We start from the raw sequence: 72,089 nt of genomic DNA, 5'->3' as shown, positions 1-72,089 counted from the left end.
GCCTGCAACAATCTTCCCACAACACTCAAGATTACAGACAGACCAGAGTTTACCAGGCGCTTTTCACATCAGCTGTCAACTTCTGGGAAGTCCTAGGGGCTAATTCTCCCCATGTGAATCTTCAATTATAAGGCACAAGTAACTGACTCCACAGTCCAATTGTCAAACGTAATCCATTGACTTTTACCAAAAAAACCAAAGGGTCTTGCTGAAGATCTGAACTTGCAGTTGGAGGTGTAGTTAAAAGTGGAAAAATAGCAGAAAAAATGGTCCCAAGAGCATTCTTATCACACTCATTCATATTGCATGTCTTTGTTTTTGCTCTTAAAGAAGACATTAACCCAACTCTGTGTGTGTAGGTGAGAGGGAATAACGAGGGAATATTTTTGTCTTAAGGCAGATGTGCTGTTATTATGGCTTCACTGATGTTTCTCATCTAACTGCTACAGCTACCGGAGCCATAAAAAAACCCGCAGCAGCAGCATCCACCATAGAAAATGAGGAAAGCAAGAGATCTTCTAAGCGAAATTGAGTTTCTGCATCTTCTACATGATATGAATAATTTTTACCTTCATTTGTATTTATGTAATGTTTTCTTAAAATACCTTAGGCAAACTATAGAAAAATTAAAAAATCTTAATTCGTAGGTGGCAGTGTTCATTTATGTGTACTAAGTAAACATAGTAAAGGTAACGCAATCAGGTCAGTTTTCTGCTGAATCCAGGACATTAATTTATAACAGAATACTTGTGGAGATACACTGAAGAAAAAACTAAGTGCTTAAACTATTTCTTAATGCAAGTTTTCTGATCAGTACCATCTTTAACAACAAAGCCAATAAATTATTTCAGCTAAATGGGCTTAAGATTTAGCTTAAATGATTTTCTGAAACAGAATGAGATTAGTTGGTACTTAATGCTAGGACAAATGAGAGCCTAGATTATTATGTCATCTCAGAAAGACCACAGAATATAGAGAGAATTCCACCTGGTTTCTAAAAAGCATGCAATCTTGATTCCTTTTTTAAAAAAAGAAGGCTACTGTTAACTCTTGTGAGGCAATAGGTTGTTTTGACAATGTCATTATACAGATTTATGGATGCATCTCTCAGCTTCACTCAAGATCTAATTCTCCTCAATCACTCCAAAGGCTCAAGGACTAGTGATTGCTGAAATCCTCCATGGATTATATCTGATCCTCAAGGACACTGAGAGCAATTCCAAATTAACTTTCAAATGCATTTATGTAAACTGTGTATCCCGCGTTGGAAAGAATAATCCACTACATTCACATATAAACAGAACCTTTAAATATGCAACAGATGTTCCATTTTTAAAAAAGTCCTTGACTTCATTGACATTGGTTAAACTGATGAATTAATTTGTTCGGGGTGGATTTCATAAATCCTCTAATAATTCTTACCCTTACACATCTTGACTTGATTTCTGAGATCTACAGCATGTGTTTTAAATGTTTTAACCTTTACTACTTTAATCAGGTAACATTTATTTCAGTGCTAGATGATGGCCGATCATTGAAAGATATAGTTGACTAGGAAATAAAATCCCATTTGTCAGTTAAACAAACCTCTACATCTGAAATAAGAAGAAATCAGTCTATATTACTGGATCCCTGAAGTGCTTAGTGGTTTTTATGTCAATCAAGAATATACAGTACTGGATTGCTAAGTACTCCTGGATGTAGTGCTGATTTCTTGGGGTGATTTGAGTGTAAGCCTTCACCTTTATACTGAGATTTATTTCTATCATTTACTAATTTAAACAGCATTGAAATCAGTCTGAAAAACAGATTCTGTCTAAGCTATTTTTTATTTTGGAGAGGTCTTCAACATTGTTAATGCCTCTGAGGTAATATACTAAATTATGTAAGATAATTTAAGGTTTTTTTTAATTGATAAATGTGTTTGATAGAGTTCAATAAAATCTACAGTTAAAACTGAATAAGGACTTTTGTCTTCCATTGCTAGACAAGCGTCATTTTTTCCATCTTCCATGACATTTGCTGATAAATCTAGGTTTAGCTAGATTCAGAAGTATATCAGTGCTGCCTGTCCTCCTCTGTATGGATCCAGAGAATTACAAATGTCACAACCTAATTGGAGACATTGATATCCATTGTACAGTATTTGATGGCTTTTTTGCTCTGATGCATTTCTACATGAACTCTGCTACATCAAGTAAAATGATGAACTTGTGAAAGAATTTCAGGATTAGATAGCACATAAAAACAGAATTGCCCATCTGAATTCAGCCTTCAGAAGCTGAATTCTAGTTAAAGTCCATAAGATGGTTTACATTAATTTGAAAGATATCTGCAACTGAATTTTCTTAATCTGGGACAGTTATGTATATACGCTTTTTATATCTTGAATGTGAGAATGCTGTTCATGAAGTCAAACTAGATTTCATGAATGAAAAAATCATTGAAAAATTAAAGTTCTGCTTACCATCTTGTGTTATTCTTTTTTCAAGCTATTCTGGAAACAAAGGACTTGCTTTTCTTATCCTTGATATGTTCACTGGGTTCTTTCTTAATAGTTCCTCCATAGGCCATAATAGTCTCAGCCATCAAGTGAGTAGATAACTAGCAGAATCCAAGCAAAATGTGTTATTAACGGTTTTCCATCTGGCCTTCATTTAACAATGCCTCTCATATTGAGCACTCTACTTGATGACAAATTTTGTTAAATTTTAGAAATGTAATAAGAGATTTTTAAGGAGATGGATAATCCATTTTTAGGGATTTTTAAAACTTTATTGGACAAAATATAGAACTTCTAACTTCAAATTAGACTTCCAGTTTGAAATTAGATTTCTAATATTAAATTTTTCAAGCTTCTAATTTGAAATTCTAACTTTAGGTTAGTCCTATTTTCAGCAAGACATTGGATATATGATAACTCCAAACCTCTTCTGATTACCCTTGTCAAAGCTCCTGTGATTCTGTCCCCTTTTATTTGAAACTGGCCCAAAGATTTAGGGATTACTGGGGCAGGCTAGTAGATAGTATAATCACATGTGCTTTGCAAAGTCCTCTGGAAGACTGTAATACATATGGTGCAATATCCAAGAAAAAATCTGAAGTACAACATGCACATCACTGAATATTAGCTCATCTTCTGAACTGCCATGCAGCTCACACTAGAACAACCAGAATTCATTATCAGAGGTGCTTTAAAGGGTATGATCTGGAGAAGTCAGTCAAAATCTTCTGGTGTACAGTTTGTTTCATGCATCATATTTGGCATTCTGTTGCCACTTAAAAAATGATGAGGAATGATTTATTTCTGAGAAATTAAGTGCTTTAATCTTCTTTATTCACTAGGTGGGATTCATGAGGGATATATCTAGATTACTATATTCTCTAATGTGCTGCTCACATTACAGTAAGAAATCAAACAGATCTTGTGCCTTTGAGTTGCTTACCAGGAGCAAACCTAGCCAGTGCAGAAAACACTAGAGGAACTTTCAAACTGCTTTCAGGAAGTGTAGGTTACAAATGCCAAACAAATGGAAGTATGTTATAGCAACAACTATGTGAGTATCAAATTCTCAACTTTGGAAAATATTACTGCAAAAGAAGTGAGAGGATAAACCTATAACTGCAAACCAAACATACGAGAAACTGCATGGAGTTGTTGCTAATCCATTTTCTTCAAATATTTTACTTAACAGTAACAACGCTTTCTGTCACAGCATCTCTGATACCTAATCAATAGCAATTTGCAACATATGCTCAGGGCAGCAGAGTATTTCACAGCTAAGCCATCAAACATGAGAAGACTAGGTGAAAGACTTGCCTCAGAGAAAAAAGAATTCCTACAGTAGATATGAATAAAGTGTCCTTTGATTCTTAGTTTCTCATTTCTAAACTCCAGTTTTGCACTGCTAAACTCAAATTCTACGGTGTTTACTCATAGGATGGTGTTTTCTGCTAAAAAAATCAGTTTCACACAGAATTCAAAAGATCTTAAACTCAGCTGCAAGCTTAGCTGCAGAAATAGAAAATATACAAATCTTCAATGAAACAACATCATTCCTACCAAGAAAATAATTTTATATAAATGCAGAATTCATTCTTGTGTATTAGCTAGTGTGGATGTGGCCATTTCCATAAGACAACCAGAAAAGACTCTGTGCTTAACCCTACACTCTTTGTTTTGGAACAAATGAGCCTCTAATATAAGAAAACTGAGTGTTGTTTTACATACCATTTTAGATGAAAATACACCACGAAACCTAGCTACTGTCATCTGACAAAGACTGCTTCATTTGGCAAAACCAGCTCGTATATATGCAAAGTTTTATGTATATGTAAAGCTTCTTGCAGTATTTTGATATAATTAATGAGATTTTAAAAAATATATTTTGACTAAGAAATTGCTGAATTAATTTGTTTAGGTAAACAGGGTAAGTTACTCCAAATAAAGTACTTTCTTGCCAATGTGGGTGGTATTTAAATTAGAATAGTCACCAGATGTATCCATATTACAGTAATTGTACCAGGAAATGTGTTCTTCAGGTTGTCTACAGTGACCTAGCTTTAAATTAGCTAATCTGGATATAAAGTAGCAGTTCAGCCACATCAGAAAAGAGCTCAGAAAGAGTGGGTTTTTGTATTGTTTCCAGTAGGTTTTGTAGCCTGTGTTGTGTGCTCTCTTATTGAAATGATACAGATAACTGCAGCCAAACAAGCCAGTTTAAATGTAGCTTAGATTAATCAGTGTTCAGTCATAGGTAAAACTCTTTGATGAGTATTCTAATATCTACCTAATTTATTGATATTGCTGTGTATTTACTTTCAGTTGCATTGTAGCTGTGGCCTTTAGACAGGGAGAAAAGACTTGTCAGTGTGGTTGGTTTCTACAGAACTCCTGACTTTCCCCAAGGAAAGAACACCTAACTGAACAATTGTAACTGCCTGCCACTTTGAAACATTGCCTTAACACTAGAGCTGACAAAGAAAATTGCTTGTGGCTCAGGAACTAAACTTTGAAACTTTTCCAGTGCTATTGTGATCCTGTATTTCGTAGAAAGACTTCTTCTAAATTTTGAGTAGTACAAAACAGTTAAACCAAGATGAAGCCATAGGTTACAAGCTCTCTCTCTTTTTTTTTTTCTTTCTCATTTTCATTTATTTATCTTCTGATTTCATGAAGGATTCCTAGGACTAGAAGGGAACTAGGATTAGAGATGTAATTTGCAGACTGTAGGCTTTCAAAAACAGGTACAGGAAATCCCAGAGCTGAGACATATCCTTAAGTGTATTTGCTGACTCACATAATTATTAATGTCCAAGCTTCCTACAGATGGAGCTATAATGCAGTTTGTGAGGGCCTGTTTTCCTTCATCGCAGATAAAGTGATGACATGTCCGTAAGTGGGCTTCTTGTTTACATGTCTTATGTTGTGTTTCCAGTTTCTTTTACTACTCTAAGTATTTTTGAGGAAAGTTTGTTTTAAAAGGCACAGCTAGGCTGAGTTTTATTTAAAAAAAAAAAAAAAAAAAAAAGGAACCAAAAAAGCCCTCAAAAAAACCCTCCAACTTTTGGGGTGGCTGAACTTCATTTTCTTCCCATTTAACTCTATTACCTTTTGCTTATAACTTCCCTTATTTCTTTTTTTCTTTAGTTAGATAATACAGAAGAAGAAAAAAAACCCAAAGAACATATTTGAAGAGAACAAAGACAGGAGCTTAGTGTCATTTTTATATCATTCCACTCTTCTGCATGCCTTCTGCTATTTTGCCTTTTCTGTTGTCTGCCTATATTGTAGGCTTTTGGTACCGAAGTCATATTCTCCACATATGGAGTTACATGAGTAGTGTTCTAAAGCCTTTGTTTTAGAAAAAGGTTAAATTACTGCAAGTTAATTTTTCTTGGGGTTCTCCAGAGCCATCTTCATCGTGTCTGTTGGACTTTCAAGATACTTTACCCCTAAGTATTCAAATTTTCATATTTTTGTTTTGCCTCTTACCTAGCAGACAGCATGAAAGTGCCCAGGCAGGCACCATGGACAGGGGCCCACTGTGTAGTGGCCGAGTCTGTAGAGAGAAAGTAGCTGGCAAATCTTGCTCATGTATGTAACCAGAAGACTTAAATTCTTTAATTGGGTTAACTAAATCAGGTTCCTTTAAAAGTGGACGAAGCTAACAAATAATTTTGAATGAAATATCTGTAATTTGGAGGAGTTTCAAAATGACAACTGGTAACTGGAAGATTCTGCCATCTTATTTCCTAGTACAGAATCTGAGGATACGAGTAAATGCCATTATGAATCAATAGTCTAATCTTGTAGCAGACTTGGCTTTTTCAGTAATTGTCTTCTGCCCTCCAAAATATATTTTTGGCCTCCATTGCTACATCTAATAAACACGTACAGCTTTATCCCTAGGAGAACACAATCCAGATACACTCCTGTGATACGTGAGAGTTTTCATCTGAGAAAAGGATTGGAGCTGGAAGACATATGCTGTCCCTAAAGGACACTATAAGTCAAGTACAGCTTCTGGAAATTCAGCACGGCATTGTAATTAGTCATTCTCACTGATCTGAAAAAAATAAGTAAGACAAGTGTGTGGTATGTGTGTCTTAAAAGTATTGTTGTCAAGCAATTTATGTTTGACAGTTTGCCACACCTCTAGAGCTGCAGATTCCTTGCTGATACACTAGGATTTCTTAGACACCTGCAACTACGCTGGCAAAACTTCTGCAAGCAGGTTCTCAAAACTTAGTAGAGATGAGATCGTTCTCAGCCTTTGAAACAAAGTATTGCATCATAACACAGTGTCACTTGCTAAAGTTTTTTGCATATGAAGATAGGTTCCTTTTGCTTAGTGTTGGCTTATATTATATTTAATTAATCATATACAAAATACAAGTGAAAAATCCTCTGCCAGAGGCCTTAGGAGTCCATTTTAAGGGAGTGCTAGTTTTGCCTAAAACCTGGAGGCTGAGGAGAGATTCAGGGGAATCTCTGTTCAGGAGAAAAGATTCTTACTGGTCAAGAATATAGGCATGATATCTCTAAAATAGCAAGGAGAATGTAACCTGAATAATGATCTGAATTTATGATCCATAGTGGTGTTACACTAATGCTGCAGTCTCTGTTACTGCACATGATCTATTTGTGGCCAACATCTGTTTATCTGGCACCATCCAAACAATGGAAAGGCTTCTTGTCTGACAAAATAAGCCTCAAAAGTGTCCCCACTGAAAAATGCTTCTCAGTGGACCACATATGAACGAATTGGGCATATGGACCTATTAGTCTTGTGCAGATGGAGCTAAATAAGGTAGCCCTCAGAAATATTACAGAATATAGAAATTATTTTCTGTTGAAAACAAGCTCTTCAAGATGTGAAACACAGAAGTTCGGTATATCTGAATTGCAAATTGTCCTTGATTAAGGGATTCATCTGGTCATTGTACCTATTTATAAGAATGACTTTGAAATTTCAGATACTGACAGGAAAAGGTCTGTTTCATGTATTCCATCCCATATATCATGAGTTAAGCCAGTTTTTCCTATTGATCATACATTGAAATTTGCCAGCACTGGTGAACCTTCTCTGACAGATACTATCAAGACTATGAACCAAATATAACTTGATGGGGGAAAAAAAAAATGCTTTTCTACTTGAAAGGTAGCCTGTGTTGGTAACAGGTCCTTCTTTATAAATAATTCTAAAATGTATCCCCCTGGGACATGTTACTAATGTAGAACTGAGAACATTCTTAAAAAACAAAAATTTATACTAATTCCCAGCAAAACTCAAATCTGCCCAGAAAAGAAAGTTTATGGTACAGTTGAGATGTTGACTTCAGAATTCTTGTATTTTATTTAAGGAGTGGTATTTTTCTGTGTTAGAGAAATACCTGAAGGAGTCAACACTCTGAGGGAAACACTGCCTTTTTTTCTCCCTGCTGCCTGAGGAATCATGATTTGTCATTTCAGAGTTGTAACCTTCCATTCAATAGGAAGGCCACACAACCGTAATCTTGTGAGGACTAGTGAATCAGACTTGGTGGTGAGACTGTATGCCCTGTGTTGGCATTGGATTACATAGTTTATTACTGAATATCTGTAGGAAATGTATTTAAGATTGTAAGCTCTTATGACAGTAGAGACAGGCTATATAAAGAGAAGATACTAAACTGAGTAAATGAAAAGTTGAAAAAAAAAGGAGCAAGTTGCACGCAGCCTCTGTATACTTTGTACTCTTTCTTACTTTGATTGAGGAAAAGGGCTGGAGCCTTTATCTGAATCCTGACACTACTATGAAAGTCTCTTATGGGTACTACTTCTAAAGTTTAGACTGTTTATAAACTAGCTGGAAGATTGAGTGCTATGAAAAAACAGACTGCCACAAAACTAAGGTAGCTGTCAGAAGGAGAAGGATGTGCTATGCCACATTCAGCCCCAAGAATTTTCCACCTTGCACCTCTCTAAAATTTAGTACATTCTTGGTCCCTGCAATCTACTGAAGAGTTTGTTTGCTCTTTAACTGGAGAGAACTAATATGCTGTCTGTCAGTTTATTCCATTTACAACTGTCTGACTGTTACCTTTTGGAATTCTAACTGCTGTAGTCTTTTGTGTCTCAGCTTGCATTTTGTTCTCTAAACTATCTTGGCCTAACATCTTACTTCTGTGCATACAGGTCCTAATATAGAGGGCTTGAAGCTGCTCTGTGCTGTTAAACTGTAAAATTAAAAGCAGTCTGAGAAGTTTGATAATTGGTAACATTTGATTTCAGCATTATTCGAATTCTTTATGATTTCCGTAGTAGCTGAGAAGGACGCTTATCTAAAGTTAACTGTAAGTCACAGGGCTGTCTCCTACTGATTTCAGTTAAGTGCATTTCATTAGAAGCCTTTTGAGGTCCTAGACCCAAACTTTATACACAGTTACAGTCCACTGTCTGTACAAGTTTATAAAGATGTGTATACAAGTGTTACAAATAAAGATTTGTTTTCAGATTAGAAACTTAAGACTTAAAGATTTTTTCTGCATCAAATAACTGATCTTTCATATTTTGTGCCACATAGCCTCCAGAAGAATCCAACTCAGCAGCCAAAAGATATCACTCTGCACTTGCTTGATATTTAATACCAATATCTGGGAGGGCAACCTAGATGTCGAGTGAGAGGAAATGACAACACTCCATTTAGCTAGAGTGCACCATCAGATCTTGTGCCTCTTTTCTGCTTCTTGTCAAGCAACCTCAGTTTTGGTTTGAAATGTCTACTCCTTTTCCTTAATAAACAATTCCCACTTGGAAGGTGAAGTGCTGAAGCACAGGCCTTGCCTCAAGAAGAAAGTCTTCCTATCTTTGGTGAGTTAATATGGAGAGTATCCAAGTACAGGAAGATAAGGAGAAAAGGTTTGAAAGCCATCCTCCACTGGATCCATGCCACGTTAGTCTTGTGAAAGATATCAAATGATAAACAAACCATGAAAATGGGTGGAAAAGAAAAGTAGCAGCTAAAACCAAAAGCTTTATCTGGAACAGAAAGTACATGCAATGGAAGCTGTAGAAATCACATAGACATGAATGTTTCTTCAATCTTACTTTCCTTTTAGTCTGATACAGAAATAAAAGGATTACTTTTTTTTTTATATCAACCATCCTTTAAACCATCAACCAAACAGAAGAAGAAAGATTAATAATTGCATAATTCAAATCTATTTTCCTTATTTTTTTCCTTTCTCTAGATAAAAGTCATCCTTTTGGCAGGGATATAATTTCCATTTCAGTGTATTCATATGATATTTCCTGTTCATGTCTGCTCCTTCAGGAGGAACTTGAATGTTTAAAATATTTAATAGTTTCAGACTATCTCCACAAACTTGAGTGCCTTTTAGAGTAAGAACTGAGCATGCTGTCTCTCTGAAATATAGTCTACTCCTCTTATTTGGATATGGGTCAATTAATTCTAGGGAAGAAAAGAGTTTGAATCGTTAGGTGTATTACATCCAACTGTAGGATAATCATATCACATATGGGCTGCAAAGACAGCATTATTAGCCACAAAAAACATGGAAGACTGAAGGCAAGATCTGCTTCCAGGAGACATGTATAGCTGAGGAAAAGACAGCAGAAACCTGGTTTATTTTGATGTACTAATTTCCAGGATCTCTGTTTGGAATACAGACTAGGCCCAGGCATACACTTCTGAGAAAGTCATTCAATACACTGCATGAATACCAGAGATCACATGAAGCAAAGGCATCATACCAACATCTTTCCTCTACTGTGCTTAGTGCTTCCTTGCATAGCTAAGTGTATACATCAGGAATACCATATTGCATCCAGCTAGTTAAATTCATTAGTGTCAGATAATTAGATACTCTTGACCTATTTTGGTGAGAAAGCCATAGCATCTCTGATAACTTAGAAAAGCAAAAAGATGGTAGGTCATTTAAGTATCATAAATGTTCATAAGGTACTACTTCAGTCTCATTTGAAAAGTGGCATCTGTTATGGCACAGTATTTGCAATATTGTTGTAAATATGAATTGATTTGTAGTAGGACATTGCACTCTAAGTACTAGTGAGGAGCTGCTTTGATCTGTACAATATCATTCTTTGACTAAGAATACCCTGAGCATTGAATTCGCTATAAAAGTTTGAGTACTTTTCTGTATGGATTAGCAGAATACTTGAAAAGAAGCTGTTCTGTTACTAAGATTGAGTAAATTTATGATGTGATTCACAATTGTATCACATACAGGAAGCAACCAGCCAACATTAGAGGACCATTACTTAAATTTCTGTCTGTGTTCTCTTATTTGAAAGACATGTATCTCGTGTGGAAGTAGAATAGCTTGGCAAAAATGTTTAGTAGCAGTGTTCCTGGCTTCTCAGAACTTGTTCTTACAATTGCAATACCTCCTGCTACTGTACCTGTCATTACAGAGTTGTCTACCTATAAGAACAAGCATAGGAGTCATTCAGTTGCACTTAAGAATCAACAGTGGCATAATTCGGTGATCTGCAGTGGAGCTGACACAGCCATTATACTGTAAATCTTTCAGTAAGCGGTAAACCAACCAAACAAAAAGATCTATACAATGGAGATTATTTTTCTTTGCAATGTACATGTTAAGTTGGATATGGAAGGTAATGACAGCCTGAAATTCTGTTTTACATGATAAACATTGGTAGTAAAACTTGAGCTGTTAGGGCAAATCAGCACAGTGATGCCAACACATTCCACTGTAGGAGGATCTTACCATGCAGTAGAACCATGTATGGAGTTTTGTGCTGCCAGAGTTTTGTCATACAGTTAGAGCTTCTCAGACCACCTTTACAAGTTAGTTCTACTTTACAGTAGGATTAGAACAACAAGGAACAATCACAGTATCAGAAAATCTTAACAGATTGTTGCCTTTGTACACCTATCCCATGAACCCATAGTCTCACCTATGTGAGAGCTTTCTTGTCTATGTCAGCTAACATCAGGATGAAAGCTGTTTGATCTAATTACTACCACATGTGTCTCTTTGTAATTTCCTTGGTGTAGTGAAGTATTTGGAATGCTTAATCCTCCATCTCTTCTTGCACATTCCCCTTGTATTTGTATATATGGTAAAGATGCAATCCGTACACTTCAGGACACTTCTTGAAATGATTTACATCAAAATCTGTGGTGTGACCCATGTGTCATGATGAAATCTTCATTTTCACCTCTGGTGAAAACACCATTCTGTTTTAGAAAAAAGATATTTAATCTTCATTTTACTTGAATTAGGCATTCAAAGATTCAGACAACTGTAGTGGGATTTGTCACCCTTACATAAGAGTCATACAGTAAGCCACAAAAAGTCTTTGGAGTCTCTTAGACTAAGCTTCTTGGGGGATTCAAAGAGAGAAACCTAGCATTATTGTTTTGGGATTGGTAATTTTTTTGCTTTGAGAATGGGAAGAAAAAAATGGTTTTAATCTGCTACCTTGGGAGTAAAAGCAGTGGCTCAGTGCCAGGACCTAAGAAAGTTTTCTCCCTTTGGAAAGGTAGAGCTTGATAGGAGATGTTACTTATGTAGCTGCCAAAAAACAGAGTAGACTTGCTTGAACCTGGGCAGAATAGAAGCATTTGTAGAGTCTATTGACAGTGAGGAGCCTAACGAAAATCTGGGCCCAAAAGTGCTGAAAGAGCTTCAGGTTTTCTGCTTAGGTTGGACTCAAAGTACTGAAGACAGGACAGAGTTTTGTATGACCCTGTAAGACAGCTCTTCTGAAGGCCAGATGCATAAGCTGAAAGATAAAGTAGGACAAAAAAATAATCAAGAGAGTACATTTGTACTCTTCTTCACTGGCATTTTAGAGTGCTGTGCATACCTATTCCAAGTATGTTATCAGTGACATGTAATGAGAAGGATCATCATGAAGATGATTTTGATTCTTTTCGCTACATGGATCTGATAAACTTGGAAGATATCGAAATCCTTGGGTACAGAAATATGGTATGAAGATTTGTCTGTGTTCTATAAGCTGTGTATGCATCCATATGCTCAAATGCACAGTCTCAAATTCATTATTAGCTTAAAACTATTGATTGTGTACTTATTTGATCACCCAATGAGATGGAAGAAATACTCTTCTGTGACTATTCACACCAACATCTTTCCCACCATTAAGAACCGTACACTGGGAAATAAAAAGATTGCTTTTCAAATGTTATAGAAGTAAAATTCTCTGTTGTTAACTAAATATATAGTGGAAATATTTATGCTTTATATTGACCAAGAGTGGTGATTTGTCTTCTGTTTTCAAATTTAACTTTTCAAAGTGTTTTATCATCATTATTAAGCCTGATGTTTCAGTATTACTCCTAGTGCCTAGTACTGTAATAGATTGTCAACACAGTCAGCATACTCATGTCAGATCTCCTGACACTTTTCATTGGAAAATTATATTAATTCTGTTTTCACCTACATTGGTGTGTAGTTTTACTGGAATGAATTTACCACTGTTATCCTTGTTTTGTGTTTCTGAAACTGGGTTATCATGTGAAATCCAAAACTCATCAGAAAGGTTTTATTAGCAGTGGTGTAGTTTTCCTGGTGTGGGAGAGCTGGCTCTGATTGCTAACAACTGCGCAATACTCCAGACAGGATACATTGCCTAAAAAACTCTTACCTCTCCACAGTAGAAGAATGAAGGTTTCGGGAGCAATGCTGCATTTTCAAAACTTTTAGTGTTGCTCTGTTAAAGCTGATTGCTGACATTCGTTTCAGTTTGCATACAAAAACGGCAAGCACATCAAGCTTAGTCGAGGAGTTTAAGTTGAAAGTAAAGCCAAAAGCATGTCTAAAAAATATAAATGCATGAGTAATGACATCTAAAAATAAGATACATGTTGGGTGGCAATTCAGATGTCCATTATAATGTCTTATGGTTTTTACTGTTTATACAAAAATTAGCTGACCATCCTGAACAAGTCTAAATGTTACCAGAAACAAACAATTCCTAAGCAAAAATGAAAAAGATATGCACTATAAAAAGACTAAAAATTGGTGAGAAGTAAAGCTTATAATGTACTTTATATAAAATCTAGTCACAAGTCATGTTTTTTCTTTAACTAGAGTTGAAATTACACATCATTTTCCCTGACTAGAATTTACTTTGTTTACTGAGTGGATTTGAAAGGCAGAAGAAAAATATGTTATAGCATTCAGTTATAATGACCATATGTTCATGAAGTATGTACATTTTAGAAGTTGAACCTTTTATTATAAGAAGTATCATCTAGATTTTTAAGAGAGAGAGGATAAACTGCATTACATTTTACTTTTCTGCTCATTGGTGATAAACTGCTAGTGAAATGAATATAAAAATAATTCCATTGGACAATGACAATAGTACTACTAGGAATTTTGTTTGTAATGATCTTCTCAACTCCCTGGCTACAAATTCCTGAGAAAGTATAATGAAATATAATGGAATAATATGAACAGATGTTAAATTATTGTCCAAAACTCAAGGTATTCCACTAAATACTAATCTAAATATTAACACCCATATAAGGCACTCAGGCCCTCCTTTTCACACCAGTAAAGCATTCCTAATACCAAATTGAATGCCCAAAAAAAAAATTATCAGGGAATATCTCTCAGAAAAGAGTATCTTAACTTCATTCAGTTTATCCATCTCTTATGGCAGGCAATTATACTGATCTACATTAACACTGTGAAATTGAATCATTACCAGTTGAAGATTTTTTGTGTCCTAAAGTGGTCTGAAGTCTTTTGACATGAGATATTATCACTCTGAAAATTGTGCTTAGTAATCTTCAGTTTATATATCCGCAATTTAAACCTGGAAATCAATACTCAACTGGCTTTCATTAACACGAAAGATTTTCGCACTTTTCCAAACTATTGGGTAGGTTTCCCCCTGCTGCTGCTGAAGAAGAACTTATCATTGGTGACAGTTCAAATTGAAAGGATTTAAATTAAATCTGACTTTGCTTTCTGCTATGTTGGGAGCTTTTTGCATCACAGAAATTGTAAAGGTCGCAGTAGACTTTCTTTATAAGCAAAATAGCTCCTTTCATGTCAAGCATTGTCCAGAGTCTTCAAAAAGAGAAAGTCAAGGTTAGTCTTAATTTCATGCAAAAGAAACTCTTAGATGTGTAGAAAAATCCCTAACACCGAACATCTAATTTCTGTGATTCTGCATGGAAAAGATTTTCCACATTGCAGAGTTCACTCAGACTAGACCTATTTCATGAAATACTGAACATATCATTAACTCTTCAAGTGTTAGGTGAGAAATCTAAAACTTTGACTAACTGAGACTTGAATATTACAGGATGAGGTCTTATCTAAAGAAGATAGACTTTTTTTTCTAATCACTTAAGTTTTGCATGGTACAAAAAGTGGAAAGAAGGAATCCATGGTAAGTACGTGAAAACATCAAGGAAGGTGATCCAAGAAATGTATTAAGACTGTCCCAAAACCCAGGTTTATTTGCAGTCTTGCCTTTGTGCCCATGTTTCCATTAGAAACTTTTACTTCTTGTCCTCATGTTTGAAGACACTTGATATTAAAAGAATAAGTGCATGTGATCTTATATTTGTGTCACGAAGTCTTGTTTCTAATGCTGAGGAATTTTATTCTCCTCACTTTGTGACATATGTGAAATTTGCAGCTGCAGACTGATTATTCAATACCAATGATATCAATATGGAGTCCTAGATATTCCAGACTGGCAAAAGAGCAGCTGAAGGAGCAGATAGCATTGTCCAGAAGATGGCATGATCAGGGGTCTAACAAGGTGTGTCTACTGCCAGCAAAGCTCTCATGAGATGGCAAATACCTCTTCCGACTGATGAATTGCCCCCTTTGGCATAGGAAGATTGGCTGATGTTAGAAAGTGCAAATTCTATCTCCCTGTGGCAGCTTGTCTAAATCCGAACTTTTAATTGTAATGAAGTGATTAATACATTCCCTTCATTTTTATTTTGTTTTGGTAAATTCAGCTTTGATAAAGGTGACAGATTAATTGCACTGGGGAATGAAGTCATTGAAGCTGCTTGAGAAATGGTTCAAAAACTATTTCATTAACTTTTTTTTTCTCCTTGAATTATCTAGAAAATGTTTTAGCTAGGCCTAAAAATCACAGCTTAGTAACAGCAGGAGTCTTCACTTTCCACCTGCACTCAGATATCTGTACCACACCTTGAAATGCCTTTTGTGTAATATAGACAGGCACAAGTCACACATTTTTTTCCATGATACACAAGACAAGCACCTCAAAAATATTTCAGAATGTCCAGACAATTATTCAAGTGGACATCTCTCCTTCTGATGAGTCACACAATATTTCACTTCCTTAAAAAAAAAAAAAAAGAAATTAAAATCTCAGGTTTATAAAAGCAAATGGAAATTACTAGTGAATATATACCCATGTTTGTAGGTCTTGAACCAACAGTTGTGAGTGATGTGTAGCAGAAAACTCATTTCTACAGTCACTTGTAGTTTAAGTTGCTGAAATCTTGAGAAGAGTCTAGCCAAGATCTGGTGGCCTCCAGGGCCCTTTCTGGAACAAGAAGATGGCATATAGGCATGGTGCTGCTTTCTTTTTTCTCACCTACCCCAGAAAAGGTGTCATCCCCCTCTCTGCAGCAGAGACTAAGAATCATTAAAAGAAGCTGCCATATCCTAATTTTTTTAACTTGTTATTGTGTATTTTAGTAGCTTCTCCACTGCATTAGTTGATCAGTGAAGGAGATTAAGGACATGTAAGTAGAAAAACAATGGTTTAGAATTGTGATGTGTCTTCTGGTCTTCTACTATTACTCCACAGAGGTTGCTTTTCATATCAGAATGTTTTAACCAAGAGAAACATCATAGTTTAAAAAAGGGAACATAGAAAATTGTACTAAAGCTGATAAATAATAGTTGTTTATATGCGTCCATTTTATTCCATGTGTGAAAAGGCAGCTTTGTGCAACACAGTGGGGTTGTTTGTCACACAAAGTAGTGGTTGCCACCAAGTTAGTGCTTTGTATAATGTAGAATTGTAGTTCAACATATGAAGTTTAGATAAGTGATAAAGGATCGGATCTTTCACGACCCAACATTTCTGCTAATGTGTATTTTCCATCTTATCTACTCCATTTCTTTTTTTTTTTAAGTAAGCTGTTTTTATTGGACTATGAGTAGCAAATTCCTACAATTTTATAGCCATGTGACATTGTTGTCATTGCCTTTAGCACAGGAAATGGTACATCTGTTAGTAAAGAGACCAAAAGAACTCTCCCATGAGTCACCAAAAAGCATTTGCCAAAACTAATTCAACTAATGCCAAATACGAGAAGTCAGTTTAAGACCTGTAAAGATTTATAGTACACTGACTTTGCAGGACAAGAGTAGAATATGGGGATGAAGGTAGTGGGAGGTTAAGGTAGGGATCTGAAGTAATTTCACAGAAGAGGTAAAGATCCTTGTCTGAATTATTTTCTTAATATTTCATCTACCTATGTTGATCTAGACCAAAAGCCACTCTCAGAACCTTTGTTTTCCACTGTTATTCATTTACTCTTGTTAGCTGCAATTAACAGGAAAACTGTCCATTCTGTTTGAACTCACATTTTGCATTTCTCCAGGTGTGAAACTTTGTTATTCTAAGATGGTAACTGTCTTAAACCAAAATCTAATTTATTCTTGGATGTATGTTTGCTAGGAGTTTCACTAGAACTCATGGACTATCATGAGAATATGATAAAGAAATCATAGAATCATAGGATCACAGAATGGTAGGGTTGGAAGAAACCTTTAGAGATTATCTAGTCCACCCCCCCTGCCCAAGCAGGTTCACCTAGATCAGGTTGCATAGGAACGTGTTCAGGGGAGTCTTGAAGACCTCCAAGGAAGGAGACTCCACACCCTCCCTGGTCAGTCTGTGCCAGGGCTCCGTCACTCTCATGGTAAAATAGGTTTTTCTTATGTTTAAATGGAACTTTCTGTGTTCCAACTTTGTCCCATTAGCCCTTGTCTTGTTGCTAGATACCATAGAAAAAGGGATGCCCCAACCTCCTGACATCCACTATTTAGATATTTGTAAATACTAATGAGATCCCCCTTCAGTATCCTCTTTTCAAGGCTAAACAGCCCCAATTCCCTCAGCCTTTCAGAATTAAATACAAAGTTCTTTTAAGTATTAAATAGAGAATATACCAAGAAGAACAATGTCAGTTTTGATAATAAAGACTGCAGAACTGTTATTTTTTCCCATTAAACCTGCTAAACAAAAATATTAGATGTCTATTTAAGGACTGTGATCTGATTTTAACTTCAGAAAACTGTTTAAAGAGCATGTCACACTTTGCTTTTTCAGTTGACAAGCGACCCTCCAACAAAGCTAGTTTCGATCATATGCTACCACAAGTCTCATATCAAAAGACTGTGGAGAACTGAGGCCCTGTTTTTATCACACCTTGCACTTGTCTTCAATGTCTGTCTTAACTTCCAAGCTTTGTGCTGCCAGTGATATGAATTCCTTCTTTTCTGTGACAAAAGTATTATTTTTAGTGTTAGTTTTATGAAAAATTAGCCCACCAGGCTAAAAAGTAGCCCACCCACACTAACCATCAGAGATCGCTTTACTAATTAATACTTTACTTCATCCTTGCATAGTTCCATTGACATCGCTGATTTGTCACTCTTCATCTTTGTTAAGAATAGCTTTATGTCCTCAACCTTCCTGTTCATGTTGATATACTTGCTGATTTAACTTGAGTGAGTCCAAACAATTACTATGCACTAGCTTCTTCCCTCTTTCCAACCAGTTTAAAACCAGTTTAGCAGGTCTTACTTGTTTCAAATCTGGGAATTTTTACTTTTCACACAAATAAAGATTTTGAAATGTCTGAAAAAGTTCTCTTCTGAAAAAAAAAAATCAAAACTCTAATCACCACACCATGAAGTATTGTCAGACTAATCATGTGATAGGTTTCTGGAGAAAGCAGGTGGCATTTGCAGGTATCTCTCTAGACCCTGAAAAATTCTCACTAATACTGAGTTGTCAATAGCTTCTCACCCTGCTGCAGCTCTGTCTTGCACACATATTTCCTGTTTATAAAATGAACATCTTCTGATAATTTAGGATATTTAGTGGTTCTAAATTAATATCTAATCCCATTATGGGGGAGGAAGTATGTCATACTGCTTTCATTAAGTAAATTGAAACATCTGTGACCCAAAGTTCCCTGATACAGACTCACTGATCAAGATCTTAATCTTTCTGGTGCTTCATGGCCTCTTTCCTCTGATACAAACTCCTGGTCCTAGAATGTTTTGTTTGGATTACTAAGGTCATCTTAACTGAGACTCAATGATGACGTTCATTTAAAAGTTATAGCTAGCTCAAAATATAAACCCTTTTCTATGACACACACACTACTTAGAAATCTACACAGTTATGCACTGTGTACATAACTGTTCGCATCCACATTAAGTTTACTGTATGGAGGTTAGAAATCTGTAATGTCTGAGCATTAGTTTCTGAAATTGTTCTTTTCTCTAACTCTATAATGCAATGATGAAGCTATTCTACCTCCTTTTGTTCCAAAAGGTATTCTAAGCTTATTGATTTCAAGAACATGACATAAGTGTCATTCATTCCCTGAATTTCTCCTGAAAAGTGTCATAAATAAGTTTAGTTTTCGCAGTAATGGGAGTCATTGTCTTAAAAAATAGATAATCCTACCTACTGGATATTAATTTTTAAATAAAAAAAAAATAGGGAAAGAAAATGAGAGAAACAAATACAAATGTTAAGTTACAATATAAACAGATTCATGATTTAGTTGAAAAAGTAGTATCTATTATATATAATCTACTGTATTAAGTGAAATAAAAATATTTAAATAAGGAAAATCAGTATGTTATGCAGCAAGAAAGTATTTATACTGTAAATAGAGACTGAAAATAGATGTTATTCTTCTTTGACTTTTGTTTTATATTTTTTCTTATAAATAGAAGATGACTACAAGATCTCCTTATAATTCTGTGTAAGGCATGGATAGCATAGTAACCTTACAAGAGTATCTTATCAATCACACCTCATTTATAGTTTGTACATAGAAAAAAGTCATGGCAACCAGGTGAAGACCCCAGTGACTGGAATAGACTTCATGCCTATTTTAAAATAGGGTAAAAAGGAGGACTCTGGGAACTATCACCCAATCGTCCTTACCTTTGCACCTTCTATCTACAAGACAAGGGAGTAGATCCTCCTGGAAGCTACATCAGGACATATGGACAACAGAAAGGTGGTTAGAAACAGGCAACATGGGTTCACAGAGGGAAAATCATGCCTGACTAATCTGATGTCCTTTTAAGATGGAGTAATTGCATTGGTAGATAAAAGAATAGCAGCTGATGTAATTGATCTTGATTTCCATAACACAGTCCCACACAACATCCTTTTCTGCAAATTAGAGAGATGTGGGTTTGATGGATGGACTATTCAACGGCAAAGGCTTTGGATAACCGTATCTGAAGAGTTGCAGTCAAGAGCTCAATGTCCAGTCATCAGTAACAAGTAGCATACTTCAGGAATCTTTTTGAGGCTTAATATCTTAATGACATTGGCAGTGTGATTAAACAGCAAATTCACAGATGACACCAAGCAGAGTACTGCAATTGATATGCTTGAGGGATAGAGTGGCATCCAGAGGGACCTTGACAGGACTGAGGAATGGAACAAACTAAACGTCACCAAGTTCAACAAGGTGAAGTGTAAGGTCCTGCACCTGGGTAAGGGCAATCTCTAATATCAATACAGGGGCAATGAATGGATTGATAGCAGCTCTGCAGAGAAAGACAGGGATGTTTGTAGGTGAAAAATCACATATAAGCTGGCAATGCACTCTTGCAGAACAGAAAGCCAGTCGTATACTGGGCTGCATCAAAAGAGTCATGACCATCAGGTCGAGGGAGTGATTACCTCTGCTCCACTCTGATGCTCCACTCCACCAGCAGTACTGCAGCCAGTACTAGGATCTCCAGGCCTAGGGTCCCTAACACAAGGAAGACATAGACCTGTTAGAGTGGTTTCCAGAGGAAAATGGTCAAAAAGCTGGAACACTTTTCCTGTAAGGAAAAGCTGAGGTTGTTTATCTTGGAGAAGAAAAGGCACCAGGGAGACCTTTTGTAGCCTTTCAGTACAAAAAGGTAGCTTGGAAGCAAGACAGAAAGACTTTTTACCACATCCTGTAGTGATAGGACAAGAGGCAATAGTATTAACCATTACACAAATCTAAAAAGGCAGATTTGGACTGGACATAACTGAGAAACTTTTTACAATGAGGGTGGTGAGATACTGAAATGAAATTGTATCCAGAGAAATTGTGGAAACCTCCTTCCTGAAAGTGTTCAAGGCCAGGTTGGATGGGGCTTTGAGCTAACTAGCTTAGTGAAAGATGTCTCTGCCAACAGCAGGGAGGTTGAAACTAGATGACCTTTGAAAGTCTCTTCCAGCCTAAACCATTCTGTGATTTTGTGATTCTGAAAAGGATAATATCATAATATAGTGAACAATTTTACATGTTAAGACCTCAGTTAAGAAATTAATGCCTTGCTACTAACAACAAAATATTAGGCAGACATCAATTGCTAATTCAAAAATTGGAGTAATATTTGATAAATGATGAATTTTAGTAGTGAGATTTTTATCACAGAGGAACGCAGTAGCTTGTGGAATGAAGGACAGCCTATTTTATAAATATATGAAAAGTCTTTTAAACAGTTTTGGTAGAATCCTAATTTTCTCAGTTCAAAAATTATAAAATTAGGACTAAAGTCGGTGGCAAAACAAGCAGTTCCTTGGTAGAGTGAGACACTTCTATTCATAATTCATTGCTGGCCATAAAATTATATGTAGTGATTATATCTAGATAAAGCTGTTTGTAGGGTTTATATATGATCATACTTAAGTGTGTATTACTTGTTACAAAACATGAACACACATGGGTAAAGCCTAGCCTGTTGCATCTGTAACACCAGATGAACTCCACTGACGTCACTAGAGGTTTCTGGTACTCTTTCTTATTGATACTATTGTACTGAAAGTAAGATTTTTCAAAGAAAAAAGCAATGACATTGGTGTTAGAGGCCACATAAGTTCATGTATCCTCCCTTTCCCTTTCTTCCAAATGAAAGCCTAATAGATCAAATGTTATAGAAATGCGTAGAATTAAATGCAAATTTAAACTATGATAAGAAGCAGGGGCTATCTTCTTACTATCAGATTTCAAAAAGCCCCAAAGAGAATGTTAAAATGAATTAAATCTCCAGTGAATGCTTGTCTTTGTCATAACAAGAAAACAAAAATATTATAAAACACATACCAACTTATAAAGTAAGGTTATGATTTAGCAGAACAAAACCAGTTTTTGGTATTGTATTTGTTTATTTGCTTTGGCAATAGCATAATTTTTTGATTGTGCTTCCAATACTTCATTTTGCCCATCTATATTTCTTGCAAGTTTAGTTGAATTTGAAAAATAAGAAATGTCTTCAAAACAGGCTTTGCATACAGTTGAATAAAACCCATAACTGTCCGTGAAAAACAACTATCAGACATTAATCTGATTTATTTGCAGTCCAGCACCATACTTCAAATACAGAAATACTGAAGTTTATGGCTTTTCTGCTGCAGTTACTCTGTTTTCTCTTGTCTAGTCCCATTTAAAGATTCTAAAGTCCTCTATTATTAAAGGAACAACGCTCAAAAGAAATAGAAAAGGTATACGACTTCTACAACTCTGATATTAGTGTGTCCTGAAGAGAGAGGTTGTATTCCTCATCTTTTTGCATAAAGAAGTTTTTAATTCACCAAATGAAAAGACTGAGGTTCCTGTGCCCCTTCTAAATAGACCCTTTTGACTGGAGAAACTGCATTTTTTCCTTTAACTTTTTTCACTTTGCTTAAATGTTAAAGCTCCTTTGCTTTCTTTGGCAGGAATAATTTGTAAATGGAAAAGAGATCCTTACTGAAGTTTTGCTTGCAGTAGTGTGGGATCAGAGAAACTAGCTATACATCTAACATGCTTGTTAAATTCTGAAGTAGATCATGATGAATCATCCTGACAAATCTCTGAAATCCTTAAATTTGATCTTGTCTTTGTTTCCATGATTGTGGAGAGAGAACCTTTTATACTGCAAGAGACATTCAGGCTACCCACTCCCCCTTGGAAAAATATTTTCAAAGTACAATAATGTAGGCTGTGTCACCAGCTACAGAGGAGAAGCAAAGGCCACACCCACGTTCTTTTAAAAGCCTTTCCCCCCTCACAGAATCTTTTTGTTTTTAACAATAGTCAAAGAAAATAAAATCTCAATTGAAAACAGAAGTCAGAAGCCTCTCCATTTCCACTAGCCAGAGGAGGGTAGTAAAGAAAAGGCAACCATTCTCCAAAGCTTCCCACCTCCATTTTCTAATACAAGCAAGCTACAGAAGAGCCAGATTGCAGTCTTTTTCTTACAACTTTTTTTTTCCTTTGACAGGATGCCTTCTGATAACCTATTGTGTAATTAAAAAAAAAAGGTCTGATTGGTCAGAAACCAGTTGTTCAGAAGGAGCAGAAATAGGGAACACCAAGACTTGATTGATTTGTGATGAGTGAGCAGGGGTAAAGGATTCTGAGTTGTTTACTCAAGGGATATTTCATGTTCTACCTCATTTGGTAACATGTTTTTGAGGTAGCCCCTTGTGTGAGGTTTAAAACTCTGCCATTATGCCTGGGTCTAAACATCACACAACAAGTGCAGATCTGTGTCCAAAGGACAAAATACCTATTTCCAAAGAAGCAGTAGCCATCAGACACTACGAATTTTCTACCAGAGCAAAGGAGGTTGGATCATTAAAGCCATTGAAACATGCAGACATATTCTGTAAGTGCAGGAAGAAAATAAGTGAAAGCACGCAAAACACTCAGAACAGAGGAAGCATAAATGCTATACTGAAAGGTACTGGTGTTTCTAAAACTAAATATTTTGTACAGTAACCTGGCTATATATTGCTATAAAGTACCTTGTTAATGTGCTGCTATGTTAGTGTAAGAATTTGCCAAGAAAGTGTGTCTGTAAGTTTCCTTACTTAGGAACTCAACAGAGTTTATTTTCCAAGTGCTTTGCTTTAGCTATGTGGTTGCAAAGACTTATCTGATATTGGAAATGTGACACTTGAAAATATTTTTCACTTCTACTGCAAGATCTGACCAACATTGTATAAAACATCCAGTAAGCACTTTCAGGAGAAAAAGAACATACCGCTAATGCTTGCTTCAATCAGTAATTATTGATTCGGTGCATATACATGAGCTTGAGGTGCAATATATATACAGAGGTAAGAACACAAGAGAGCAAAAGAATTACAAAGATGTGCCAAAAAACTGGGATTATGCAACTAGAAGAGACTGCCAAAGATTTTGAGTTAAGATTTTTTTAATGCAAAAGGCCTCTTTAAATCCTATTCTGCTGGATAAATATTGAAATAAGGCTGAATAATTTTAAATTAACTTTAAATTTTGCCTTACCTGTAAGTTGCAGTAAGGAAAGACTGTGGATACTAGGGCTGTTTAATCTGTAAAAGGAGACTGTGGGTGGATCTCATTAATATTTACAAGTATCTAAATGGTGGATGTCAGGATGTTGGGGCATCACTTTTTTGTGTTTTATCTAGTGACAGAACAAGGGGTAATGGAAAGAAGTTGGAACACAAAAAGTCCCATTTAAACATAATAAACCCTATTTTGCTGAGGCTGAGGGAGCCCTGACACAGGCTGCCCAGAGAGATTGTGGAATCTCTTTCCTTGGAGTTCTTCAAGACCTGCCTGGACATGTTCCTGTGAGACCTTTTCTTGGTGGACCTGTTTTAGCAGAGATGATCTGTCAAGTTCCTTTTCAACCCCTACCATTCTGTGATTCTGTGATTGTATGATTCTATGATCTCCAGATGAAAGGAAAGCTTTATTCATGCTAGTTAACAGCTTTAGTTAGATAATTATTAGGAAATGTCCTGTAATCTTCCGTTCAGAAAAAAAAAAAAAATTGTTTCTGTTTTTTGACTTTGTTTCTGAAAGCAAGTCTAATCTTGGAATCCTAAAATATTCTGTACACTTGTGCTGAATTTTACTATCTGAATGTATTACATTAACTCCCTAAAAACACAGTATGCAGCAGTTCAAGTCCTCAACTTCAACCTAGAATCTACAGTACAGTAGATACAGTATTTTGAGCCAGTTTTCAAGTGAAAATACAAAATCTGTACAGAGGGTTTAGGTGAAAGCACACTGCCTGCAAACATGGAAGTTGATCTGGCACTCTGGAGAGGGACTGAACTATATAGACTAATTTTAAAATTTACCTTCTTATGGAAGAGTAAGTTAATCTTCCTGTTCCTAGCCCATGATGTCTTTTGTTTGTGTTTTGCACCTCCAAATTTGCATACTTGCAAGAACCCTAGGAGAGCAAACACTGAAAATCAGGATTTATTCACATAGTATTGAGGGTGGAGAAATGCAACAAAAAGCAGAGATCACCAACTAAGTTTAAAGAGGCCAATGACAGGCAATTGACATTACAGACAGTGTTAAATGCATCAAGAAGCCTGCTTCCCATGAAACAGCAATGCTCTGACAACTGATGACAAAACTTATTTAGTGATGATGTTGCAAATGATGATGTTGCAAAGCGCTGACCTGAATTGATGCACTTTTCTTTGCTCTGCACTGGCACAGAAACATTGTAAATGTATTTTACAACTGAACTGCAGCTCATTATACAGTGACCTTGTACAGAGAACTTTTGTTTAGCAGGAGAGACAAAGTGAGCCTGCCAACCAGGGATTATAACTCCTTACTTCTTCTGTCTGTGCATGAAAGACTATTGAGTCTCCTTTGGCTACAGCTCAGATACAGTCACATCTGAAATTGGGTGGAATGCCATCAATGTGAGTGAATATCCCACATAAGAGTCTGCTAGGACTGCTGGGACCAGACATGCTATTTTGTTCCTGAGGTGACACTAACATAAAAATGATCGTGGACTGCTTGTTTCATTTCATGAAACACTCCTTCTGCCCTATCACCTCTCCTTCTTTCCCTTCCTTATCCCAGTTTTTTGTCATTATCTAATGGAAAGCACAGGGGAGAGTAACTGCTGAGAGTATGGTATCTGGGTTGGACCTAAAACATGGGAACACTTCTTAAAAGAGTAGTTATTTTCAATGTCTTACTGCAGAACAGATAGCAGATCTTCCTTCTGTTCTTATTCCAAAAGATGGCCTTTTGAGACAGGGGAAACTTTTGTGAACAGATGCTACATGCATGACTATACTTTTGTAGTGTTGAATTTGTCCCATGGCTTCCATCCTACCATCAAATCTGCCTAATTCTTATGTAATGTTCTGGTTCTCCTCTGGATGGTTGGCACCCCGAACCTGGGGCAACAGCAAATGCTTTTACCTTTACACCTGTTAGTGGTGGTGTAATAATTTTTTTTTTTTTTTAAATAGCTAATTTAGCCTTGGGATTCATTTCCAGAAAGAATTTTGTTCTGCTGAATGGCTTTATTGTAGTCAAGTACTTCCCTTTCCAGTGTAACTCGTTGTGTTCTCCTATTTAGTTGGTGTTATCCACTTCTTATAATTCTTATGGTTCTTGTATACCATTTAACTTCACTATACAGAAATGTCACAAATCACCTAGAGGTGTAAGATGTGTCTCCAGAAAACAGCTTTTGAAAGGTTGGAAGTTGGAACTTTTTTATGTTCCCTGGCTGGAGAATTCACTACTTACTCATTTAGCCAGCAGTTACAACAAGCTTTCTGAGTACCTTGTTGCAATAAAGAGTTGTTTCTCATGACTGAGATTTCTTTTTAGCAACATCTGACATCTATTTAAATAAAACAAGCCCATTTCCTATGTCATTTATGCAAAAATTGCAGCAAGAAACATAAACTTTTGCTGAATTTCCTCCTGACTCCTTAGAAATTAACTGCAGTAAAAGCTGGATCTTACAAAATGAGACAATTACTTCATAATTTTTGCTGCTAGTGCTGTTACAAGCATACTTCATGAGAACTTCTTGTGGTCTTTAACAAACTAATTATGAGCATAAGATTTATGAAGGAAGGAGAACATATTCCTGAGACATGAACAACAAGCGTCTGTCTCTTCTCAGGGAAGGCAAAGAGGAGTATGAACAATTGAAAGCTTTGTTTTCTGAAAATACTGGCCTTGGTATTGGAAGTGCTTTTTTACTGCAGCAAGTCAGAATTCTAAGACTTTGGTAAGCAATCAGATGAATCACCTTCTCTTTCCTTACCTTGATTCAAGGCAAAATAGTGTTCTCTGAAGTATGTCACTGGTATCTTCTATATTAAACAAGGCATGAATTTCATCTATCAAGTTGGACAGCTGTGCTTTCAGCAGTGACCAATTCCAGCTTCACCAAAACCATAATCTCCTATTCTAAGTCTCTGTTAGCTTGAAGAGTTAAATTGTTCTTTTAAATAATTGCATTCTGAGGTAAGTTAACCCCAAATAGCAGCTAGGATAAACTTTAGCTAATCTGGGTCAGCTGTTCAGATTCTGCCTGCTCCCAGGTACTTGCCCACTCCTCACCTATTTGCTGGATGGGAAGAGAGAGAAAAGTCTTGATGTTGTGCAAGTACTGCTGAGCAACAGCTGGAACTGGTGTCTTATCAGCAGTTTTAGCCACAAATCCAAAACATGGCACATCTGAAGATAGTTAACACCATCTAGGACAGACCCAGGACACATTCGTAACAACAGAATCTTACCTGTACTAAGTTAAGTAAAAATTACAGATAGGGAAGGTGATAGCACAGGAAGAACAGAGCTCCAACTTGTATTTGATTTTGCCCTGTGCTTTCCTGAACCCCTGAGCGGCATTCTGTTAACAGGCACTCAGTTATTTCACTAAGTGCTTAACTACAGGTGTTGCTGAACATTTCATGTAATCCCTTTCCAAAATTTGAGTTGAAGTTCCTCAGCTCCATTTAAAAAATTAAGCTGTTCTAGGCTTCCTCCGGTGTGAAACAGTATATAAGTCAGTGTGAATTTCTGAGCTGCTGGTGCATCAGCCACAATATGTCTCAGCACCATGCAGGGAGCTTTGACAGCTCCAGCTGCAAAAGGAGTACAGGGCAGGTAACATAACAGTCAATGATGCCAAGACTCCCTTCACAATCATACAAAAGTCAGGAAAGCGAATAACTTGCTTACTTCTAAAAGCAAAAGCCAATGCAGTTAAAACTTCCACATGACAGGATTCTGCCTGGCAGAAAAACAACAGTGGATGACAGTTATGCCTCCTTTTTTTGTAAATTGACGTTTTCAATGAATGTGATTGAAAGTGATCCTTCTTCCTTATTTTTGCAATGTAACTACCATTGGATAAGCAACCAATCAAGACTACTAGCACAAGAAATTTCTCCTTATATCTGCACTGAAAACAAAACAGATCAAGGACAGTTTCATAATTCACAAAATCATCCCCTGTATTTGTCCAACTTTGTGGGTTTTTTTACACCAATGAGAGGAAAAAAAGCAATAGAAATTGAGAATTTGTTTCAATTCATTTTAACAAAAATAATCCTAAGAACTACCAGAAGTCTAGCACTCATCCTTAACTAACAAATTCAGGGCTACCAATGTTCTTGCTGGTTGTCTGGCTCCTGGTGCTGTGTTGTTGCCTCAGAAAGTGGCACTTTCAGCCAAAGTGATAAGGATATATTAAAGGAGTGTGACAAGATGAAAGAGATGGAAGTGCTTAAAAATATGAACTTTTGGTGATATTCTCAGTTGTCAGCTCTTGCCTACTTAATACCGTTCAAAAAATTCATAAAGTACATTGCACAGCGAGCAGAAATGGATGTTGATTCAGTCAGCAACAGTGAAGTACAGGTGTTTGTAGGGTGGAGTGAAGGTGCCATTTAACAGTACATGAAATCATAGAATCATAGAATAGTAGGGGTTGGAAGGGACCTTTAGAGATCATCTAGTCCAACCCCCCTGCAAGAAGCAGGCTCATCTAGATAAGATCGCGTAGGAACATGTCCAGGGAGGTGAAGGCCTCCAAGGAAGGAGACTCCACAACCCCTCTGTGCAGCCTGTTCCACTGCTCCATCAACCTCACAGTAAAATATATTTAAGTGGAACTTTTTGTATTCCAACTTCATCCCATTACCCCTTGTCCTGTTGCTAGCTACAATAGAAAAAAGGGATGTCCCAGCCTCCTGATACCCACCCTTTAGATACTTGTAAATGTTAATAAGATCTCCCCTCAGTCTCCTCTTTACTAGACTAAACAACCCCACTTCCCACAGCCTTTCCTCATATGAAAGATATTCCAGTCCCCTGATCATCTTGGTGGCCTCACAACCTTTTGGTCAAGGAGGGAAGAATGCACCAACACATTGAAAGCACAAAGGAAATGACAAACTATAATTACTCAGTGCAAGCAGCATAACACAGAAAGATTCCTTAACTGAAGCATTTTATTATTTGATTTTTTTTCTTGAGAATAAAACTCAATGATCATTAAGGTCTCTTCCAACGCAAACTATTCAGTGATTTTGTGTATCCTCTGTAACTGCAGGTGCTACTCATAAGCTGTAATGATGTGTAATAACAGATTACAAGCCTGTAGTATAAACGTAAGTGAGTGCTACCTGCTGAATCACCAGGACCACTTTTATCCAATATTTTTCACATGGAAGGACTATAGAAAACATCTAACCTTATTCTCTAAATGGAGTGTACTTCGTCATGAAATACAGCTATAGGAAAGCTATATTCATGTAAATTGTTGAAATGTAGTGCATTAACACCGAAATTCTGCCCTTGGGTCCTTGTTGTGATGTTTTCTATAATCATAAATTACATCATCATTAATGTCTTATTTTACCTTTGTCAATCAGGAAGCAAAACTATTTTGCAGGATGTCTCCTGTAACTGTAATGAAAATGTTTTGAAGAATTTTAATAAATGGGGTGAAAAAACTCTAAAATTGACATTTTAGGGTTTTGAAGTCAACATGAATCAATACCTTCATGCCTTGTTTACTCATATTAAATATAAAAAGAGTTACTTTGCAACATGGTAATTAAGCTTGGGTATGAGCCTATAATAAAAAAAAATATTAATCAAAAGTAAGAAAATTTTTATGATGCAGTGTCCCAAAAATGCTCTAAGTCATTCTGACAGATTACCTTCTATTTTTATTTCCTTTCCACAAGACTACATTATTCCACTGAAATACAAATTGTATTTGGAGAGATTAATTTTCCTATGACTTCTAAAAATCCTCAGTTACTTCTTTGGTGCACTTTCAAACATAAAACGATTTGAAACTGAAACTAGATGTAGTCAAGTTTTAGATGATGACACCACCATGCTAGTTTTATTTTCATTATTAAATTGGTTACATCAATGACTGTAAAGTAATTACTGAGTTATCTTCCTTTCATAAGAGAGAGACATATAACTCTTAGATGAGAGATGTATAATTTGTGAACTATAAGATAAAGAAATGTTCAGTCCCAGTTTGCTGCTTCATGCACTAGCTCTCTTTTCACAGGTCTGCCTCCTTAATTGTGGTAAAATTTTCTTGATCTTTGTAAGCAGAAAAGCAGTGACTTAAATAAAGTTACGAAGTGTTAGAATGATTGCTCAGTTTAAAGGTGCACGTAGACCACCATAACTGTAGAAAGATAAGTAAATCTGGTGTTACAGGAACTTAAAAGGTGAAGTAGGGATCTATTGACAAAAAAGGTGAAAGGATCTAGGTTTCCACCAAAAAGTTGCATCAGAGGAGGTTTAGGTTGGACATTAGGAAGAGCTTTTTCACCAAGAGGGTTATTAAGCATTGGAATGGGCTACCCAGGGAGGTGATGGAGTGACCATTCCCAGAGACATTAAAAAGACATGTAGATGAGGTGCTGACAGGTACAGTTCACTTTAGTGACAGGTTTGGCAGTGTGAGGTTAGTCGTTGGACTTGATGATCTTAAAGGTCTTTTCCAACTGTAATGGTTCTATGGCGTTTTTTGACTAAAGTACTTACATGATTTCACTGGTAGGTATTACGGTCTACTATTTACCTATATTAAAAGGTAGAAGTACTGGTAACAGTTTCCCAGATGACTGTGTATCCTTTGCATTTTCCATTTTTTTTCTCGCTCAGAAAAATAAGTGCTGTGTGCAGATTTGATGTAGTAGTAAAATATGATGAGCACTCAGCTTTGTAAGAGGAAGAGTTTGTGGTTCCTGGCCATGTGCTTAATAATTTCAAAGTAGCTTTGAGGTGGTTAACATAAATACATTAAAAGAATTTGCAGGATCTGTCTTCCCAAACTAGAAGCAGTATAAGCTAATGGAAAGCTATTAGGCCAGAAAGACTCTCAGATCCTTTTTAAAGTTACTTATCTTTGCTTTATCATAGTTTCTCTAGCATAAAAAAATAGGGATAAACCATCACTTTTTGTGAAAATGAGATTAAAAGAAAGACAGCATCCAAATACTTCTACTGTGTTCTGGAACAGGAATTACTTTTTTGGACTACTCACAATAAAGTGGATAACAATTATCCCAGATTTCAAGATGGAAAAATTTCATTTTCAGTATACTGACAGTGAAGTGGAAGTATTACTTTTTTCTAGGGACTGTATATGGAAGCAACATTAGATTGTTTGGGATTTTTTGGGTTTTTTTGGGTTTTTTTTGTTAAATATTATAAATTCTAAAATCAGATACATGACCATTAAAGTATTGAACCGAGACTTTGCAGTTAAGTATAAAACTACTTGCACTGATAGTTAAATGGACTCTGTAGATTTCCAGCGGCAAGCATGAGAAAGAAATTAAACAAATTGTTTCCAAAGTTTTATAGCAGTCATGTCAAGAGAGTGGTTCTGTAAACGATTAGCTTGTGATGGTTTTATTTAATGTCTTTCTTACTTGTTTAGAAGTAACAGTTTAATAGGATAGAGAAACAATGTTTTTGTGGCCCATGAAGCTGAGCTCCTACATCAGTCACTATGTAAGAATTTCAGCCATGCAGCCTCTGAAGAATAAGAGTCTTAAATCAGTGAAAAGCACTGGAAAAGAGTGGCCCAAGTTAGGGAGATGCAGTAAATGCAGCAGCAACAGAGTGCAGGGTGGATGGGGAACATGTGTGGAAGAGCATCTTCAGAAAGTCCTGATGTAGTGAGTAGTTTGTAGTTTGATGTAGTTGCTCTACAAGGCAAAGGGGGGTAGTGGTTTCAGTGCCTTATTCCTCCCTTCTCAGCTCCACTGTGCCTGTGCAGTAACATAAGAGAGTTCTCAGACACTGCTGACAATATGCAGTAGAAGTGCAGAGGACATTCACTGCTGGCCAGAGTGGGTGTATATAAAAGAAAGAGCAGACAAATATTTTAGGTCTGCTTAGTTGCAGCAGGAAGATGTTTTCCATGCAGACAGAGAGGGTGGTTTAGAGAGTCTGTCAGGGTAAATGACACTCTGTATTCACACAGGCCACACACAGGGATTGCATGTGCACACAAACACTTGCAAAAACAAATCCTGTCTCAGGAAATATTTAAAAAATCTACACCTCACACACAGTGCTGGTGGATGCTTTAGGACCTTTACCATTGTCATTCAGACAGCAGTGCAGACATCAAGAAGCACAGCACCTAAAACAAAGTAAGACATCAAGCAAAATGGAAAACATAAACTTATATTAGAAATGAACAGAATATGCTTGCCGTGTTTGCAAAACATTCCTAGTTTGGGTAGGTTTCCAGGCATTGCACAGTGAGAGCAAGTTATCTCTGCCAATTTCATTTTTTTTCATGCAGATGTGCAACCTTGACACTTGACTGTTGGTCAAAAGGTGCACTGGGTTTTTGTGCCTTCTGTGTGTACTTCCCGTCTACCATCATTCTGTTCTATTGCAGCTTCAAACCTGTGATTGTGTGCTCCATAGTCAGCACTTACAGAAAACCAATAAAGACTTTCTTAATAAGAGACATCTTTTTCTTTTCCAGAATATTCTTCCTGAGAGCCCACGTCCAGCTCCCAGCTGAGTGAGATTTTGTGCCTGAAGCAGGGAACCCTTTCTGAATCTAACTAGCTGACAGCCTTGCTGGAGTCCAGGTGGCACAGTGCTTGGTACATGGATGTCAGCCTGAACTTCCCATCTTCCAAATGAGGGAAAGAGCTTTTGGATATTCAAGGACTCACCTTGAAAAAAGAAAAAAAAAAAAAAAAAGCTTGCCAAACAACTGTTTCTAAAATTCTCTTTTTAAAGTTCTGAAAATTTTGGATTGCTTCCTCAAAATATATTGCCTGATACAACTGAATGTGTTCTGTTAGAAACATATGAAATATTTGCAATAAAAGTAACACTTTTCAGCAATTTTCACTCTTCATTTTTAACCTATAAAGGAGCCCATCTTGATAAAAACATTCTTTTATTTTGTAATTTAAAAATGGGTTTTTGCTGATGGAAAAAATACCTTCTTTCCTGGAAAACTGGAGTTCAGCTGAACAGAAAGTAGTGCTGAAATCAGAAAGGTTAGCACAGCACAAGAGCTTTAGCTGGGAGAATTAGTAAAAGCCTCCTGTGATCTCTGCAGACACAAATTCTCAAGCTTTAATTCAGCTAATAAGCGCAAAATAGAAATTTTCCACACTGAAATGCAGTATTACTGTCATTGCAAAACAATGTAATTTACAGAATTGCTGCAACAGGTTGGACCCAAGTTCACCTAGCTCCACAGATAGTCTTGAAAAGTGTCTGGAATAATCAAGGTGAGTATAGCATGACTGTTCCCACCATACATTGCCCAGTCTCCAGTAGCCAATATTTGAGACGTTTCTCAAGTATGCAAGTTCCAAAGCTTGGACGTGTACAAAGTCAATATTTCTTATATTAGTGTTAAGTCTGTGTGTGATAATTTCAATGCATGTCCCTGTTGCTAATTTCATTAGATCCCTCTGTACACCTCTTCACTAAAGTACTAATTTCATTAACCTTTGTGATTCCTTTCCCCTTCTTTCATTCTGCCTCAATCCTCACTTCCTTAACCAAAGAATCGTTTTTACTCATCTTTTCCTATATGACCACGGTTTCATACCGCTCTTCATTCTTGTTACCCTGGGGTTTGGTGGTTTTTTTTGTGGATTTTTCTTACTCTGCAGTAGTCATTTTGAGATAGCAGTACCATAATGCCAAAAATAGTCAAATCTTGCTACATAGTAGATTTCACCTAACACTTCTTCTGTCATCTGGATAGTGATCTGAAAGTAAAACTTGAAGATGTAATTCCTAATTAGATTTTTAAGCAGTGGTCACAAATAAATCCACCACCTAAACATTGTGCGGTACTCCACCAGTGAATGTCTGGTAAATATTAATACCAGTGCTTGTGCTCTGCTTAAGGAATGAAAAAGAAATTATTATAGCTGATAACATGGAACAGTAATGAATACTTTCAATTCCAAATTGCACTAACCTTGAGAGCTTGTCACTGCATGTCTGCAGAGTTGTGTAAGTATGGCTTGCCATTTTCACAGGATTTCCAGGTATAAATAGTTTTATCACATGTAGAAAGATGACTTTGGGAGGGCTGAAATTCCAAAACTGATGCTGTAAGGAATTTACGGCAATTTTTTCAACATAACTTTTACAAGCTGTGATTGTCAAGGGTTTATAGTATATGTCTGTATATCATAATCTTTTGACAAGTATATTTATACTGTCCAACTTTATCTATTTTTTTTAAAATATAATCTTATAAATAAAAGACTCTTGCAGGGAAGAATTCACACCCTTGACAGTTTACAAAAAAACCCCAAAAGCAGCTAGTACATATGAATATAACTTCCAGGATAAATTCACTGAAAAGAAAACCTGAAAATCTGTTGAATTTTTATTGAATGAGACATGCAAACTGCATGTATGTGATTACTTCATTTTTTTCTTCTCTCTTGAAATCAGCCAGTTCTAATCTTTGGGTTTAAGTCACAAATAGTAATGGTTTTAAATCAGGCAAAAATAAAGCTGATATTCACAATGGATTCAACATGCACCTAATGAACGCTTTATTTACATTACATATGATAACAAATGTCCAGTTCTAGAAGGTAGAATATTTTCATGTCAAATAATTTTCATTACTATCAACGATGGCAGGGGAGCTACTACTAAAATAAGTCCTGAAGTAAATGCCTTTAAGGAATAATACAGGAAATGTATGTCTGTAATTTAATCTAGAGATGCTTTTCTCCTTTTCATATTCACCTGAGTCATATGCAAGTCATATGCATAAAGTAGGTTTTCTGCTCAGTTTTGGTCATTTTTTACTAATAATTTGGGTAAAATTACCTGTTTTTAAAAAAATATTAATTTTATTGATGTCATTGTGGACAGAAATATCTGCATTTCCACACTAAGTGAACATCTGTGAAGGCTATGAAGTGAATGAACATGATGGGCACTTGTATGGATTTTTTCTGAACTAAAGTAACTTAGGTAGCAGAGTGGGGTAAAGACGAAGCAGAAAGGCAAGGAATAGGTAGCATTATCTTTGACATGATCTGTTAAATGAGAAATATCACCTGGCTGCGTTCTCCTTTGTCCCCTCAACACAGCCCCATCCCAAAACAGCAGCTGTGGCATCTTGTAACTTGAAACCAATACTTTAAAGCAGTTTAGAATCATGTAAATTACAGACTGTGCTACACAATTTCCACTGAAATGTTTATCAGCTCTCTGACATAGCTGCTTCTATTTATAGCTTATAAACTGGTTTTTTTACTGGTTCCTGCACATCTGATAACATAGCTTGAGAGCAGGTGGTGAAAATGTTAGGCAATTATGAGAGCCTCTGTTTGCACGTGTGTGGTCTCTTGGTTTCAAGGCCACTGACCACATACGAAGGCACTGTAAAAGTCTCAAAAGATTATCAGCCTCCGTTGTTGAGGACTGCCCTAGCTGCAGCTGGAGTCTTTCTGGACTATAAACAGCTTTGTTGAAGGGTTACAAGATTATAGTTATCAAAACCTATACAACATTATAGTGATCAAAACCTATATTTATGATTTATATATTCTATGCTTTAACAACAAAATTTACTCAAAGTAAATCACAAAATATTTTTAACTCTTACATGTGTAAGTAGTGTGTCTGGGTAGCTGTCCAGTATTCCATCAACGATTAGTTTCTTAGTAAGGCTCAAAAAGTGATCCATTGGACAAGGCAGAACTGGTTATTTTGGTCACGTTACCATTGCACCTGTAGAGATTTTGCAGCAAACCTCGCTGGAATTAGTTGGCTGTCTAGGGGTAAATTCGTAAGAGTTGTTTAATTTTTTTTGCAAGGAGGGATAAAACCTTCTGCAATTTTATTATGAAAATGTCCTCTGGGAGACTCCTTACAAGTTCTTCTTACTCAAATATTCACCTTTAGAGACAGAATAGCTTTAGAGAATATTGTCTATTTCTGCACTCAAAATTTTATTTTAGCAAAATTGAAAAAAGTGTTTTGATTAGTAATCTCTGACCAAGAAAGGATCCAAATTATGGTAAAATCCTGTTAATTATTTATTATAGGTATAAGGCTTTTAGAAAGACCAAAAGCTTTTCGCAATTTGAATTGCTTTCAAATTTTAATGCCACTCTTGCTAAGAACCTGTTTGCCTTGGAAGATGTAAGTGCTGCGCAACTATGTTTTGCCAATGTGTATAGTCCAACCCAGAGCATTTTCCACAACACTCCTGCATTTAAATGGGACAGGTGTCATTTGTTATTTTACAGAAACAAAAATAAGTTCAAATATTTGCCTTACAGCCACAATAAGAATGCACATCTTGGATTTCAACAGACATTAAAATAACCTTTTTAAATGGAAAGGAACAAACGAGTAATAGAAAAGATATTCTACAAACGGTGGAGTCTTGCATTACTCCTTCCATCACTGTTTCCCTCTCAACAAATCTGTACTTGTCTGGGTCCACTTCCCGCTTAGAGAGCATTCAAAACCTCCAGAAAAAGAACATGCACTGTAGACCATGATTTTAAGTACAATAGGCTCTCTTCCATCTACAATGCATATGCTTTCAAGAGGAATTCAACAACGGGTCTATGCAGTTCACTTTCGCAAAACATTTCCAGTACATTTCCAGAACTGTTGACTGAGTTGGGAAAGGGTAACAAGTGGGTGCATAAAAAGTAAGTGAACCATAATAGTTTTGAAAGCAGAATGTATCAGAAAGGTTAACTGCATGGGCTTTGCAGAATTCGTTTGTGACCCAGCAAAGTACAATATAGCCTGAGATTATTGTATCCAAATTCCTAAGGACTGACTTTGCTTTTTGCATTTTTCTTTCTTTCACTTTCTGTTGCAAATAGTCCTGAAAGTTAGTCAATATACGACAATAAACATAATTTTATGTTCCTATTGATAATTTCTAAAACTCCAGGAAAGAAGGGCATGCCTGCTGCTGACCCTTAAATATTTTAGAATTATTGCAAATATCAATTTTCAGCTGTTTCACCATGAAATTATTTTTAACAAAATAACTCTTTCTGCAGAGTCATTTTTTGTTACATCTACATCGCAGTAACAACTTGGTATCTCCTTCTGGTTTAGTTTACAAAAATGGACGTGTCCAGAAAAAGGTAAATATCTCGATGGACTATAGTTATGTGCTTGGCAAGATTTTTTTTCAGTTTATATTGTCCTGACATTCTCTTCATCAGCTTATATTACAGTTTCAGATTGCTCTTTCAAAGTATGTTTTATAAAAAAACCCACAGTTTTTCATTTTCATATTGTTATTGAAGAAAAGAAGATCTATTTTATTTCATATCCATACCAAACAGTGTCTATAAAAATATTTTAAGATTTTAAGACAGAATTAAAGTAGTCTTGTCAACTCCAAGTTGTGTCCCTTTCAGAATCTTTCAAAAAGTTTTTAAGAAAATAATCATTATTTTTTCCACTAGACCTTCAACTTTGGCAGTACACACAACAGATATTTTTCAGTAAATGCAACACCTAGTGAAAATTTCAGAAGTCTCCAGCACTTAACACTAATAAAATCCCTTTTCATTTTCATTTTCTATTATTTGCATGCTGGAAAAGGTTCTTTTTCATTAATGCTTCCTTACAAAATTTCAATCAACAGTGAGCACTAGAATGGGAAAAAATATGTTTATCAATATCAAGAAGTTCCTGAAAATAGGTTATAACAGAGGGTGTTAGGCTACTTCCACTGCTTGTGCTATCATCACAGCAGTAATTATGGATAAAATAATTGAGGATCAAATTCATTAGTACAATTTAAGATAAATGATATCCTGGACTATAGTGGCTTGGCAATGCTGATTATAACTGTGGAATATCCCACGACAGTCCACGCTGAGAACATGTCCCTGTTAAGGAAACAACTAGGGGAAAAGTAGCCTAACCCAAGTCGCCTTTCATTCTTACGGCGGGGGACTGTGTGTGCTGAAGGCTCCAGGCAATTGCAGAAAATAAAGAAAAGAGATTTTTCAAAGGCTTTATGTTGAACAAATACATCTGCCTAGGGATTCCTGTGCAGTAGGACTGGAGGTGACACCTGGGAAGACTGCACCACTGGTGTTCCCAATAACTTTCCTCATGACATTTCTGTCATGAGTTTTCTACTCACTTCAAATAGAAAGAGAAGCCGAAATGTAAACCTGCAGTGCAGTGTTATACCAGCATATGTTTCTATGTACTATGATTTCATTTTTCAAGTTTTTGAAATTATCATGTGATGCGATCTGTTAAGTCAATGGTCTAAATTGTAACTGACTTCTTAATATGAAACACAATTTTTTTTTACAGACACCTTAGCTAACACTGAAGCTTAGCCAAGATGGACTCTAAACATACACATCAAAAAAGATGGGAGATTGTGCTTTCAACAAAGTTACAGAATTAATATTAGAAGAAGTTACTCAGATCTTTTGCTTCCTTTCTACTTCTCAAGCACTGGGCTACATTTGAGCTAAATTTCAAGTCTTTCTTTGAAATCGTGTTAAATGGTGCCAAAGAACAAGGACAATTTTGTTACAAACACCATAAGAACAAAGATTAAGCTTGAAACAATTCACTACTGTACATGAGTGTCAAAAGAAACCTGGGTAGGATTAATGAGGAGTCAAGAGATTGAAACAACAAGGGTGAGATAGCAACCACAGACTCATGAAGGACCAGCAGAAATCACCGAAGACCCTCTCAGAGCATACGTAATAGACAGTTAGGATGACATAACAATATTATAATTGTATGAAAATTACCGACCAACCATCACTAATAGAATTGTATAACCTTGTAACTTTGTGTATAAATACAGTGCAGAAACTTGTGTAGGGTGTGCTTGATTTGTAGAATTAGCACTGAGTATAGTGCTTGTGCAAACCTGAAACAAATAAGCGATGACTCTCCTGAATGTGTGATTATTGGCAAGTTTCATAATGGGTAACAAATCTGCATTTCAGACAACAGAAATCACAGGCAATCATGTTTATAAATGAAGCAGAGGATCTGGGACATAAAAAGAGCCATCCAATATCTTGAAGCTTGCAGTACTGTGCAAATGTTCTTTAAATTCATTTGTCATGACTCCTGTTCAAGACTGTAAAAATCACTTTGAAATCTCTGTGAATGTGTGCATACTTAAGCACTAGGAACTAGTAGAGTGCTTGTGTAAAACAGAAAAACTGAGATGTGTGTGACATGGAACAGAAAGCAGGGTTACTAATGAGGCCAATATAGGCTTAACTTTCCTAAAGAGAAGCTTCTTTCGGGGTAAAGATGAAACAAACAAACAAATAAAAACGTCTCTAGAGTACAGAAACATATCTCTGTTTTCCTTTTCCACCTATATGATCTCACTCACGGGATGAATAGCAGAGGGCTTGATATACAGCCAGTGTGTAGCCAGGTTTGTCCTAGAAACTGCATTGGTATAGGTTGATCACTATAGAAAATGATTATATGAATTGATTTCTATGGCTTACCTAGCTCACTTCAGAAGATCAGTATGAAAATGTATGTTATTCAGAAAATTACAGTGATCTGTAGGAAGAAGGAGGCAGTTGTTCAGTATTTTGAGGTTTTTTTCCTTTCCTTTTTGAGTCAGTTCTCAGCTTGCGAAATGAAGCTTAGCCATAGTTTACATAACTATAAATAATGCCAGCTGTAGAAGCATTCATACAACATTGACAACCATGGATAAAAATACATAGACTCAGTTGCTCAAACATTGCCTTTTAAGTACAGTAAATCAATGACTATAAGTTCTCTGAAACACCAGCTGGATTGAAATGTGAGTGTTTATAAAATATGGAGCTCAGAAGCAGATGGGCTAAGGGCTGCTTGATGATTTGCATGTAAAAGCAAATGTTTCCCAAATAACCACTGATCTGGATCATTATTTTTATGCTTAAGCTGCAAACTTAATGGGGATACTACTTGGAGATCTGCAGAACTGTTAATTTATCACTTCACATGAGGTTAGTGGGAACTACAAGTCTTCATAATTTTTGAAAATCAAGATTAAATGCCACACAGTAGTTGCCCAAAAATACATAACCGCTTAATACTTTTTGCCTTTTTTCTGCAGAATTGTCATTGATGATAAAGTTTGGTAAACTTAATGAAGTTTTGTAAACTTAATTTTCTGTCCTGTTAACCTTAAGAGAAATAAGAGTACCTTCCATCTGAAAGTTGAACTGCATGTATATTGACAGTAACCAACGATTGGAGAACATTTGTGATTTTGATTATTCATGTGTAGTTTCAAATTGTGTGCTATTATGAAGAATTAGATGTATTAAGTGCTTTTTCATTGTCTGGTCTTTTTTCTTTTCATGGACCGTCCTCTGTTCCTCAAGGATGTAATGCAGGTTACTTGAGAAAACTAAAGGAGGGCCTATACAGCCAGCTATCTGTCTGTCTTGTCTGCTCTGCTGTCCCTTTACAACCCAGGAACTGAGTTTGCCAGTATGACCATGGTGTTTCTATCCCTGAGCACCAAAATGTTTTTGTGTCAATTAGCATGATGAAAATGCAAATTAGTCAACAAGCTACATTTAAGGAATTTACATGCACTCAGGCCTCAAAATATAAAATTTGCTTTCTTGTAGGACGTTGAGACTGTCAGACTCAGCTGAAAACAAGAGGATAGGCAAATGCAAAGGATCAAGGCTGCAACTCCTACTCCTCCACATCATTAAAGACTGAATATCAACAACAGAATTGAATTTGCAAGTAAATATATATCTATAAAGACTGAATATCAACAACAGAATTGAATTTGCAAGTAAATATATATCTATAAAAATAAATACACTATATCTAATATTGCAACTTATTCCTTCAGCCTTAAAAAGGTCATCTAATTTTAACATGCTTTTCTAACAGATGGCTAAAATTAAATTACATTCTTACAGACCTTTAAACCTTGATTTAAGGTTTTGTTGGGTGTTTATTTCCCAAAAAGCAGAGAAAATGGTAAGTGATTAGCAATACTCAAAGATCTACACTTCAGCTAGATACCTATCATCACATAGTTTGTGGTACAGGTTATACATATGCCTCCTAATTTGGCATCTTACTTACATAAGATTGCTTTTGTCAAAGAATTACCTTTTATTAGTATCACTGATAGTTACAAATGGGATGCAGTCATGGAATGCAGTGTATCGCAGTGCAGGGGGAGCTTAAGATTTACTTGTTTATGAGATAATGCTTACATTATATTAGTGCCCTTCTCCATTCTCTGCCTTATTTCAGCCGTGCATTCCTGGTCACCTAAATACTCACTACAAATGTGAGTGAAGCAGATCTTGTTTCCAGTGAGTGGCGGTTTTATTTGCATACATTTGCAGGGGTTTTCTGGTTAGCCTACTAATGGATAGAATTATGGAGTCCTTTTTTTAATGCTTGGTAGTGCCAAAAGTTTACACATACAGATGGGAAGGAGCAGCTCTTTCTGTTTTCTGCCATTGATCTAGTGTGCTTCAAATCTGTTTAAAATTCAGTTTGTGGCTCATTTTCCATTTTTCATTAGGACTATTTACAAAACATGTAGTTCACAACTTCATTGAAACAAAGTAGAATTGTGGAGAGTTTTTAATGAAGAGACACTACAGAGAGCTGTTCATTTCCTGATGAACAGGATTATGTCATTCTTGTCTTGCCTAGTGTTCAGTTTCACAGTTCGGTGTAGTACTAGATTTCACAGTAAGAATGGGCTATTTTGCTCACTTAGTCTCAATCTGCAGCTATTACAGGATAGAGCATTTTTTCCACATTTTTCCAAGGCCCAGATCCACAACCCTTTACATAAGAGGAGATAATACTCTGAAAAGCTTGTGGGAAGCCTGCAGATTTTACTGGAAATTAGTTTTGTCTAAAACATGAGGTGCTGTCAACAGTAGATTTGAGCTCCTATATTGAACTCTAATTTCAAGAGCAAGACACCACACAAAGATACAAAACCCAAAAGGTTTCCATTAGGGAATAATAAGGTGCAAAACTCCACGGTTCAATTCTGATTGTGTGGACAGTGGCTACAAGCTTTTTTCACCAACAGTAGAAGCAGAGAATTGCCAGGCTCCCTATAACTTCAAAGAGGAGCTGCAAAAAAGCCCAAAGCAGCAGGTTCACCAAGTTTTAGTAGAGTAGCTATCAGATGTCTGGGAAAATAATTCCTCAGTTTTCAAATGATTTACATAAAAAAACATATTTAAGTGTTTTGTCTGGACAGCTTGACTTCACTTTTTTTTTGCATCACAGACAAGCAACGTTTCTTTGTACATGTGGTTTTTCACACTCTTGGGATCAAATTTACATGAAAATCTAAAAAGGAGAAAAAATAAGAATAGTCCTTCTCTGAAGTTTGTAATAACAAAACAAAATAGCAAGAAAACAACAAGAGCAAAATCCCCAAACACTACATTTTTGCAAAGGTTTTCTTTTTCCACAGTTTTTATACTTTGAGACTCAAGAGTTCACAGGGAACAAAACACTAAGTTAGCCATGCACACCAAGCAAGTCTCATAAACAGTGGTTTAACACAGAATAATATCAGAGCCAGACAAGAAGCTGTGTTCTCCCTTTTTCAACACTTTTAAAGGGGAAAAGTCCCATCTCATAAGAGGACAAACAAAGATTATGCATAATTTCACAGGAACTTTAGATGATTTCTGTGAAAACAGAATGAAAAATTACCCAAGAGTTTTGCCTTGGACAAAGCTAAGGTTAAAGTCATCCATCTGAACCAAGCAGAGCAGGCTGGTTTCTCATATTGTAGGTGAGTTTTCTGAACATTTTTCTCCAGTAATGTGTTTCTGGATGACTTGAAATTTGTTTAGGTTTTTTGTTTGGGTATTTTTTGGTCAGAACTGACATAAGTTTGAAAGTTTCATGTTTTGTAACTAATTTGAGACAGAACAGCTCACCAGAAAAAGAAAAACCAAACCACTATTTCTAATGAATGTATGGACAAAAGCTGGAATACAATAGTTCCACCTAAACTTAAGGAAAAACTTTACTGTAAGGGTAAGTGAGCACTGGCATAGGCTACCCAGGGAGGCTATGGAGTCTCTTTCTCAGGAGGTTTTCCAAACTCTCCTGGATGTGTTCCTGTGTGACCTGATCTAGGTGGACATGATGAGCAGGGGGTTGGACTAGGTAATCTTTGTAAGTCCCTTCAAACACCTACCATTGAAGGATTCTATGATTCTGTGGTTCTATGTTTTACCTAAGAATTTCAATCTCTTGATTGAGGTCTGTGAGTAGTGATATTATTCATATCCTTCACTAAGTATCGTGTTCATGTTAACATGGTACTCAAGACTTTATAAAGAAAAAAATATTGTTAGCCCTCCACACCAAGCAAGTTTCAAGGAACAGGATCCTATAGATTAGTTACACACCCTGGTGCTCCAGCCATTTCAACTAGCTTTTAGTCAAATGAAAATACAACTTTAGCCAATATTAAAATTGGTATATCTAATTTGGCCTAAGACTGTATGTGAATGAGTGCTTTTATAGCAATTGGAAAAGTGCTATTTCAGTGATCTATTTTGTCTTGAAAGCTAAAATCAATTTTAACACACTTTCTTCTCAAAACTGTGCAAATACTGTAGAGTCATTAGGCACTTGAATTAAGGAGATATGTGGAACAGCCTTATCATTCAATTCATTAACTTGTGGAGAGGGAGGCTATGTCTTCTGTTTATATTCAAGGAAATGAATGTCAAAGATTGCCATGTGTGTGGTGTAAATAAGAAAGGCCACCAGTGGAGAGCTCCCATTTTTGTGATGAGAACATAAAAGGCAGTTGCTTCTGTTCCAGAGGTGATATTTTACTTAGATGTCTGCTCTGTTTGCAAAAAGAAGGCAAAATGTCTTTTGTTACTGATTTGCAGACTGAGAGGGTTTGGACATCAATTAAGTTTAAGCCTTTTGAAAGTCTTTCTGTAAACCTTCACATTTTAATGATAGACTGAACAGTTCTCTGTAAAAATACAATTTAGAAGCAAGACAGGGAACAAAGCAAATAGAGAGTATGGGTTATCATGAGAATAATTACACTACATCCCTAGAGCATTTTACTCCTTGTCATTAATTTTCCTAAACTGTGATTCTACTATGAAAACTTTGCCATAGGGAGTTATATCATGCTATTCTGAAGTCTGAACCACAGAAGAATGCAATTTTTGTGTATGCTTACTGGGGAAAAATAGACAATGAATCTGACCATTTAGAGCGACCAAAGGTGTCGGGATTTTAAAAGCATTCATTTAAGATATTTTATTTTTCTATATTCTTCTTGACATCTTAAAGACAAAATCCCTATTCACTGGAATAATTTTGGATTAATAAAAGCAAGGCAAGAACTGAATATTGGGATTTTAATGTCATTTATGCAAAACATATCTGAATCTCCAAACTCATGTTTAATATCTAAATTGTCATGAATTACAAGGAAGTGGTAGATGTTGGATTGTGTTTGTTTGAACACAGACTTTTCTCTAATGTCTGAGAATGACCAGTCAACCAAGACGTGTAAGGAGTAGTTAATAAGAATTTTTGAATTTCACCTCTTCCATGCATCAGTCATCATAAGAACAAAAGCACCAGTTCTGATTTTTTCCTACGCTTTAAGAATACTCTTTGTAGCCATACCTGAATTGACTATCAGTGTTAGCACTACAAGTAAGTTTAATAGCAGTTTTGCAAGATGTTCTCTGTTACTAATTCCATAACATTGAGATCATCCTGGTTTTTTTATTATTTGAGTTTCTTGAACCTTTGAACAATAATTTAAGGCAATATGAAAAGAAATTATTTTATTCCAATATCATCATTACAACTGATAAAGTGAAATATAATCTAGACTGAAGTTCTTTAAAATTTCTCTCTTTGCACTTGATACAATTCTTTTTGTTATGATACAAAAATTAATTCTTTACACTATAGAGAATATTGATGGGTGAAACTATCTGGAAAAAAATAAAATCACAGATATTTTATTCTACTCCTATTTCCAAATGTTAATAGTTGAATAAGGAAACGTAAAATACAGAGTGAAGGCTCTTTAAAAAAATACATGGTAAAACATTTTACTTTGCAAAAGTGGAATAGGCTAGAACAAGTGAATAGAGCCTTGAGGCAGTGACTGCTCATGCCTTGATGACTGCTTCCATTTTTCATAGTTTTTAATGTGTAAACTTGAGGTGTGTCCCACTTGGTATTTTTGATTCAACTCAACAGAAAGTTAAATTAGAATGCTTTTATCCTGTCATGAACTCATAGCCATGTAATTGTGACAGGTAACAATATGTTCTGCTAAACAGTCTGGCCTAAACAAAGACAGCTGCATCAATAGATGGTGGTAAACTCACAACTCTGTGTTTAGAAGAGATGATTTGTTTGACATCTTTAAAAATGACAAATACCACTTAACAAAACCAGAAACATTTAGAATGTCATGCTTAACAAGTATATAGCACTTAATATTTTTTTTAAGAGGTTTTGTAATTGTTCTTCAAAAAAGATAGCAGCAGAAAAATATTTTAACTTTTTTTTCCTTACAGAGGAAAACTAATTTTGTTTTCTGTAGAGACTAGAGTGCTCTCACTGTTTGCTGTACACAAATCACAAATTAAATCTTTCACTGTTACTATGAAACAGATTTCTCCTTCAGTTGCAACTCATGTTTCCAAAACAGACAGTAAATAATACATTATGTCAATATGCATCTGACCCTGACATTTTGGGAAGATTCTGAAGTTATACTTAGATTTTCCACTATAATACTAAATAATTACCAATGACTTTGCTACTCATTATCTTTTCATAGTTTGAAAACTAATTTCTCAGAGCAGTGAATACATTAGTGTACAATGACATACTTTTTAATTGAAGTTAAAGCCACTTACTTTTATAATGAATTTCAGCAACTGAGAAGCACATCCTGTCTTTGTGGATATACAACTGTGAGATATGCAAAAGAAGATATACAGATTACATGGATTAGTATTTTTCTGTTCGTAAAACTACCATACAGACATCTTCAAAAATTCTGGTTTTTTGAAAAAGAAAAAAAAAAAGTGCTTGCATTGCACTTAAAATAGATGGTAAATGTAAATGGATTTTCTGCATTTCCTAGGATTTTCACTACTGATTAAATTGGTACCAGCTCTACAGTGATAGGCAGCCAGGTGGATAAATAACCCTTTAACTTATGCAACAATAACCTGTTACCTGAGGTCTAACTACATAATGTATTATTATTAATGATTATGCTTGTGACAGCACATTTTGCTGTGAAGTCGTCAAGTTGTTTTGCAATGTTGAGACCATACAATCAACAGTGTCAAAGGCCGAGGAAATTCAGTAATTTGAGCACGGAGATGCTTTTCTTCCCTAAAATCAGAAAAGGGGTTTCTGTCATCTCACTTTGTTCTTAGTCTGAGAGAAGTCTAATATAAGCAGTATGGCAACATCCTAGTCATCCCTCTCAAAGGAATTGGGGGGAAAAGGAGCTTGCCATGGAATAGAGACTGTGAAGTTCACTGATGTTACATGTGAGGCTTCCCAGGTATCCCAGGTCTATGGGGTAGCACATATCTCAGAGTATTTGTGTGACTTTGTAGCAGTTTGTTTGTATGTGGTTTAATTGTTTCCATATTGAGAGACCTCTTCTGTAGCTAACTGTTATAAATGGAAGGATTCTTATTCTGAAACAGAAAGAGGGAAAAATAGCCCACAAAATGATGGGGAGGTAGACTTTTGAAAGTTTCTAACCAGATTATTATGGTTATCCTTGAGACTTTAAGACCACGCTCTTTATATTTCCTATCCAGAGAAACATCCTTACCTCATAATCAGGATTAATTATTTTTATACTTTATGTTCCTTTTATAGGAAAATTATAAAAATTACATAATATTATCTAAATTTCAATAGATTTTATATAAATGGGATATCAAAGCCCTTGGATAGATTTATGTCTATATGATGTCAAAGGTTTGAGGAGCCAGTTTGCTGTAATCTGTAACTACATTTTAGTATTTTAGTTTGGACTTACTTAAAGGGTGCATTTGTAGGCTGTGTAGAGAAACATTATAGAGATGCCTCTCATATACATATGAAGCGTGTGCAATGCTAACATGCATAGTCTAGCTTTCAAGCCAAAATTAAACTTCTACATAAATACAGGAGTAGATGGAGGAATATAAAAGAAGGTTACTTCTTTTCATATCACATTCAGTAAACCTTTACTGAGAACACCTCATGCATTACACACAGTTGAAGTGGATGGTATCTGATTTGAGCACAGCATGTTGGAAATGTGTCTCATCCTTTATTAGATGAATGAGAGGATTCCTGGAAAAGTGCAGCTATGAACTGTCCCTCTCTGGTAAAAAGTCGGGCATTGCCTACAAGCATAAATCAGTCTTCCAAAAAATGAGTCAGCAGAAGAACTGAGATTTTTCTCTTCCACATTAGCACCATGTAGCACCTGCTCATCTAAACAGCTTGCTAGAAGGGAATGTGTTCATTGGTCATCAACAACTAGAAGTAGCTAAGAGATGACAAACATGGTTTTACCACAAGTAGAAAGTAGTATTGACAAAAGCCTGTACCACTGGTGATCCTTCAGGTTGGAAGAAAACTACCACAGATAGTTCACACATTTACAAGACACTATCTTCCAAAGATAAAGTACAGATTTTTCTTCTGCAGACATGTGGTTAGGTGGTGTGTTTTCTTTTGTGTTTTTCTTTTTTGTTGCTACTGAATTTTCAAAGACTGTGAATCTTAATACTCAGGTCTATCCAAACCCTCAAAAAAGAAAAAATATAACCATTTTCACAGCAAAAACCTTCAAAGAGAATGCCAACAAACAACAATTATTTTCCTCCTTCAAAATGTCTCTGGGAAAAAAAGCAGAAGCAGAATTCACAAAAGGTTCAACACTTTGAAAACTTCTTAGTCAAGCAAATCTCTCACCAGACTCAATAGGATATTTGCTATGAGCTAAGCTAAATGGAATAGTGTAGTGGAATCATAACCAAAGTGGATTTCCATAGCCTCTTTTGCCTGATGCAGTGAAAATTCAGCAGAGCTGTACATGCAAAGCACACAACAGTTTCACCAGCCTGTGGACAAACTAACCCTTTCACTCTGAAGTTTCTGACAGTGTTAGAGACTAGATCTACAGCACATTTCATCTCCAGCACCTAATTACTAGGTACTTTTTGTCAACTCTTGGAACTCATTGTGTTGGTTTTGAGTGTGTGAGTTTCCTAAAGCAAGGCCCAAGAAAGATGCCTAAACATAGGACCTGCAGTAGCCAGTGTGCTGTACAGAGAAGGAGGCTTTTCATTCTTTCTGCTAAATGTGCTCCAATGCTAGGTGGAATAATTAAATAAGACTTCAATCCGAAACAGAATTTTGTTATCTTCTTTTAGTGTAGGAGGTACGTTGTTATGCCTTAGCAAACTGCATAGTTTCTCTAAACCAGAGACTAAAGGTGTTGAGGGTGAATGCAGGAAGCCACCAAAGGATGTCACGCAAAGCACATCAGTCCCTTGTGAAAGAGAGTGGAGTACACAAATTGTTCACATTAGTCTGGGAATGAAATGTCACGCAAGCTGAGGAGAAAGTTGTAAGACAAAGTGCTATGTAAAGTAATAGAACATACCCATGACTTCAAACAACATTTTTTTTTTTTCCCCTAAATCTGGATAATTTTAAGTGAATGGAGAAGGCAGTGAAATTGATACAGTTGCTGAAGGAGAACTGAACATACCAGAATTTACATTTTCCAGAAAGTCAGTGAGATCTTTATTGGAAAATAACAACATTTTTACTGGGAGAAAGCCAATTCAAAAGTATGAAAATCTTGGCTTACTAATGCTGATTGCTGCGATGATATTTGATTGCATATGAGGTACTACATTTAACAGTACTACGTTTCGTTTAAGGGAGAAAGGAGTTCTGAACGTCTTAAGTCTTTTTTGGTGTAAGGCACCTAATGTCAAGCATAAGCAGTGAGAAGTTAAAAATCCAATGCCACAGGTCAGGATTTGTGTAGGAATTTAAGTAATGGGTAGTATTTCTGCACAGGTAGTAAAGTGAAATGAATCTGTGGTTGACAGCAGCTGCTGTGTTCTTATACCTCATTTAGGTCTCCTATTGGAAAGCATTTATGAGCCTTGATCATTGCAGTGTTTGAAAACAGAAGTGATTATTTGCCCCTTTGGATTGTCTTTCTTCCAGGCAGTGAGCAGAAAGGTTTAATTCATTTGCTGGTTCTTTACTTTTGTGTTGGCTAGCTTGCCTCTGTGACTTCCATGCAGGCAGGGAACAGGTGTTATGCTCTGCACTGTATGGTATCAAAAGAATGTGCAACACACTTTCCAAGAAAACATTCAGCATGAGTGGTTTCCAATATTTGGATATTTTTTCAGCAGGAAATTTGTCTTCTCTGGATTATCAAAATAAAATACCTCAGATTTTCTTTTCTCAGATCCCCAGCACAGAATCTTTTATTTGCAGATCTCAATTTGTTACCATCACTCATCTAGTAGAACCAGGTTTACTAGACATTCAAGGCATGCAGTTGATTCCTCTCAATTAAGACTGAGGGACTTGAAAAGAACCTGAGTTAAGAAAACTGTTGCACTTCAGTTGAAGTGTTAGCTGAGCTTGGCAGACTTGAGAATCTTGTTTCCTGTGGTGATATTTATAATATGATTAATGACATTGTGCAAAGGATTATCAATTAAAAAAATGTTTGTCACATATACTTAGATCACATTACTATATATCTGAACACATACAAGTCACTCATATTCGTATGAAAAATTCTGAGAAAATTGCTTGCATGCACGCCATTTCTTGTATAACTCAGTTATTTCTTCATTCTTGAAGGAGTCCAGATTTTTTCATTATCATCTCTTGAATGCAGAAAACTATTATGTTCCTGCAAAATAAACTATTCTTCCATGCTATTGTTTCACCTATCTGTTAACTAATCAGTTACACTCGAAGTCAGAGCCTTGGAAAAATTTGAAGAACAGCTTCTGAAGTCATGAAGTTTGAGAAGCAACCAGTAAAGACCATAGCTCTACTGGCAGCAGTCTTCACTATCTCATAGCTCATGATACCTATCTTGGTTTGCATTTTATCCAGGTGTAAAGGGACATGCTCTATTTTCTGTAATACTGCTTGCTGCCCAGCACCTACTATGACTTCTACTGATGAAGTTGCTTGAATACACTTTCTGGCTATAGTTTCTGTACTGAAAAAAAAAAGGATCAGGTCTTGACATCACTTATGTGTAGCTCACAAAGACTGTGACAAGTTCATTGACGCTGATTATATTTCCACAGAGGTTGAACGTTGGTTAATGTACTCTGCTTGCGTAGTCTTTTAATAATTGTCAGATGTTTTTCCTGTTCTAACAATACTAAAAACTCTGTTATTGTTTTCAGAAATTTAAAGAGACTGAGAAGAGTGGTTTAACATCACTTGATAATTCATTGGTTTCAACCTTCCTTTCTTAGTCTGTATTGTCCAATCTCTACCACCAAATTCATGTTGTCTGTTATACATTCTGCTCATGTTCAACTAGTTTTTTAAGAAGGTTATGGCAAGAAATATAAAATACTACTTCACCATATAAAAGAAAGACAAGTCCTTCCATTCTTTTTGTTTTGGTTTGGTTAAAACCATTTTCTTTCTCTCATTCTTGCCCAGCTCTGGTCTGTCATTATATACGCTATATTGTGTTCAAAAACCTCTCTGTAACAGTAATACACTACATTCACAGTCAGCTGTTGAAGTGTCTACTTTCATGATGATAGGAAACAGGACAGCCAGTGAAGTCTTGATCTTTTATAGTCCTGCTTTTAAAAGTACAGAATGTTTTCAAGTCCAACGTGTGACAAACAAAGAACAGTAGTAGCGCTCACTTCTGAAAGAAACGCTTAATTAAAAAAATATTTGCATAATTCTCTTATTTAATAATTTTTAAAAATCAAAATTTTTTAAACTTTTTGAAACAGTTTGCAGAAAAAAACAACCTCTTGAGAGTAGATATAGTACTTCTCATCAGTATAAAAGATTTAACTGATTGCCTTCAAGCACTTTTAATTAAGATCTTGAGGATGTCATATCACCCGAGCTAAAAACTCTGTAAGACAGTAGGATTTCTCTGGAAAAAAAAGAAAGAATGGTTCAAAAATAACCCTCAAATTAAAATATTCTTCTAACCTGTGATGTTTTTGTCATAAATACTATAAACCTCATTTTTTGAAGACAAAGCCTCACGTACAACCAGTTGCTGAGGAACGTAACAAACAATAAAACTTCCTAACACAAAGCAGTTGAATTAATCTCCATATGGATTGTATGAAGTGTGACATAACCAAAGATGGGTTTGAATAGCAAAGAGTGAAGTTCTAAGTCTGAAGGAAGATGAGGGGAAAGGCCAAAAGAGAGGCTGAATATTTATGTACATAGAAATTTTACTCAAGAAATGTAATTTTTCAGAAAATCTGTGTTTTCATGAGGAAATATGTTGAATGACTAAAAAAGATATGTATTGGGTGGTTAGAAAAGTTATGTAGATGAATAATATTCTAATACCACTGTTCTTTACCACAGTAAAGAGGCATCTTTACAGTACAGATAAACACTTTCTCTGACATCTGGGCTTAGATTTTCTTTTTCTTTTCTTCTTCCCTTTGTTATTTGTAACAAAATAGACTCAATTAAAACAAACAAACAAAGGAAAAAAAAATCCAAACACCCATGCATAATGAGACCAAACAACTTGTCAGAGATCAACAGCACTGGGCTGCTCCATATGGGAAGGTCAAACCAGAGCTGAGAGAAACAGCAAGGCAGGTGGGGTGGTAACTTTGTAAGCAATGGCTCAGAACAAGAAGAGCAGAGTAAGCCCAATGTTGGTAACCTCACCACCCATGAATGCAGTCATCCTCAGGAAACTTCACAATGATGAGGCAGGTCTGAAGTCAAACTGTGAAATGAAGTCTGATCGAGGTCTGAATCAGCAGAGTATATGGGCAGGCCCAGGTATCACTGAGGTACAGTCCAACAGTCAACTGCCTGATGTAAGCTGTAGCTCCCAAGCAAAGCAGGAATCCCCAGTGCTGCTTCTGGCTGCTCTTTCATAGCTCATTTCTCAGCAGCCGCATCCCAGGTTACACGGCTGCACCATATCAGAACTAGCCTTGAGTACAGGCATCTAAACCCACAGGAAAGGTAAAATAACTAAGACATTGGGCCCCAGCAAAGCTTTTGGATTCATATCATTTCATATCATTAACTTTATCATTTGTATTTTTATATCTCTTGTTGTGAGAACTTATTTTTCCAGATCTCCTACTTTGTAACTGATGGTAATGTAGCATAAATACACCTAAAAGACAAGCAACTACATAAAAGAGTGTTTAGAGATCCAGAACTGGAAATGTGACCAAGAAGCAGTTCTAGTTTGGTCAGTTTTTAATGGCTTACTTGGTGCACAGCCATTTAAAATACATTATGTTCTGTTTTTGTTTGTCAGAACCAAGAAAAGCCACCACAATGTCTGTGGTCGGAAGGAATTAGCACCTTCAGTGTGATAGTGAATTTACTTTTGGAGTCATCACCTGAGCATGGAACAGGGAAAAGAGGTTTCTTGTGTTGAACTTTTGATATTCACTTCTGTTTGCATTTCAGTTGAGGCCTATTAGTTAGTAAGAAGGAAAACTGTCAGCCCTGCATCAGGCTGACCCAAAGTGAGACAACGGTCCCCATATCTGGAGAAAAAGAACACAGAATCATAGAATGGTAGGGCTTGTAAGGGACTTTTAGAGATTATCTAGTCCAACTCCCCTGCAGAAGCAGGGTCACCTAGATCAGGTCGCATAGGAACATGTCCAGATGGGTCTTGAAGACCTCCGAGGAAGGAGACTCCACAACCCCTCTGGGCAGCCTGGGCCACTGCTCCCTCACCCTCACAGTGAAATAGTTTTTTCTCAGGTTTAAATGAAACTTTTTGTTTCATTACCCTTTGTCCTGTTGCTGGCTACTATAGAAAAAAAGGATTCTCCAACCTCCTCACACCCACCCTTTAGATATTTATAAATGTTAATAAGATCTCCCCTCAATGTCCTCCAGACTAAACAGCCCCAGTTCCCGCAGCCTTTCCTCATATGAAAGATGTTCCACTCCCCTCATCATTTTGATGGCCCTGTGCTGGACTCTCTCCAGCATTTCCCTGTCCCTCTTGAGCTGAGGAGCCCAGAACTGGACACAGGACTCCAGGTGAGGTCTCATCAGGACAGAGTAGAGGGGGAGAAGAACTTCCCTCGACCTGCTGGCCACACTCTTCTTGATGCATCCCAGGCTGCCATTGGCCTTCTTGGCCACAAGGGCACATTACTGGCTCATGTTTAGCTTATTATCAATCAGGACTCCCAGGTCTCTCTCTGCACAGCTGCTCTTCAGCAGTTCAACCCCCAGCCTGTACTGGTGCATGGAGATGTTCCTTCCCAGATGCAGGACTCTGCACTTGTCCTTGTTGAACCTCATGAGGTTCCTCTCTGCCCAACTCTCAAGCCGGTTGAGATCCCACTGAATGGCAGCACAGCCTTCTGAGGAATCAGCCAGTCCTCCCAGTTTGGTGTCATCAGCCAACTTGCTGAGGGTACACTCTGTCCCCTCATCCAGGTCCTTGATGAAGATGTTGAACAAGACTGGTCCCGGAACCCATCCCTGTGGAGCTCCACTGGCCACGGGCCTCCAGCTCGACTCTGCCATTGATCACCACCCTCTGGGCTCTGTCATTCAGCCAGCTCTCGATCCACCTCACTGTTCACTCATCCGAGCCACACTGACTGAGCTTTCTGATGAGGATGTTATGGAAGACAGTGTCAAAAGTCTTGCTGAAGTCAAGGTAGATGACAGCCGCTGCTCTCCCCTCATCTAGCCAGGCGGTTATGCACTCATAGAAGGCTATCAGGTTGGTCAAACAGGATTTCCCCTTGGTGAATTAATGTTGACTCCCCCTGATAACCATCTTATCCTTCATATGTTCAGTGATAACATTTAGGATGGGTTGTTACATCACTTTTCCAGGGATGGAGGTGAGGCTGACCGGGCTGTAGTTTCCTGGGTCATCCTTCCTGCCCTTTTTGAAGACCGGAGTGACATTGGCCTTTCTCCATTTTTTTCTCTGTCTTGCATTTCATCTGTTGAATCTAACAGAGAGAAACTGTCAGGCACATATTTTCTCTCAGAGGCCTCAACTGAGAATTTTTTCTTTTTCTCCTTTTCTGAAGCTATAAGTAGGTAGATAAAGTTGAGACAAAAGCTACCCAGAGTCCTGTCCCTTACAGTAATGTTTAAGACATCTAGTTTTTAGTCTTGTGACTGAACCAGTAGAAAATATGAGCAGACATTCTTTACAAAACAAAAAATGCTGAGAGGGTATGACTTTTCCTAGAATCATTTCTCTGCAAGCATCTACAGAAAGATATAGTGAGGAAGAATTCAGGAGAAATCCATAAAAGTTGCGTTAAATCTCAATTATTTTAAACTTCCTTCTTGAATAATAACATTATTGAATTGGTGAAAATGGCAAATGCTGGCTGTGTATCCTCTGTGTATAACAGGAGTGATCAGAGTTGGAGGAAACAAGTTAGATAAGAATCTCAGGGTAATAATGTTTCAGTAGTTCTGCTGCCAGGATAGGGACTACCTGCATGAGCAAGAAGTAGAAACTAGTCTCCAGTGTGTAAAGCCCTCTTTTTGAATATCATTTATTTAAGGCTTTTATTGTTTGTGGTGTATATGTAGTCCCATTCAGATAATTTGCTGCACGTTAAATGATCTGCAATTGATACAAACAGTCCATAGAGCTTCTGCTTGTCTTAATGTAAAAGTTGAGTTCATCTGTCCCAACATTTTGTTGACAGAAAGATTTTGAATATTTTGTGTGCATGGATAAGTACAGTTCCCTCCTCTCCCTCTCAGTTTCTATAACGATCCTTCTACACTAACTCTTTGCTGAGAAAAATTCAGATAGCCAGTTTAGAACACCAGGTGCAATTGTGGGATGTAACTATTCCTCATTAGACACACTGCAAGAATAGTCCTTAAACCAGTCAATGAAACTGGAAACAGATCTGGATGCATAAAACAAAAAATCCAAAGCTGAGTCTATAAACAGCTCTGTGTTTTTTATTTAGCAAATTTAATTACATGAACTTAAAACAGACCAAGTGTGTGCAAACAGCAACATTCTTCTATAAGCTGATGCATTTTAAATGCTGTGAGTGTTTTCCTGTGGGAGAGAGAAGGGAGGCACACTGAGCTCTCTCTGAAAGCAATTAAATACTAATAACAGAGGATGACATCATGCTGCATGACTTCTTCAATTAGAACACCAAGTCATTTCTGACTTAATCATTCCCACTTGTTAATTTGTTCTCTAGAAGACTTAACAGACCTGCTTCTTGCCTCTATTTAAAATAAGATCTCTGATTCTGACACCTTTTAAACAGAATTCCACTTGGATTCAGCCTTCTATTAAAACAGAATCTGGTATTTTTCCTACAGAAGAACACGGCATCAGTGGCTCAGATCAAAAATAAATACAAATTAAATAAATGAACATGAGTGCTTTCATTTGCTATTCAGCAAGATTATGGACTGAATTCTTCTGTTATTGAGATCAAAAAGAAGTTTTGCCATTGTCATCGACAGAAAGCAAATGTAGCTCACTATACATAAAATATTACACAGCTCCTCAAATGCTTACCTTACTCTTTGTAAGAAAATTGTGATCTTATGTCTAATCATGTATTTAAAGTATTTGGAGGAGAATAAGGAGAAATTGTTACTTTAAAAAGTTAACCATTTCAACAATGGTACTAGATAAGAGATAATCAGGGATATTCCTATTAAGTACAGGGCACTAAGTATGTGATTTGAATCTCGACTTACATAAGTATTTTTGGTTCTGTACTATTTTCACTTTTAAAAGCACATGCTTAAAATGTTTTCCTTGTTAGGTAAAATAATACATTATAAAAAAATCTAACTTGAAATCTCTTCCCATTCTTCTATTCATGAACACTGAGATATTGCTGTAGCCTTCCATTTTTCAGTCTTTTGTGCTTTAAATCTAAATGACTAATTTTGCAGCTGCCTCTTTCAAATCAAGTACAGCAACAAGTTGTGACCCTTTTCCTTAAAGCTGCAAGTTGGAGAGAACTATAGAGAAAATAAAAAAATAAATGTAAGACCAAATCTTGTTTTCATCTTCAAACCACGTATGATTTTTAGAAGTCATTTTCAACTGAGATCATTGCACTCCACTGATTCAAAAATCCCTTCTAATAATCAACAGGACTCTCTATGAGTTATTACAGTTCTCAGTCTTGTATATGATTTTGACTGATTTAACAACATTTGTCAGGGTAATTGCTTCCAAGTCTATAAGAACTATAACCAGGGCTGGTAGGTGTATTGAGGCTTGCCTGGGATGAATGTATCCTAGACAATGTGAAAATGAAGATAGTTACACAAAAATATAAAAAAGGAGGAGGAAAAATTAATTTGAAAAAAAGAAAGGAGAGTATAATTAAAAATATAGATCATTGAATGAAGAAAGAAAATGCATTATCGTATTGGAAAGGAATCTGTAAAACTTTTAAACACAATTTACAAATATGAATGGATTAGATTAGTAACTTTTAAATGAAACTCAAATGAATGTAGCCAAAACACCAGAATTTCAAGAGCTCACCTGAGCTGAAGCATCTGTATATCTTTTTTAAGGATATCTTCATTTTTTTGTGAAACATTTTAAAAACTGAAGCTAATAAGCCCTCCATATAGCCATGCAAAATGTATACTAGTATTCCCATTTTACAGGTGAATAAAGATTAAGTACCTTGGCTCAGGCCACAAGAAAATATTGCATCAAACCCAAATTAGAGATTTGTGATTTCTAGTTCTGCATTCAGACCCTTAAATTGCATCTCTCTGTCCAGTCATGACTACTAACAAACTATTTTCCAAATTAACAGTGAAACACAATCTCATAAACCTTCTGCAGTACCAGTCTTTTTGCTTCCTCCTTTTTTCACTAGAGTACTCACAGACTTTATTTCCTAATGAGAGCTGAAATACTGGGATCTACTTGGAGAATGATATTGATGTGGAAAAGTCCCTGTGCGATAGAAGTGATCCAGAGCTTTCTGCAGTGCAGAAGGTCGTGCATCTGGCACCTGGTGAAAAGCTATTCAAAAGAAAACAGTAAAGCCATTTTCCAACAGTTACATATCTGCCTCCCACAGAGAGCTGTAGCTTCTGGTTTAGGATGAGGACAGGAACTCTGGTACTGCTCTGTATTTCTTCAGTGTGAAAAGCTATTATACTAATTTGGGTAGCTCTTCATTACTAGGTAGCTTGGACTGTAAATCTGCCTTAAGTCACCTTTTCTCACAGTTAACAATGGACAAAAATCTCTAGTAATCATCTTCATTAAGCTTTATTGTCTTTCATTTTACAACAGTATAGGAATAGAACTGAAAATATTCTCCAGTTACATTAACAAGTGCCATATTGTTTCAGATTACTAAAATAAACCATTCAGTGAACAACTGCTAAAGATATCACTAGATATTTGTTTCTTTCTTGTGTTCTGCTCTGTCCTGTCATTTATTTTTGTGTAGCCATTTTATTTCCACTTGAATAGTGTGGGAGAAAATCTCATTCCTCTGCAGATTAAGGCAATGGTGAATATACTCTTTGCCTCAAGGTTTTATCATGTGGATATGCATGCAGCACAAAGGAAAAAAAGTTCTTGCTTTTATATAGTATTACAAATATACCATCTTTCTATCTGAGACATGTATCTGCTCCACACAACACAGTGGTAATTTAAGTAAAATTCAAGTACAGGGGGAGAAATTGGTCCTGACATAATTCCAGCTCAATACTTAGGATGACAACAGATCTGAGTTTGTCTCACAGCATCTGGTTCAGGAGCTGAAAACCATCTTGCTAGGATTTGGAGACATGAAGCATTTACCACAGGAAGAAAACCAACACTCTTTGATTCCTTCCCTAGACTTGCCATATCCTACAAGGAATATTGCTGATATGCCACAATTGAATGTTAATTGTTTGGAAGTAAGTACAAGCTCATTGCACAGAGATAGATGATGTACCATAATGTGAAAAAGATACAAATCCTGACTCGACATATAGAGGAGAGGAGGAGAGAGGTAGATAGATGTGTAGATAGAAGAATGGACAGAAAGATTGCCATTCTTGTGAATGGCTAGTTTCTCTGACAAGGCAAGAGACATATTTGAGGAACAAGGAGAGAGTTTTACTGATGAAATAGGGCAAAATTCCTCATAGTTTTACTAGTTGGGCAGGCTGAGAAGTCAAGTCTATGAGTCTATGTCCAAGCCTTCAGGTCTGGATTTTTCCACACCCATCACAGCTGCTGCTGGGCAGAGGAGAAAGCGAGGGTAAGATATTTAATTCCTGTTTAGTAATGGATAAGAAAAACTGTCCAGCTTTCCTGCCAAGGGAGACCATAAGAAGTTTTCCAGTTATGCCAGTTGGTTTCAGCCCTATTTGTCTCAACTTTCATTAAGTTACTAGACAGTCAGTAAGATTAGGTGACTGCGCTAGGAAAAGGTTTCTGAAAAGCCTCGATTACCTAGAATCTTGTCTTATGTGATTCCTGGATTTGAAGTGTGGATGCTGCAGTTGTGCTCAGCAAGACTGGAGGACACGGTTCAGCCTACTTACAGGGAGATGCTATAGTATTGTTCTTCAGTTCAGCAGTGCACAAGGAGAGAATGTGCCTATTCACCTTGAGATCACCCTTATCTTACTTTTTACACAACAAAAGTTGGGAAGCTAGACTGTTTTGAGGGTTCTGAGAGGAAGGGGGCAGGGCACTGACTCCAGAGCCATCCAGATGGTGGTGTCAGCAGAAGCCTTTTTGCCCATTGGTTGAATGTTTATGTAGTTTTAAGAAATCTGTGATCTCTTAATTTCAACATACTCTTGTATCTCTGTTTCATTGCTTCTACTTTTCCACTAAAGGTGCTGAGCCAAAACAAAGACCACAAAACATGAAATCTTTGAGAGCCTTCTGGGTGTGTTGCTATTCCAAGACAAATATACCTTTGTTTTATCCAGAGTCCTACCTCAAGCACTGATTGAGAATAGTTTATAGAGGTGTAAGTATTGCAGAGAACCCAGAGAAAATATAATGAAGTTTACTGTGTTGTTTATGTAATTGAGATTCTTATCTAGCATCAAACTATAGCTCCAGTTATAAAAAGCCTCAGTCAATGTTTGACTTGGTTATAAATAGAAGTAGTGAAGCTCAGCCCTAGCATAAATATCCAAATTCCACTGAAATCAAGAAACGTTGTTCCCACTTACAGCACATCTGAATTTGGTCTAATGATTTGCAGAGTATTAAAATGGTTTCCACTGTAAATGCAACTAATATTTATAAGAAATTATTGGAGTCTTTGTGCTAGTATCTGGCAGAATCACTTGGATGTGGAGCTCCCTACAGTAGACAACATTACATGCTTTAGCAGGAGAACATCCTCCATTTGGTATTTTATAACTGGACAAGGAAAGTGCTATGATTTTTTTGATAAGGCTTGATGTATGCTGGGACCAGTGCCATTATGACCATGTGAGAGTAACACACAGGCAGGACATGATGGACAGGAGAAAGATTTTCACTCTTGCTCTATGTGCATGCACACCAACCAGATTTGCAAGATGCAGGTGGAGTTTCTATTCCCATGGCTTGGAATCTATGTGGATCCCTTACACTTTGCTCTAGGAACTAAATGGTCTTCATGTTAACAGTAATACTCCTGTTGATTTCATCTGCATACGAGCATGACAGTTGGACCACATTTCACGTAAGCTATAACCAGCAGCAGCCCTGTGGTGATAACCAGGACAAAACCTAGCAACAGATCTCCATTTCTACAGTCCCAGCTAAATTTATCTAATCTTGAGCTTGGTTGTGTCATGGACAAGGTGAAATCAGACACAAAAGGTTTTGCTTCTCAAAGAACAGTGTGTTTTTCCTTCACCAGGCCATCTTCTTCTCTAGACCTGGCTAATCTGATACTCTCACAGGGTTTGTCATCACAGCCGTTTACGACAGGAAGAGCTCTAAGCTGAAGCTGAGGTTTTCCCTCCCAGTCAGATGACATAAAAGTCCATCAGTACAACAAAAGTTGTGCAGTTTCATGGGTACTTCCAAATATATGCTACCTAATAATCAATAAAAGGTTGATCTTTCCATGTTGGCTTTCAAACAAAGCATGCTATTAACTGTCCTTTTTAAATAAAATAATATTTTCTTGGGTTCAAGTCAGATCTCAGCCTGTAATTCTTTTAGGGTTTTCATAAGAATTCAGTGAAAAAAGAAGGATCCTAGAATCACTGTGAACACATTTCCCAAATGCCTTATGCTTCAGCTGGGATTTGTACAAATGGCCTTCCAGACTAAATGGACCCCACTAATCTGCACTGCAAAGCTGTCTCTGTGGTGTTTTCTGTGTTTGTTACCACAAGCAGTGGGATGACAGCTTGATTACATTTATGATGTTTAAGGAGCCAGAACTCTTTTTTCTCTTACCAGACAAACAAGAGAAACCACTTGCTTTGAAATAAAAGTGTCTGAAAGTTCTTTTTCAGTTTGAGACTTAATCAATAGCTCTTAAGTAAATTTTATTTTAGAGATTGAAGGAAATTATCTCAGACTAAAGGTATGTAGTTATGCATTACCATGAAAAAAAAAATAAGTGGTACTCAATGCTAGCACAACATTCTGTTAAAACTATAAAGAGTAAATGTCACCAAGCCATAATTCTAGTTCACAACTGTACAAGTAAGAGGTAGGCTTTCTTCAGAGGACACAGCAAATCCAAAGAGTGAGACACATCAAGTATGTGACTCAAGTAAGAAGTAATGAACTTTAAAAGAGATTTAATTCAAATAGTGGTTGCAGTGCATTTTGAAACTAGAATATTCCTTCACTTCAGTCTCAGAGCTCGACTTGGAATCTGTAAGATGGGCAGTAAATAATGGAAATACTGGGCTTGATCTTCAAGTCATTGCTTCAGGAGGAACAAAAACCCTAACTACATTCACAGTGAAATGGGCCTATTTAGTAGAACTTTTTCTGGGGAATGAATAAAGCTTGTTGTTCTGTACCAATTTTATATGATTAATCATATAAACAATCCTTTAAAATACACCCTTTGATTATCAGTCAGATGTTTTTTAGGAAAAAAAAATCACTTTTACTGGAATCGAAGGAAAAAATCCCACCAGGAGAGGTAAGAATGTGTCCATTGCTAGCTTACTCCAGAAAATCCTGTCCATTTTATTTAGTGTTTTTTGCCTGTTGCCAAAATTTCTTCCTGGCTGTGAAAAGAGAAGCAAGACTTGGAATGGTTGGAAGGGATTGTGGAGGTGATAATCTTTATGGAGATTTTTAAATCTTTTCCACACTTAATAAACCTGGCAGTATCATCTGGTAATGCCCTTTTATATTTAACATATCATTCTGAATTTACCAGAGATCCTACCACTGATGAATTCTTTCCTAGCAGGCTAAAATTAAATGTATATAGAAATAGATTTTCATTATCATATAATTACCAAAACAGGTAAACACTTCTTTACATCCTTCCTCTGATTTCCTCTCTCTATTTAATTCACAAAGTAATCCTTCCTTTCGAACTCATAAATGAATGCCCAGCAACCTGGTACATATTTTATTAAGGAAAATAAGCTAATTTCTATTGCGATAATACTTCAGAACCCAGAAAGGGGCTTCCGACATGAAGTTCTTTAAGATGATGATAATGAATTCCTTTTTGCACTGTCAAGAGCAGGCAGGAGAAAAGAGCATGGAAAAGGGCTCTGCGCTAAGTAAGAGTTTGTTTCTGTAGTGACTGCATCAGTTGTATGCTTGCTTAGGTAGGGACAGATGCCAGTCCTCCATGGACATCTTGACAAATATAGATTTATAAGTTTTAATGAAAAAAGGTCTAAAACAGTGCAAGAGAAAACAAATGGAAATTTCCTGGAATTTATGAGTCAAAAGCAAAGAAGGCCAATTGTTTGTATATATGTTCCTGTGAATCTTAAGTCACTAACTATTGCAATTCTACGTATTTCTGATACTCCAATTTTAATTTCAAATAACATGCAATTTTCAGCCTTTCTGTTTTATTTCCAATCAGAAAGAATTGGGACCAAAATTATAAGTTTCTGCATGTGCAAATTCATGTCTCTGTTTTATATTTTTACTCTCTTTGCAGGCTATTAAATGCAATTCAATATTTTCAAGATGGTCTATTTTGAACATAATGAAGTATATTTTAAGAAGTTATTTCAGATTAAGCCTGTAGATAGTCTCTAACAGATCTAGTTGTGTAAGTTAAAGTTGGTATTGCATCGTTTTCCTTTCTTTTTTTGTGTCATCACTTTGTCAGTATTTGCAAGACCCGGCAAATGTGCAAATCATCCTTAATGTACTGTGAGCAAAATCCAGCAGTTCAATATCACCAGTTTATGAAAATCTGGCAAATGAGTGAGATCCCATCTGCAGTATTGTGTCCAGTTCTGGAGCTCCCCGACATAAGGCCATGGCCCTGTTGGAGTAAATTCAGAGGAAGGCCACGATGATGACCAGAGGGCTGGACCGCCTAATCCATGGAGAGAGACTGAGTTGAGCTTGTTCAGCCTGGAGAAGAGAAAGCTCTGGAGAGACCTTAGAGCAGCCTTCCAGTACCTAATGAGGCTACAAAAAGCTATAGGATAACTTTTTCAATGGTATGCAGTCTTAGAGAAGGGAGTAGTGGCTTTAACCTGCAAGAGAGCAGATTTAGATCAGATGTAAGAATAGTGAATATTCAACTAGTAAATAAGAAGTGGAGATTTTATATGTTTAAACAAAAATGTTTTGAATGAAAAATCATAGAATCATAGAATCACAGAATCATAGAACTGTTTCATCTTGAAGAGACCTTTAAGATCATCAAGTCTAGCCTTTGTCTCAGACCTCTCAACCACTAGACCATTTCCCTAAGTGCAATATACCCCCTCCAGGGGCAATGACTCCACCACCTCCCTGGGCAGCCTGTTCCAATGCCTGGACAACCCTTTCAGTAAAGAAGTTCCTCCTCATATCAAGCCTGAACCTCCCCTGTTGCAACTTGAGGCTGTTTTCTCTTGTTCTGTTGCTTGTTACTAGGGAGGACAGATTGACCCCTGCCTCGCTACAACTTCCTTTCAGGTAGTTGTAGAGAGTCATAAGGTCTCCCCTGAGCCTTCTTTTCTCCAGGCTAAACAGCCCCAGATACCTCATCTGTTCCTCATATGAGATGTGCTCTAAATCCTTTACTAGCTTGGTAGCCCACCTCTGGATCCTCTCCAGCATCTCCACGTCCTTCTTGCAGAGAGGGGACCAAAACTAGACACAATATTTGAGGTGCAGCCTCACCAAAGCTAAGTCCAGGGGAATGATCACCTCCCTGCTCCTGCTGACAACACTGTTCCTGATACAGGCCAGGATGCTATTGGCCTTCTTCGCCACCTGGGCACACTGCTGCCTCATGTTCAGCCGCTGTCAACCAATACTCCCAGGTCCCTCTCTGCCTGGCAGCTTTCCAGCCACTCCTCCCCAGGCCTGTGGTGCTGCTAGGGGTTGTTGTGGCCCAAGTGCAGGACCCAGCACTTGGTCTTACTGAAACTCATGGCCTTGGCCCAGCCATCCAGCCTATCTAGATCTCTCTATACAGCTTCTCTACCCCCAAGCACCCTCTTCCCTCTTCCACCCAGCTCAATGTCATCTGCAAACTTGCTAAAGTTGCTCTATCCCCTCATCCAGATAATTAATAAAAATGTTAAACAGAAGTGGCCCCAGAACTGAGCCCTGGGGGACATCACTCGTGACTGGATGCCAACTGGATTTAACTCCATTGACCATGTCTTCTTGGACCCAACCATCTAGTCAGTTTTTCACCCACGAAAGTGTATGCCCCTTCAAGCCAAGAACAGCCCATTTGTCTCAGAGAACACTGTGGGAAACAGTGTCAAATCGCAGAATGATGCATTCCTTTGGCCAGTATAATGTTCTTCCATCCTTTAAAAGACATAGTAGAAATCATAGTTCCTGTGTTACTGCTACACAATTCAAATAATGGCAGATACTACAGTAACTCCACAAATAGAAAGTATAATAAATGTATGTGTAACATGGGTTATCATAAGCAACATTTCTGACTTAATTTAAATATAAATAACATCTAATAGAGCAAATTTCCTGAGTGGTCCTAAACTGCCACTCCTGACTGCAATATGTATGAACAGCCACCAGTAATGCTTTATTAATATTTTAAGTTCTGCATAATAGCTATGCCAAAAAATAACAACAATTTATTTCTGTTTTCAAAAGCCTTTATTTTTCATTTCAAGACATTAAAATATATTTCACAATTTGTATTAATTGTGAGCAATTGAGGTTTTTCACTCTTCAGTAATGAATCATATACTAAGAGCTGTGTTAGTTCTACTATTTTGTTAGTTTCAGCTAATTCACATTGTTGCTGGTCTCAGATTACATGAGTATACAACAATATCTCTGACAAGAATATTTTAAATTCCTACTTTAAATGTCCATCTCCATGAAAAGTTGTGAATGAGATTCTTAGTTCTTTAGAACAGTATAACCTCATTGTGTGAACGGTAACAGAAGACAATATAGATGAAAGGGAGATAATGTGAAACTAAGACAGGTGCTGCATGTTTTTGTACCCATCAGTTCAATTCTGTAGAACTGTATGGTTGGTTGGAAATTTACTTCTTATTCCTAGGATTCAAAAAACTACATAAAAAGACAAGCTACCAAAGAGGAACCAATACAGCAATGTTGCATGGGGAATGCAGAGATAGTGTTACAACTGATCATAAGTCAAAGCTCAGAGTCAGTTTATAGAAGTGGTGACAAGGAGAGCTTCTATAGCTACTTCAGCAACGCAAAAACAAATCAGAAAAAAATCATGGGTGAAGCCCTATGAAACTTCCTTTGGGCAGGCTAGACTGGATGACTCTCAGAGTTCCTTTCCAACCTGAACAACTCTGTGATTTTGTGAATGTGCACATACAGTAGCAAGAACCTTCATCAAAACTATGCTAAGGCAGAAGACAGTTTTACAGCAAAAATTCTTCATGCCAAACTGTGTCTGTCAGCAGCAAGGTTTTGTTCTCCAAAAAGTATTTATATTCGAAGCTGCCTTTTTAGCCAAATTAATGTTTTTGTTTTTGCATACTCCATTCCTTGTGGATTTCACAGTAACCCCTTTGAAAAGGGTGAAACACATTCTTAAAAGCATCCCCAAAACTGTTTCTAATTTGAGCATGTAGCAAATAACTTGAACACAAGTGTTACAATTTCACTTAACCTTAAACATGTGAATAGTCAACAGAACAACTCAGTAACTGAAAGTTAAAACCGTATTTATGTGTTGAGTTTAGATTACTGCTCTGGAAGGCAAAGAAAATAGCATTATTGCTCCTCTTTTGTGTCTGAGGCTTAGCAGTCTGTGTAGTAAAGTAAACAGTTTGCATAGTCTTAACCCCTGGAAGCTAGGTAGTCACAGACTAGAAGCCTAGAAAAAATTCTGAGGAACTCCTGCAAGATTTTCCAGGTAAGATATAGTTCCCAGCCATCAAAAATTATGAGCGTTCCAAGCCAGAGTGAAATTTTAGATGGAAAATGAACTAGATATCTTATCGGAAGAAACAAATCAAGTGTATAATTTATATTACTAATGTGATAATATTAAATAGATATTTATCATATCTTTAGCTAAAAATAAATTAGTATCTTGGAAATTAAGTGAAGACTTTACAAAGGTAGGCAAAAAAGATGTTATTTCTTGGTGAATCCTTAAAATCTGAACAAATCAGATTAAGTCTGTCATCAACTCTATCTGCAACAGTACAGCTCACATTCATACAGTGACACAGAAACTAATTCATACAGAAAGCTGAAGTAAGATGTAATGTTTTGGAGAATAAGACTTATCAAAATCCCCAACTCAGCCTTCTCTTAGAGAATAAAGATCTCTATGATGAGTTGCCATTCTTATACAGTATTATTGTTTGTCACGGTATCACAAAATCACAGAATCTTAAGGGTTGGAAGGCACCTTGAAAGATCATCTAGTCAGAATAACAAATCATCTAAGATATCATGGCTACAGAGAAATCAACAGTGTTGTAAACTGATAATCCCAGCTGATCCTAAATTGCTGTCATGTCAAAAATAGTGGGATTGTGATAAAGATTTAGCAGTCTGTTAATCATATGAGTCTTCTGAACATTTCTGAGCACGCAGTTATTTGGTTTCAGGATCCATCTCATGAGAGGGGAAAGTTGCAGGTTTTCCCAGCCTCAGTGGGTTATCAGTAAGGCAGAGGAACTCCTTGGAAGGCTAAGGAGCAAGAGAGGGAAACCAGTCTTGGTGTCACTGGACACAAGGTCAGTGGACCTAGAACATTATGAGTCTCTGGGAAGCCCATGTTTGCTTAGAGTTGCAGTAGGCATAGATTTGTTCACTCAGAACCTCATAGTTCAAAGCATCTCTCACTGCATCTCTTCCATCTTCAGTGTCCAGACTTTTGTCAAGGTTAGATACCATACCCTAGGTATTTCTTCCTGAATATTTCCATCCATTCCTTTTACTAATGTACATACCAATAATTACTTTAATTTAAAATACTTTTATGCAAACAAAGCAAAAATAGTAAGGGAAAAAAGAATATAATTATAAAGTATTCACTTAGCAAAAGCCATCTGGTATTTATCTATGTCATTAATTGACTTCACAGATAAAGATTTCAAAGAGAAGCCATGTGGGAACTGGAAATTAGGTAGTTTCAAAATTTCTGGTTGTGGACTCTCCTTGCTTGGAGGTCTTCAAGACCCGCCTGGACATGTTCCTATGTGACCTGATCTAGGTGACCCTGCTTCTGCAGGGGGTTGGACTAGATGGTCTCTAAAGGTCCCTTCCAACCCCTACCACTCTATGAAAGTCTTTTTCACATGGCTAAAAAAATCAAAATACTCTTCAAACTTCTGAAATATTTCACACTGGTATATTTTGCTCTGTTTTAATGGGATGCCTTCCAAATTACCACATTCCCATGTTTCAGTGCAGATTGAATGCCACTTTGTTTCACTGGAAAATTTTGCAAGATCTATCTACAAGGAATCAGCTGTCTACAAGACACTCCTAAACACTCCTTAAAAGAGAAAGGGAAATTCTAGAGACATTTCAGATGACTGCCTCTCATCATTGTTGGTTGTCATCACCCCAGCGCCGTATGCATATCCTGTAGATATCTCATCTGATCTATACTCCTGTCTACTCAATCACATCTTCCTTGGACATAAATAACTCCATCCTACGGCTTTTAGTATCATTTCTCTGAACATGGGCATGCAATACGTGCAAAAGACATCTTGTTATGTTGCATTGCCCAAAGAGTCAATGGTGCACACAGCATTATCAGTTAATTTTCACTTGAATAAACCAACACTGCTTGTTTTGATGTGCTTTTTTTCTTATTTTGTTTCAAGCTACTCAAAGCGTGCCACTGTTTAGTGACATTTTGCATTTCCACCATCTAATTTTTTAAAAATATGTATTTAACAGAGAGTTTAATATCTTAAAAGTAAAGAAAAAAATCTTCTTCAGGGAAAGCAAAAGAAGTTTGCAAGTCATAGTTTTACTAGAAGTAGGAGCATGTGAAATTGCAGGAGAAGTTACTGTACACTTTCAACCTTGGTGAAAGCCAATGAGTAGCTTTTGTATTACAACTGCTAAAAGAAAACATTTCATGTGATGTTTTATTGTGATATGGTAATTTTATGCTTTCCACTTTACAGATTTGGAAAAAAAAAAAAAAAGCTAGAGTCCAGTTTGTTCCCATCACAAGAATTACTTGCAGAGCTTCTGGAAGCATATTCCACATGTGCCTGTGATGCATGCCAGAAACAATAAATGAGTGTCATTTATGGTGGCTCTGTTGTTATCTACAGCTATAGAGAGCATAGAATAAGAGCTATGCTTTTGAAAGTTTGTGAAGGTTTTTAAAGCTCTGTTTTAGCTTGAATGGGAGATGGTTGGGGGGAATAGGCTACCCTGTGAGGGATTTTAAAGGAGTAGCTGGGAAGAAAACACAGGTTTGAATTTAGAAAATCTCCAAAGAATTGAAGCATGTCGCCAATACTATGGTGCATATATACCAATATACACTGATACACAAGCTCAGGTTTGGAACCATGCTTTTTTATGACATCTGACTGACTGTCAGCACTGCACACTTGCAAGTGTGGGCCTGTAGCGTGTAGGCACACAGCACGCACTGCTGTGTTTGTAATTATATGCAATGAACAGAGGAGTAGATAGCGGGACATTTGATTGCAATTAAGCAGATTGCATTCATTTTTAGCAAAGGTGAAGAAAAAGCTGTTGAGAAAATCCAGCCGAGTCCCAGTGAATGTCTGAAACCGATATTCACAGTAAATGTGGGTGGGCGGTCCCGAACTGTTTATGTATACCGGCCAAGAGACAGCAACACCAGGAATGCCAGCTGCTGGAAACCAGATGAGAAGGTACAACCAGCTTAGTGGGACACAGTACATGCCTCTGGAAGAAAGCATTACAAGAAAAAGCTACAGGACAAAGTCACATCATACTCAACATTTGGAGACCTCTCCTCAACAACATTTGACAAACTGCTTTCAAGAAGTGTAATTTATTAAAAGTTGTAGCAACTATCAAAAGAACTACAGTGCAACATGTGACCAACAAAAAAACTCCAAGAAATGGAGGTGGGAAAAATTTCCCATTATTTTAAAATACAGTCATAAATTAGTTAATTATTTTAAGTTACAAAGGCTAGAGGAACTGTTTCTAGGGTTAACTTTTCATAGTGTTAACAAGTTAACTTTTTGTCTTATACTCTTTCCAGGAAAAAGTGAGAAGGATGAAAGTCTCATTGAAACTTCGTATTTCTTCACTAAAAAAAAAAGAAAAAAAGCAAATGAGAAAACTGTTCTCAGATTTCTCATAAAACCAGCTCCTATTGCGTTTCCTTGAATATTTGTTCTCTGGCTAGTTAGGCATGAAGAAGAGAAGTGAACCAGTATTCTTTTGTTGATAGCCTACTCATACTGATGAGATAGAGATATCCTCCAGCCACAGGCCCTCATCAAAGGCAGCTCTGTATCAGGATGACTCATAGGAGGGGACAAAGAATAGGGGCTGGGTAGGAATTTGTAGTATTTTTTTACATACTTCATTAGTTGACATACTTTTAACATACTTTTAACATACTTTGGAAAGAAATCCCCATCATCTTTCTGAGTAAAGCAGAGTGCAGTGGTGACACATTGATATTTAGATTCTGATGCTGAGAAAAGTTCAGTTCCCTGGAGAACAGAAGAGACAAAAGAAAATCCACCTCCAGGCCATTAGAACTGAAGCCATAACTGAATTTGTTATCCAACAGTGGAAATAAGGAATTATTTATTTTCTCTTGCCTTTTCCTTCCCCCCCCGCTTTTTCTTCCTTTTTTTCTTTCCATTTTTCATTTTTCATTTCCATTTTCCCATTTCCCTTTTCCTTTTTCCCCCTTCCCCCTTTTCCCTTCCCTTCCCTTCCCTTCCCTTCCCTTCCCTTCCCTTCCCTTCCCTTCCCTTCCCTATGCAATGTTGTATTTTTTTTAGTAGTAGCTTCAAATTTCTGGAAGCTAAAGCTAATAAAAATAAAACAGTTTTGTCTGGGCTGTTTGGTTTTGGTTTTTTTTTTGTTGTATCAGATTATCCAAATTTTCCAAGTTTGACTGGATGTGGTATGGTAATTTAACTGAATTAGACAAAGGAGGGGAAGATGCCTATTTTTTCTGAAACAGATACTTCTTAGCTTCAGCTTGAAATTTTTTTGAAAGTTCACACACACACACACACACACACACACACACACACACCCTCCCCCCTCCATCTGTAGATAACTGCAGTGCTTTTGCCTAGGCCAGGTTTTTGGTAACAGGGGAGCTACAGGGGTGGCTTCTTGAAACAAAGATCTGCCAGAAGCCTCCCCTGTAGTTGACAAGGCCAGTGCCAGTCAATGCTAAGATGGACCCACAGCTGACGCACGCCTGGCCAATTAGTGACTGAGGTAACACTTCTGTGAATAATGTATTTGAGAAGGGGAAGAAGTTGCTGTGCAGTTACTAAACTGCAACAGCAACAGGAAATGAGAATGTGAGAACACATGTGCAGACACCAAGGTCAGTGGAGAAGGTGGGGAGGAGGGTGTTTAGGCCCTGAAAGAAAGACTCTCTTGTGGCCTGTGGTGAGCACCATGGTGACATATCTGTGCCCCTGCAGTCCATGGAGGCCACTGGGGAGCAGAGATCCACTCGCAGCCCATGGAGGGCACCACGCTGGAGTGGGTGGATGCCTGAAGGAGGCTGTGACTCCATGGGAAGCCCATGTTGGGGTAAGTTCCTGGCAGGACCTGGGAGCCCATGGGGAGAGAGAAACCCACACCCGAGCAGGTTTGCTGTCAGGACTTGTGACCCTGTGAGGAACCAAGGCTGGAGCAGTCTGTCCCTGAAGGACTGTTCTCCCTATGCATGACCCATGTTGGGGCAGGGTGTGAGGAGCTGCCCCCGTGGGAGGCCCTATGCTGGAGCAGTTCATGAGGAACTGTAGTTCCTGGGAAGGACCCATGCTGGAGAAGTTCATGAGGGACTGTCACCCATGAGGAGAGACCCCACAGTGTAGCAGTGGGAAGTGTGAGGAGGCCTCGCCCTGAGAAAAAGCTGCAGCAAAGTCCATCTGTAATGAACTGATCTCAATCTCCACGCCCTGCACCACTCAGGGAAGGAAAGAGAGTCCTGGGAAAAGGGAGGGATGGGGGAAGATGTTTTAAGGTTTAGTTTTATTTCTCCTCTCCCTATTGTGTTTTGATTGCTCATTAATAAATAAAATCGTTTCTCCTCAAGTCTGTTTTGCCCTTGACACTAATTGCTGAGCAATCTTCCTGTCCTTGTCTTGACTCACAGAGATCTCGTTTGTATTTCTCTCCCCTCTGTACAGTTTAGGAGGTGGAGTGATACAACAACTTGGTGGGCATCTGACATCTAGCCAAGGCTAAACCACCACAGCAACAATGAAAATGACCATGGTCACAGAATAATAGCCATAAAGAAGAGAAAGGGGCACATGTTTGCTATGTCTATGCAGAATTACCTCATATAGTACTTCCGTAATAAACTGTAACTCCTAGTTTATGTGGCAGGTTTCCCACTTCTCTCCTGCAGGCGCTGTTCCATATGCAAGCAAATTGCACTCTGAGGAAGTGTTCTCTTTTTCTCTCCTTCCCTTTGGAGTGTCTTTGTCACTGATTTCACTCCACTCGCCTCAAAATTACATTTCTTTCTGGTTGCCCTCTCAAAGTATTTGCAATATCTAGATGACCCCATGTTTTCTCCATTTAGACCTCATAAGTAGTTCACAGAAGGCAGGACTTATGGTCAACAAGACTCTATTGATACCCAGAAATTCACCATCACTCTGTTTGTAAGACCAAGTACTCTCTTTTTTTTTTTTTCCCCTATAATATACAGATTCTATTCTTAGTATATTTCCTTAGCTTTCTGCCTTCGCTTAGAGGAAAAAATCTGGGATAACAGTTGCTAAGAGTAAGAAGGTCAATATATTGATCTGCTAGAAAACTCTTTTTGAGCATACAAGATCTCAAAGAGCTCTCTTCTTCAGAAGTGTAGGTTAAAAAATTTACAGTACATA

Source organism: Colius striatus, chromosome Z (assembly GCF_028858725.1).
Source record: "Colius striatus isolate bColStr4 chromosome Z, bColStr4.1.hap1, whole genome shotgun sequence".
Lineage (NCBI taxonomy): Eukaryota > Metazoa > Chordata > Aves > Coliiformes > Coliidae > Colius > Colius striatus.
The sequence above is the reverse complement of the archived record's forward strand: the minus strand, read 5'-3'. Positions refer to the sequence as shown.